Below are 72,089 nucleotides of genomic sequence, written 5' to 3'. Positions count from 1 at the left end.
GGCTATGAAGCATATGAAATGAAATTGAAGGCTGTGATCCTGCAATGGGTCTAAATAACATGTTCTTTATTTTTCTATAGGAAAATAAAAGTTAGCAAATCAATAAAATAACCAATTCTTGTTATTGGGATTAAGATGGACTCTTTTGTCTCAGGCACTCTTAGTATTTGGACCAGCTTCCCTCCAGGTTCTACTCCACCTTATAAGACTTAATTCCAGAAGTCACAATCAGATCTTAATTTTTTAAACCCTTCCCATCGTCCAATTCTTTTGTTTTCAGGCAAAAGAGGCAAATGTGTTCAATTAACGGAACTCTTCAAATAGGTAGGATACAGATAGTGCATTTTGTGTATTTTCCTTCTGAGCTTCTCAACTGGTGTTACAGCAATGTAGAGCTAAATAAAGCTAATTAACACCTTACCCTTTTAATCTCTTAACACCTAGCTCACAGAAGTAAAAAATTGATAAAATGAAGACAACTATATCTATGATAGCTTCTTAATAACATGTCAATAAAATGTGATCGAGAACATATAGCATATCTCCTGGGATCTTAGGATTAAATAGTCATTCTGGTAAGCATTGCAAATGGCTTTGTAGATGAGGCTACTTATATGAATATGAGAATGTAAGAAGTGCAATAAGGGATCAGATCAAAGATTAATTTCAATAATTATCATGTCCAATAATAACCGTGTATAAGGGTGGCCATTACTGAGTGCCTAAAGAAGAATGGAGAAGAAAGCATTGATATTTACCCCAAATACTCATGTTGTTACAGATCTGTGGCTCAGAGAGTTTCTGAGCTAAAAGTAGGTTATTCTACACAAATAGCTTTATTATTATTATTATTTGCTCATTACTTAGAAAACAACATGGAGACAGAAAAAGCCTGGATCTACTAACTAGATTATGTATGGTTTATGCTTATGCCATCTAGTCAGACCAGTTGAGGTGACGTACCAGCTTCTATTATTTTGTAATCATTGCTAGCTGATGCTGGTGCAAGGACAAGATTTTCAGCAGGTGAATCTTTTTTGTTTTGGTGTAGCTGTGGTTCTGAGACCCAGTCTCAGAAATTATGGGCTGTTTGGATAAAGGTAGCAGCAGCAGGATGTTTTTTGCAAGTTCAGCACATCTTACTGAGGGGGGTGGGGTGTGGGGGGGTTGGGTTATTTTTTTTTCTTTAGTATTACAAGAAACTTAAACATTTCAGAAATGCCAAAGCAGTTCAACAGTTTGAAATTCCTTTACATTTCATGAACAAAGTTTTTGACATGGTGTGACACTTTTGTTTCAGCCAAAAATAACCATGAATTCCTTGTTTGCCTTGAAGCTGCATTTTTCAGTGAATAAATAACTTCTTTGCCACTGTAGCCATTATTTCATGTTTTTTTCTGTGCTTAGAGGTATTAGTACTATTTTGAAGGCCTGCATAATGATGTTGTGATGTGTGACTGAAACAGAGAGACTGCTGTTACAACTCAGAAATAAAACAATTATATTACCTCCTAAGGTACTGGTTTATATTTTCACAAAATCTTCACTTTCACTTTGTCACCTTCTACATTATCGTAGGACTACACTGGTCTTCCAGCAGATAAAGGAAATCATGAGCTGATATCCTTATTATCTATCCTTTAACACAGCACACATGCATGTGAAGCAAACAAGGATACAAGAAACAGTAGAAAAAAATATTCATATCACAGGTGACTGTCCACACAGACAGCTTGCTGAACATCTCATACTCTGACAGAGAAACATATTTATTTATAATAAGCAGGTATGATTTGGAGAAAAAAAGCTCTCATGTTCAAAGGAATGTTTGGCAAGCATGTGGATTGCCTTTCAGTTTATTTATAAACATTGGGCTACTGAAGAAGTTAATTAATAAAGTATAAAGCAGGCTCTGTCATGACAGTCTAAAGAACCTATTATTCAGTTCTGTAAGATTTTCAAAATACGTTAATGCCTGGCTTCTTTCACTGTTTTAAGGATTAAGGATTGATTGTACTTTTTAAATGCAAACTGTTCTTTTGTCATTATGGTCTTTTAGCCTTTCTGGTCTTTATCATATTTTAATTTATATGACTCCTTTGCTTTTGAAAACAACTCAATTTTACATTTGGGAATAGAACAAAGGGGAAATTATCTAGCTGCTCCATTGACAATATTGTACTTTAATTTTTCTTCAGCTTTTAAGTTCATTGTATGTTTATACCGATGAGCAATGAGTCTTAATATTATCTTGACAAGCTTATTTTTACATTTGTCAAAGTCCAAGGAAGTCTAGTAGAGAAGATCACTATGGCAAGTCTGCTATCATGGACCTTTTAAATAGACAAAGACACCTCATAAGACACCTCATAGAATGTGAGAACTCACATCTGTCCAATATTTCTGCCCCTGTTACTGTCACGTTGCTCTGCTTTTGAAGAAGGAAACTTTCAAAGACCTTTTTACTGCTTCAAATTAATGGCTGCTTATACTCTTGAATAAAATTTTCACAGTATCAATACGTCTGTTAGCTAAATGCATCTTCTTTAGTCAGAAAAGAAGGTGTTTCTTCCCTGTTTCAGATCAACAGGGAAATGTCAGCATTTCCTGTTAGCCTATTAGACATCATGCAACATTTATGCCTTCATGTGCCTTTCTCTAAGAATTATTATATATATGGTTCAGATCAAGAACTCTGTGGCAACAGATTGGTCATATAATACAGAGTCATCAGACTAGACAAAAATCTGCTGAATTTGCTGATAAGAGAGATGTACTGTGCACCAATAAACTCTAGCATTGAATTCAGGTGTTTGGAGAAACACCTCTCATGCCACTGATGTCTAAGAAAATGAGGTGAAAGAAAAACTGGTTTTTAAGTCTTCAAAAATCCATTGTTGAATGCTTATTCATTCCTTCAGCATTTTTAAAAAGGCTTAGATGGCCTTAAATCTGACCTAAAACATTTGTCGATGTTTGGAATGTGTTGTTGGGTCTCTAAAAGCAAAGTCAAACTGTTTTTATCTTTTGGTCCCAAGAGAAATGTTCACATCATTATCGTGTGCTGCAACACTCAGAAAATATGCTGGTTTTTACCATCGTCATGTATTCTCCACATAATTGGGGCATGCTTAATCAGAAAGTTCCCAAGGGAAGTGTAATGATGCTTAATTAGGATAGTTGTGTCATCAGGCAAAGGTTGCTTTGTAATTAAAGCACAGAACTATGCAAATCACTTCATCTCTCTCTCCCTCTCTCCTTCCCCCTCTCTCTTTCTCTCTGCTTCACGCACATACTATATCAGTCACTTTTATGAACCTGTAAAATGAGGTGAATACGTGCTTCACAAGGAAGCTAATCCTCAAGGGTTAGAAAACATGCTCTGAAATTGTACCATGTAAGGCAAATGTGTACAAATACCTCCAGGATACTCCTGAATTGCAGAACACAGCTTAGGCCAGGAGTGACCACAAGAGCAGAAATAGCATCAGTTTACATGTCTCTGCTCTGGCACTGCAAATTTTCTGGTTTTGTCCTGGCATCATAAGAACAAGCCACCAGACAGGATCATCCACCCATTCCTGTCTTTGACTTCAGGAGTAACTTCTCATTTTAGTAACAGATGCTTAAGGAAGGAAAGATGAACAGTTTTAACACTCTTTTCCTATGTAGTATAGGCAGGGCTACTAGAGTCTGTATCCATTTAACAGTCTAGTTACATGATTCATATTGATCTCTGGGCTATCTGGATTTTCTATGTCTTATTTATCCTTGATGGTAGGACATGCAAGTAGTGACATGAAGGGTTTCACAACTTAATCTCCTTATGAAGTAAGATTGTTTCTGCTGCACCATATATCTCAAAACAACTCCTTGAAGGTCAAGGTCCAAAATCCTGTTCCAGTTAACGCCACTCAGAAATGTCCTTTTAATGAAGAATTTGGGACAACAAAGAGAGGAAAATGGTAGTATACACTTTTCCAAGAACAGTGAATGTATGACTGGAGGGTTTTTATGATTTACATATTTGTGGCAGAGCTCTTGTGCGAGAATAAACAGTGCAAAGAGAAGGAGGATACTCCTGTTGAGTTGTGAACTTTGTAAGAGGTCTAAGTATCAACTTCACTGAGAGGCTTAGACTCAGTTGCCCTCTCCAAGCTAAAAGTGATCATTGGTATCTAGCTTCTGGGAAAGGCAAGAGCACATATTTTCTTCTGTTGACTATTTTGCTAAATAGGAGCAGTCATATCTTGCTACACAGGGAAAGGACTTTTCTCCCTACATGAACACTCAGTAATACCAGAATTGCCATGCACATATTTTCTCTACATTAAATGCTGTACAGTGATTTTTTCCGAATCTGAAGGCAATTTAGGGTTAACATATTTTACAAAACCCAAAACACTTGTCAGTATGTGTTGCTCATTACAGACTCATTCTCATAGCACCACTGGTAGCCTGAGGATGGCAATTCGTAGCCTTTCATAATTGTCTGTTTATAGCTGGGCTGAAAGTCATTTTCTCATGGTGTAATTTATGGGCAGTGGCAGGCTCCCCTTGTCCCTGCTTTGAGCAACAGTGCCAAGAGCAATACACCAGTCCTTACACAACAATCCTTGTGGCTGGAATGCGATTGTGTTGAAAACATCACAGGAACAAAGCTTCACTGCCAAAACTTTATCATGTAGCTTCAACAGATTCTATTCTGTGAAGAAATCAAACCCCAGGGTGTATTAGGCAGTGGGGAAGAGGGAAAAAAAAAACCAACCCTGGAAGATCTGTGTGGTTGTTTAAATAATTCCCCAAATCCAGAGTAGCAAGTGATGCAACTTGGCACCCAGCAGAGATGTCTTTTTTGCTGGAGCGTTTATTTTGGTTCACAAGGTGGGTGTGAGAAATTTGTGTACACATACATAAATATATCTCAAGCCTATTTCCAGTACAGCCCAGTGAACTTCTAGTTGGGGATAAGGGTAAAGGTCTCTTAGAGATAAATCTTCCTAATAATTTTTTTTTTATATTATGCATCTTTACATAGCAAAGTAGTTTCTAATAATATTATCTGAGCCCTAGGCGAGACTACCCAGTAGACCCTGTAGTTCAGTGGACACTGGATTGACAACCTTACATTTCTTCCAGTTCTTCCCTATACCCAACAGCACATCAACAGTTTCTAAAGTTCTTTCAGTGCATTTTTTAATTTATGGTGGGATATCCAGCTTTGATATAAGTTACTGAGTTCCCAAAGGCACAAAAGTAGTAATTTATAATGAATATGAATTGTAAGCAATAGTAAACTGCACAATAACATTGCTCTTATAATGTCATGATAATCTGTTGAAAAATTTTGTGTTCTAGAGTCTCTGATTTAAAATTTGCATGAAATGCCTTACATAATTTACAAACTCTCACAGCTCTGAGCAATATGTCAAGCCATTCTCTATGCTATTAATGCTGTTTATTTATAAACAACTGTTTAATTTCAAAGTTCTGTACAAAGACTAATTAATTTGACATGGTAGGAGGAACATATGTTTTTGCCAATTTTTAGATGTGTTTCTGGGAGGGCATACTGTCTTGGCTGTCAGCTGACATGAGTGTGACTGTTGGATGTCCATAAAAATAAATACCATATAAATAAATGTCTATGTAAAACAATGTCCATATATAAAAATATCCATCCTCACTATGAAACAGAGAAGCTGGAAAGCCTGGCTGTGACTATGTTACCAGGAATTCCTGTACGGGGAGATCCCCTAGTGCAGAGAGCATTTCCAGCACTGTTGTAAATGTCTGTGATGAGCTTAGGGGAGTAAATGTGCTTTTAAGATCCAAGTTGTTTTCAGAAAGAAGAGACAGTGATGAACGAAAGACTCATGATTGCACACAAAAGAAAGGTACTTTATAAATGAACAAGGGTCTCTGTATGCTGATCTTGGAAGTCTCACATGGCCTCATGCTATTTTTTCTGCCAGCACAGCTAATGCTATACATTGCATTGCCTCAGATCTGAAGATTTTGGAGTATTTTATTTTCACATGCCGAGTTATCTTTGTGTAGTTCTAAAATGTGTAAATAATTCATTGCTTAGGTGACATAATGAGGGTATCACTGATGACATGAAGATGCTGCATAAGTATGAGCAAAGGTTTATCAAACTATGGAAGTGTCAGCTGCACTTGGTTGAAGTGCTAGACAGTTTGTGACAGGCCTTTTTTAAAAAAGACTTTAGGTTTTTTTCTCCATAGACTTTTTACAAGTAAGAAAGAAGACTGTATGAGAAACAGGTGCTTTTAGGTATGATGTGCGCCAGGGGAGAAAACGTGAATTGACAAATAACTAATTTAATTTCTATTTTAATTCATAATAGATAGAACCAACATCCCATGGCTATTCTTTTTGTGCTAATAGTTATTCATCTGAATGGCATTTGGGAACATACAGAATAATCTGCACAAGAACAATGAAATATAAAAGCATACATGTATAAATTAGGGTATTTTCATAAATGAAAACTCACTTAGAAAATTGTTTCATTTCTTTCATTTCTAGAGAATATTTTATCCTTCCTGCTTCACCCTGTTCTGTTTCATCTTCCCTGGTATATCTCCCTCCTGTTGCTATTTCTATTTTTGTGACCAAATCCAGTATTGCAACCTGTCTTTAGTCCCGATAGTTTTGTTCAGTCACGATTCTGAGTTAAATAGTGGAATGGGGTAGTGAAGCCTGTGGAAAGTCAAGTGCCTCTGGTCATCTGACTTGGGGTTATAGTTTTTGACATGCCTGATTCTGATGGGGACAAACTAACAGTTGCACAGTTTAACCCAAAGACAAAATTTTTTATTACATGCCAAAATGCACCTCTGTGCTGCTGAAAAAAAATCACACTACGTGAAGGTAAAAATAAAAACTAAAAACCACTTTTAATTGGTACCACAACAGTGAAACATGTTTCATCTTACCCTGAAAGATAGGTACTAAGATGGCATAAATCTGAAAATAGGGTTGTCCCCAATGAAATCAATGTAAATTATTCATATGAAACTCCAGGTTCAAGACAGAGGTTGAATTCAATGGCACTGCAGCATGTATTCAGTGCAATAACGGAGGCCTTTCTTCACAGTGCTCGCCATGGCCTTGCTTCATCCCAGCTCATGGAAGCAGAGTTGGTCTTCTCCACTTCCACTGCCTGGCTGCATTGACCACTCCTTCACTACCAAACTTTTTACCCAACGAGCAACAGGCCCCAAGGTTCCCATGCCTCCAGAATGTGAAGTTGTGGTAGTTTTCTGACTCTTTAATCTTTTGCTTGTTTTTTTTTTTTTCTTTCATTGTGCATTTTTCCTGGGATCCATGACTGAGTGTGACGGATGCACTCGACCTCTTAACAAACTAGCAGTAGTTCGATACAGGCTCCAAAGGAGGCAAAGGCCTGACCTGTGGCCAGGCCAAGAGCTCCTCTGGTTCTGATCTGTTCTCTGAGAACCCGCAAAAAAGCTGGGTGGCACAGTGAGCATCGATGCATATGAGCTTGGAACACCAATCAAGCGATTGACACATGAATAGTGGGTGGCTTTTCCAAGACTCATTTATCAAAGAACAAAGAAAGTTGTGGGTACAAGGAGCCTTATGCATATCTTTCCTATCACATGCAATTTGACTATGAGCCAACCACTTTATCTATAAATATGACAGCCTAAGTGAGCCTTCTTTGAGGTCTCCCTGCTAGGCAGCGTGGCTGCATGGCATTGATCTCCCCTTAGCTGGGACACCTCTCAAGGTTGCTCCTCAAGGCAGAGAGACCATTTACCACTGGCAGATCTCTGGTAAGCGACCGATATCGCGCATAACCTTGTAGTATGGTAACTTTGGTTTTGTCTTGGTAACTTTGATTGCATACTGAATTGATAAATTTTGCATATATAATCCCTTAGTCATAAACCGTTGTCCAAGTCTGAGACTAAGATTGGACCTAGCCGCACCTAAGCTCCATCAGGAGTTTAGAAAGCAAGGGGGTCTACTCTGAACCTCGTGACTCAACGGGAGGGTCCTCCATACTCTTTTGTATCCCTGGTCTCTCTGTGAATCTTTTTAACTCGAGTGTAACCCAATTTTCCTGTGTATGTTTCTTCCATGCAGTAATTAATAGAGTGAACCTTGCCATCGAACTTTGTTAAGTCGCACTTTTACAATACTGTATTAAAACCACTTTTGACAGTGATTTTTTTTAAGCAATCTAAATCACTTATTTGCAACACTGAAAAAAGACAGAGTTGAGACCTTGATATTTCAAATGAAATTTACCACACATTTTTCATCTTAAAACAATGATAATTGAATTGACATTAAACTAAGTACTTATATTTAAGTAGTAAAAGTGCAACCAGATTCAAATGAAACAAAACAAAATATGTAGTGGGGATAATGGGATTATGTACCTAATACTCAATAGTTATGTAAGCATGACTAACTTAGCCCACATATATGCTCAACTGACACATTAGATCATCTGTAAACAACATTTCCTGTCACTTGTCTGTCTCTTCCTACTAGAAAAAAATTTATTAATGGCAACAACTACAATAAGATAATAATGGCTAATTATTCTTCCACAAATACTCATTCGGAGATGCCTGTGAAACAAGGAAGGGCTCATTTGTTGGTATCTTATTTGGGCTAGAAGGTTTTCTCTTGAAGCACATATTTTTTGTTTAGCCTGCCCTGATCAACAGTCCCAAAGTTTTCACTTCAAAGAGTGATTGTTTTTGGTTCCTTGATGAGAGCACTTGCTAAGGGGGGTCCTGCAGGAGAAGATTTTGCAGGTCAACATCTTGGCAGGAGCTGTAGCCTGAAAATTAAGAAAACTCATTTCAGGACAACCAGACTCCCATTTTCTCTAATATTAAATACAGACTAATGCTATTCTATAAAATTATATACAAAATATTTGTTCATGAACATTAGAAAATAATTTTTCTATGTTACTTTGGGGAGACCTATTTGGAGAAAGGAAAAAATCACATCTCAGCTAGACACAAGTCCTGTTTTTATCACTAGTAGCTATGTTATCTGAAACATAGGAATATGACTCGCAGATGTATACTGTTCAGACAATAATATATATTAGTAGACAATGCAGTAAAGCACAACTTTCTCCTCTGGTAACCATGTAAGTGTCTTCAGCTTACTGTTTCTTTCATGATAACCAAGTGAAATAGCATCAGGGTGAAAGCTAAGACACAAATCCATCTGGATTCAGTCATTTATAAATCCGGTAAGCAGGAACAGCTTCAAGAAAAAGAGCCAGGTTCCTACTGTCAACATTTTGTGATCCTTCTACCATGAGCAAAGCCTAAACTTATACAATCTATTACTGTTTGTAATACAGTCTGCGTTCTTTAAAGGGGGGGGGAAAAAAAAGAAGAGTTCACAAATTAGTTTGTTTGATGTGTTCTCCTAAAAATACTTTTTCTGCCCTAAGATAGATTGGCAAGGGATAATATAAGACAAGGTTTGTTTATATTTCTTTGCTTTAATATTGTACTTGGTCTCTAGAAACAGCCGAGCATGTGGCCGTAGTCAAATATATGCATGCGTCATCAAAGACTAATCTCACTCTCTCAGGTCAGCAGTCATGTCTTCAATGTCATCAACAGGAAATGAATCAGCTGCCATGTGCACCGTGTGCACCGACAAGTAAAAAGGACCATTAGAAAACTGTTGCTTCTTGAATTTATATTAGCAGCTTGGTATGGTCTCACTTAAAAAAAAAGATAAAAAGCAGGAAACAAGGAACAAAATCGGAAAAAAATGTTTAACATAAGATGAATCTCTTCACAGAAACCAGAACAAAAGAAAATACTGAGTGTATTACTGGGAATCTCTAAGTAGGCTGAAGGGAAATGCAGGCCATGTGGCTACACTACATACAGGAAGAAGGCTTGAGCTTCTCATGTGGGTGCTGATACGGGTTAGAGGAGTGGACAGTAAGGAGGATTGGAAATGCCTGAACAGCCAGGCCCAAATGGTAGTGATCACTAACACAAAGTCCAGCTGGAGACAAGTCACTACTGGTGTATCCTAGAGGTTGATACTGGGGCCAATATTATAACCTTTTCATTAATGATCTGGATGACGGGACAGAGTGGACCTTCAGCAAATTTGCAGATGATACAAAACTGGGAGGAGTGGTGGACACACCAGATGGGTGTGCTGCCATTCAGAAGGACCTGGACAAGCTGGAGAATTGGGTAGTGAGGAATTTCATGAAGTTCAACAAGAGAAACTACCAAGTCCTGCACCTGGGAGGAATAACCTCAGGCACCAGTACAGGTCCAGGGACAACCAGCTGGAAAGCAGCTTGGCAGAGAGCTGAAATTGAAATGTCACTCTGGCCTTGCTCCCAACACTCCTTGTTCTATCCTCTTTTTAGCCAGCGTAGACCTCTGAATGATGAGCTGAGGTACTGACCCATCTGAAAAGAAAACGTATTTTTTAGAGTTAATTTTCATCTAGATACAGACCCTTGCTTAGCTACACAAGAGCCCAGTAAAAGGAAAATGACACCAACAAGTAGGAGGAATAAAGGGGGAACAGGTGGAATCAGAAACTTGTGCTGCATCTAACTGACCATGTAATTATAGATTTAATGTACATGCCATTTGTCAGAGAAAAATTTTGCATGTCATCTGCAAAAAAGCATTATTCTTTCACACAAATGATAACATTATGAAATTGTCTTTTGCACAGAATTCTTGACAGTGCTTCTTAGTCAGATAGTTCTTCAGTCATAGGTTTTTCACTAACAAGTGATTTAAAATACTTACAGTTCTTCTAAGACAGAAAGGCAAAAGCCAAAAATATTCTAAAATGTGTCACTATTCTAGCCTATACGCTGGGGACCACTTACCCAGAGGTTAAAAAATTAGCCATGGATTGGAGATATTTGCCTTTGTGTCTCCGCTTCTTTACAGACTCTTCTGCATGATTTGAGGCTTTGCAGTTGGGACACGATTTATCTCACCTAAATTTTGTTATTTAAAAGTTGCCCACTTCCAAAGCTCCCATATTAATGACAATAATGAGCTAAGGAAGCCAGTGTCTTTCAGTGGGTGTTGCAGCGTCATCGTTGGAACAAATCTCCATTCTCACATCACAGGAAACCCCCTGAAAAGATATTTTTGGCCAAATTTATTTCGTGATCCAGTTTACTGTATGGTTATGCAGGCAACTATATTGCGTCCATTTTGTGTACAAAAAAAATCACAACTCCTCACAAAATCTGGCTGATTTTGTAAGGATAACTATTCTAAATGTTGTGAGTTGAGTAGATACCATGGTTCAGTGGTATGTAAAGAAGATATAAAATCTGTCAGTGCTATTTGAACAAGAAGATTAAAGTCTAAAGTTGTAGTAAAAATACTTTTCTGACATAGTCAAACTATTACAAACTTCTATTTCAATCGTGATAGTCAAAGGTACTTCTATGTCAAAATCAGTTGCAAGGTACTACAGACAATGTATCATAAATGTTATCAAACATTGCTGTAATTTTGTTTCACTAATACATTAAATTGAGCTTGCAAAAAGTCTCTTTTGTGACCAACAGTATTTTGTGTAAGTAGCAAATAATTTTTTCCTGCCAGCTGAGACCATTGGTGGTTAAATGTGTATTTTGTTTTATTTTATCTTTGCTTTATGTCTTGATATTTTTAGGCAAGGAACTTACAAAGAAAGGCCAAAAATGCATAGGAAATTTGCCTAAAATATTTTATGATCAACAACAAAAAAGGCAACATTTTAAACAGGTGCAGCATGTTTGAACATCTCAGCACTTTATGGTTAAGTGCTGACACTAAATTGCTCTAGAAGGAAATAATTTTCATTTCTGTGTGTGTTTAAAAAATGCTGAAAGAAAATGAGTGGAGACATTCAGGCCTCCTCATAATAGGCATTACTTTAACTTTCTCAAGCTCAGAACAACTTCGTTGAAATGATTCCCAGGAAACAGTTAGAGCTTCTAGACCTGTGTCAAGTAATTAATCACAAGCATGATTCCAACAGGTATGAATAATTTCCAAAAATTTGGAAACCTATCCAGGACTCTGTGGATTCCCTGATTTCCTTGCCGGAATGGCCATGCACAGAGCAGGAGGAACAGGGCTGGGTCCAAGACAGGTGTATGATACCAACAGATTGAGATGACAAAGTTGAAGTGTTTAGACTTTGGTGGATTTAGGGAGTGATTACCACTGAAGTAAGTAACTTGAGAAATCCCTGGACTTCCAGCGTTACCTGAGATGTGCTAGTGTATTGCTCTTGGACCCCAGAGGCTACTTCAGAAATGCACAGGTTTTCCAAACACCTTGTGTCATAGCTACAAACCCTCTGAGGCACCCTAGGTCACGTCCAATGGCACAAATGTTTAGGCAACTAAATCCTGCTGCTATGAGCTGATCAGCTGTCTTCCCATCTAGATTCCACTGGCTTTACTGACAAGAGGCTCATTTCATCTGCTCAGGCACAGTACTTTGGTGTCATTTTAGGTGCTGTATGAAATTGCTAGCCTGCTAGTATTGCTAGCCTGCAGGTATTGCTCCAGAAAAAAATGAGTTTCCCATGGATCCTGTGTTTTATCTGCCAGCTCCACAGGAAAACCTAGGATATCTAAAACAGCATTGAAGGCCTATGTTTAGGCAACTGAATCACTTCCTCAGTGTCTATAGTAGACAACAAGTCCCCTGACAACATTTAGGATTTCAAAGTCTTGGTTTGGGATATTCAACTTAATGATTTAAGAACTTTAAGACTTGCAGATGCAGGGCTGAAAGCCAATCTCTGGGCACTGGGCTGAAGGGTACTTTGCCAGGGTAAAGCCTGAAAAAGCCTAATGTCCTCTGAGGTTGGCTTTTCCAGAAACACAGCCACCGAAATCAGGTGCTCCTTCGCAGCACACTGTTAGCTGGAGGAGACTAAGGCAGTGTTCCTACCTGACCATGGCTTCTCAAAGTACAAAATAATGCTAGATATGATCATTTAGAAGATGAGTAGTTTTTTTAAAAAAAATCAGCAACACCTAGTTTTATCAGTGGATATTAATTGTTTTAGCAACGCTTATCTTTCAATGACGTCAAACCCAGAATAATAACTACCTTGTACCTTATCCTGTATTTTATCCTGCCTATAATAAACTTTCTTATGTTATTGCCTCCTGAAAGCATTAGCATATTAAGGATGGAGAAGATAACAGGTTCATGGACAGGTTTGGAACTCCAAGACTTTCCATTCCATGTAGTTTTACTGTTTTTTGAGAAGTTTATCAAAGTTAACAAGGAAAATGGGAAAAGAAGATACAGTAGAAGTATCCAATAATAAAATATTACAAAAACTACAGCTGCATTGTTTTAGTTTCAGCTCTAATAAATTATGTGAATTGAAAGGGAAATGTTCAGTCTTTTGTTAGTATACAGTCTGTTCTTTTCTGGTACAAGTATCCTCAGTGCTGTTTTTTCGGTCTGACTATATGTGTGGAAAGATAAATTGAGAAGTCACAGAAGGAAAAAAAAGCAGAGGGGAAAAAAAGAGAAGGGCAAATCCTAATCGCACGGGGTTACTAACAATTCCATAAATCATTGTATCCAGTCTGACCTTGGTGGCATTACCTGCAGAAATAGCATCCTGATCTGCATTCCTTTCACTCCCCATAACAAACACTGAGAAAAAAGATTACTTCAGCTTAGAGTTCATTATCTTTTCTTCCTCACATGAACATTTGGTGAAGCAGTTACAAAGTGCTCCGAGAATTTTACCACTCTATCCTTTTTGTAGTAGAACTGATTTCACACCACTTTATTTCTGTATATGGAAATTTTATCTCCAAACCTATGTCTATCACACATAAATCCAGAAAACTTCCTTTCCTCTAGTGTAATCTCCACAGTGGTCTGCCGTCACTGAATTGCCGTAAGGCTTTCACCACCATAGACAATTTTAGGCTTTTAAAGTACCAACCACTTAGCATTGTTTCCTTTGAAGTCTTAGGTATTGGATATGGAGATGCTGAAACCATCTTTTGTTCTCTGCCTAGAAGAACACATAACTCACACATGTATACACACAAAGAGAGAGAGGGAGAGGGAGAGAGAGGAAGGAGAGGGAGACGGAGAGGGAGAGGGAGAGGGAGAGGGAGAGAGTAAAGCTGGGTTGAATGTACTATGCTTTGCTTCTTTGTTTTCTCCCAACCACTGATCTGACAAAGGAGTTGCAGTTCTGGGGTCACCCAAAGAAGAGAAATCAAAAACTGTTTCTCCGAGATAGAGCATTTAAGGAAAAAACTGTACTCCACTTTTGCCAGCTAGCAGCAGCCTGCAATCTAATCTGCCAGAATACAAAGTCATTACAGATTTCCTGGTGGTAGTTAGTTGCAGACAACTAAATACATCTGAATCAACTCTCCTGCAATAAAATCTGTGCATTTCCCACTTCCACCCACCATCTCACTGGAAAGTGAGAACAGACAGCAATGAAGAATGCTTCAAGAAGGCAAAGCACTGACACGCAATGCCTTTGATTTCAAACCAGAGACAGAGCATCCCAAAGCCATAGAAATGGTGTGTGTTGTGAGGAAGGGTGGTCAGGAGGGGGCATAATGATCTATACCTCATAAAATATTTCCAGTTTTTCAGTGAGACAAGTATGATCACGAGTTGCTGCTCTAATCCTTGTGCACATCCCCAAAGCCACCAGAACATAGAAGGGGCACAAGAACAAATGTTTTAATTCAGTTCAAGGAAAGAAATTGAAAAGTCTGCCAGATGGGTTACCAGGCAGACTTCTGATACCAGAAGTAAACTCGGTCTTGCCAAAATATAGCAAATGAGGATTCATAACACACTTGGGCTTATGTCCTGGGTTTACTTCAAGGAACGTGGATTGATGTTTGCAGCCTTCCAGAACAAAATGGGGCCAGAACGTTAAAATACATACATCAGCTTGTCTTGTTTCCAGAGCCATCAAGTCAAAGAACTGATCAGACCAAGCAACTATGCTGGGTTTTCACTGAAGGCAAATATTATCTAAATTTGTACAAACAGAAACACGAATAAAAGATTATCCCATGAGATGGAAGCATTCCAGTAAGCATGAAAACAAGATACAGTGTGCATATAGTAAGAAGGATATTCCTTCTGGTGAGGGTATTTAGAAGGTCTAAAATATATTACAAAAATCTGTTGGATCAAACAGTGGAGTATACCTACCCTAACTTAAGCATCCAAAAGCTAGATATCTAATTTTAATTTAGTCATTGTGCTTTCCCTTCCCATTCCATGAAGAGAAGTAAGGCTCGAGAGGGCAATTCATCTCATTCCATGATTTTTGCCTAAAGAGTCAGATGATTTATGCTCTGGAAGTGCCTATTTCACTCCATGCAATGTAACAGCTTTTCACCATCTCATTCACTGATTCTGAATCAATTTTCACAAAGGATAACTAATCGAGTCCTAATGAATCTCCGCACATACAAGGGCAGCAGGAGAGAAATAAAAAACAGAAGGCAAATTTAGACAGTAGATACGTCTTCCATTGCAGCTCCTGGGATATGGAGGTTTTTTGTACTGCAGTTTTGCAGTTCATTTCAAAAGTACAAAAAAACCCCAGCAGATTCCCTTGTTATTAGCAGGCAGCAGATCTGAAGGCAATGTCCAGAAGTTTCCACTTAAATACATTTAACTTCAATAAGGTCTTTTGTTTGTTTAAGCATTTCCCATGTGGAAACCATATCTATGCCAAAAGGTTTTACTGAAATATTGAAGAACCCTAGACAGCAATCTACACAAGCCAATAAAATGGCACCCCATGTCATCAAACAAGCAGTGAAAGTTTTATTACAACTTCGAGTTCAGCAAGTAAACCAAGCCTTACCCAGTGCAATCCATAAAATTAATCAGGCACAGTCTACCCCATACAGCTTAGTACACTCTTCATTGCAAAAGTTTTAAAAAATAAACACTTCTGAGGTATATAAATATGTAACTATATATTTGTATCAGTTTAACATCTTTTATGGTATTTTTCCTCAATATAGAAATACATTAACATTTAGTTTATCATTATGAATAACATGAGTAATAGAATCATGAACACATAGGACATGGTTAATTTCTTTTGCTGCTCTTTGACTGTTGCTTACACATTTTTGTACTGTATTGCACTATATAATACAGTTTGGAATGTCAGCATAGAAATCTGTCATTGCCCGTGCCATTTGTAAACACTTGGCTAGCCCAGCAGATGTGAAAGATGTGAACTGAGTTCAGTAGGTCCAGATCACCAGTGCAGTACCTGAAACTTTATCTTACAAATGCTTTGCTACACAATGTCTTAAGTCCTTTAGTCTGATGAAGTCTTTCCCCGACTTCTCATTATTTTTCATCTTCTGAAAGAGTAATTGAAATTTCTGCCATGGCCCTTTTTTCCGTCAGGCTATGCTGAATTAGTTTGGCATCACCAGATAGAGTAATAAAGGTGGAATAAGCTCAAGGGCATGGTAGATACTCTTGTCATGACATGTCCTACAATATTGTCTGAAGACTTAAAAGGCAGACTTCACAAGCAACATTCTGTCTTCCTTAGTATCAGCAATTAGGTGAAATAGGTATTAGATTTGGGAGAAGAGACCTTCCCTACCCCCAACCTCCCCAGCACAAAGCTGAACAGTGTCAGTGTCTGTTAGAGTAGTTTTATATTTTATTTTCTTTACACAAATGAATCTCAAGGAGCTGTCAGACATCACTTAAAGTACTATGGAACTTTTCAGAGCGGGATAAGTAAGGTTAGACTTTATTAAAATGTTTACTCTAAGTTACTGAAAAATATTATTCTTCTGTGTTCTCAATACCTTAACCTTATATTCAGAATCTAATAAAATCCCAGTGGAATTAAAATAATCACTCATACCAAGTATATACTTATTGTTATTCACCTTATTGAAATGATATGGCAGTGGTCTTCTACCTAAGTGGAAACCTAGAAACTTTCCCTCAAGACTACTTTCCAATGGGAAATGATGTTTCAACAAAACCAGATTTTTTCACTTGCAGGGAGAAAAAATTGCTAGAAAGTTTGTTTTTCTGTTGAGCAATCGGAAAAAACTTTGCTTTATTATGATTGACTACAGTGCAGTTTTAAAAAGCTCTTACACTTAATCAATAGTTATAAAAATCTGTTATTCTATCATAATTTTACAATAAAATCAGTTGTTCAGAAATGTGTTGATATCTGAGGGAAAAAAAAAAAAAGAGTGAAATAATTGAAAATCATCTCACAGAGGTCTGCATCTAGGTTACAGCATCCTATTATCAACACAACCAAAGACAGTCAATAGACAGACATATGCTCCTTCATTCAATGATAAGAGATCACTAGCCATAGCAGCCTGTACATCATATTTTCATCTCTATCCAGATTAACAAAGATCAATAAGATCAAGGTGTATCAACACTGAGAGTTGTCTGGTCAACTTGTGAAAGAGGGGAAAATATGAGATTGTTCAATAAAAAATTAGACTGCCTGTGTCAACTAGCAAGGTTTTAAGCAAATGCTATGCAAGTCCAAGACTTTCAGAAACTACTTTAGAAGCAATGAAATACGGAAATATCCTTCAGCCAAAGATTGCGCCAGTATTTTTGCAGTAGTGTTTTACTCTACTAATTTCTGTAGAACTTTTCAATAAGGTAGGTTTTAGTAGCTATGAGCAAAGTTTGAGGAACTATGCTGACCTTCATAGAATGAGAATGACCAGAAGAAATTGAATGATTCATCCAAAACTGAAACTGACAAATCTATGAATAGAAACTGAACTTGTCATTCAATGATTTTTGGCATGTTCTGGCTTGTTTTATAGTTTTAAACTCTTCATACAGCCTCATTTTCTCAAACATTTGAAAGAAAAAACTCATAGAAGGAGTGAGGGAGGATGAGAATCCACCATGCAAAATTCTACTTAACTTTTTGTGTCTCCTTAGGCTATGCATTAGAAGCAGCTTTTGAAGGGTTGCTGTGAAGTGGTGCTCTGATTATTTCTGAAAATGGTTCAGTATGCTTTATGATCTGTAGAAATATTGGCAAAAATCTTGACTCAAAGACCAGGTCCAAAGAAGACAGAGAACATGTGTTCAAACAGCAAAGCTGGGAAATGCCACCTGCATTACCATAGATACTCCAGAAAGAGATGTTCTTCCTGTTGCTTACAGTTCACAGTGGCTGCTGCAGACTAGCTCTCTGCATCAGGAGGTGGCTACAACCCTGCCCCATCTTCCAGTTTCTACACTTCCTTCCAACATAGCAATAAATGCATGCTGAGTGCCATTTGAATTGTCATTCTCCCATCACATCTTTGTCCTAAGAAACTCAGTAGAAGGCATCGATGAGTAAATTTCATAACAGATGCCACCTTTCAGGGTGGATGTTTGTGCATCACTAATGTAAACATGCAGTGTGGCAGATGGAACAATGAAGTGGAGGTCATCAGTGTAGGGGAAGGAGAGGGACTGCAAGAGTTGAGGAAGCCAAATATGTGTCCGTCCATCACAGTTGTTAATAATGCTGGGCCATGTGGTCCATATCACTAAAGTTACCACAGTTTTTGCCACTTATTCGTGGGGGATAATTACTCATTGGCTAATTGATTTCACTGTCAGCTGTAAATAAGTTACACTACCAATACACAACAGCATCATGTAACCAAATAATGATCAGTCCCCCAGTTAAAAGTATAATTGTATGAAATTGTCTTGGCATTACTTTTTAATATGCTGCCTAATTTAGGCAATATATCTTGATATATTGAATCCTTGTCGAGTCACAAAATAATTCATATATATTGAATCCTTGTTGAGTCACAAAATAATATTTCTGCAAGAAAGCTGTAGAGGTTGCTAAGGATTATGTTGTTGAGGCTGGTGGAGCTATTTCTGACAGTTCCCAAATGAGCACCTTTAATATATTGTATAGCCATTATTAAATTAACTTCATATGCCTTGAGACTCCTATTTGCTAATCATTTCTACATGCTTGCCTTTTTACAAGCAGTGGTTCTTAATAGATAATGAAGGTTGGAAAGATGTAATAGAAGGTATTGCAAGGCCTGGAGAAACTCAAACTTCTCTCAACAAAATCAACAGCAGTTCTGAGTGCACACCATGGAGAGCAACAGGACATGGTGACCTGATTGGAAGCTCATCTTGCAGTCAGTAAGTTTTGGATAGATATTACTTTACCAAAAAAACAATTTTCTATAGACTAAGCTAAAAGTCAGAAGTGTTTACAGCATGATATGACAACATTCTGATGTCAGAGTCCCTTTCCTAATGAAACAGTTTGAAGAAACTGATTGTAGTACAAAAAAAAAAAAAGGTATTGTAGTTGCATAGTTGTGTACCCTGGCCAAATGGTCATTTTCTTTATACCACATTTTAGTAGAAGTATTACTTACCATTTCAATGGTGTCTCTGAAAAGACGTCACAAATCCTACTCCAAGTATGAGAGGAAAACCAAAAAAGTTATATTCTGAATTAAAAAGATAAGGAATGAGAACTGTGAAATAAATTTGATCCAAATAAACATAAAAATTGTAAAGTTAAGCTCAATTAGTTTAGCACATATCTATAACTAGGTATGCAAGAGTTCTGTGTCATTATTGATATGCTTAATGTTTGATCTATGCTGCAATGCACTGAAATGAGTCTTTCAGAATTTGTTCCTCTAATTTATTTATTGTGTGTAATTTCCCTGCACTCCAGTAAGTAATACAATATAGCAGCTGAAATGGGTGAGTTTTCATTTTTCCAGAGTGGATATTCCCCAGGTCAGCTTCTCTTTCCAGGGAAGTTCTTATACCAAAGCCTGCTTTGGTATTTTCTAGAAATAGGTATGTAGATGCAGCATTTAACTTTGGGGCTAACATGGCAGTTTTTGTTTTTTAAAAAAAGATTTGGGAAATTTAGACATTATCCTTGGGAACATAGTCCAGTTTAGAAAACCACTGTTCATCAGCTGAATTGGATATGATCCATAGTATACCATAAACTTGGTTTTCTTGGTCAGTTTTTGCAGGTGACATCCCTTACTAATAACTGAAAAAGCCCTTGCAAGTAAGTGAAATACTACAAATTGCAACATACAGATATCTCCTACAGCTTTACACAATTTTTCAGGTCAGTTTAGGTCTGGTCTGAGGTGAGTTCAGATGAGTTTAGCCTATCATAGGGTAAACAGAAACAGCAGGAGGAGGTAACTGCATAAAAAAGCCAGTCTTTATATTAGATAATAAGCATAGCAACAGCACAAATAGGCATCTGGATTGCAGCAACAGCCCTGTAAGATCTATTTGAAACCTGCATGGCTGCCAGGCAGAGAGATTAAAACTCTGTAGTCAGTCACACAGGAGAGGAAGGAATGCAGAACAGATATTTTCGTCAGTATATTTTCCTTGGTGCTTCTTATTTGGTGGTAGGATTTTAAGGTTACCATGTGAACCTGCCTTTTCCAGTTACTGAAGGCTCTGAAGAAGCAATGGTGCTTGATGGTGCACCATAAACAGATCAATTATTACAAATCTCTTTAATGAGTCCTTGTCACAAATTTTGTTAAAAGAAATTTTCTCTCGGTTTAAACAATGAATTGATTATTTTTAGGGTCTCTGTCCTCAATGAAAATTGAGCGGTGATCCTTTGAAGCCCATGTCTCAATTCTTTTAGAGCTCTTTCACTTTGAAAACAATTTAAAGGGAAAATAATTGAATCCAGTGACGAATGTATTTAAAATGCAAAAACATAAGGATTATATTTACTTAAAATCATCTGGCCAGATAAATGTGATTAACAATCAACATCTGTCTAGGAATTAAGTACTGGCAGGGATTTCAGGTGTCCGCTAGTGGGCAGCACCAATGCACCTAAAGCTGAAAGCGCGCACCCAAAATTAAACAAGTCAGCAGTGACATAGTAAAAAAATATTTATTTTACATATGGATTTTGCAGGTTTATCAACATTAGTGCTGTAAGATAAGTACAAGCCTACGGTTTATATGAAAGGAAAAGCAGATGCACAGTCTTTAAAGGCAAAGATTAGGTATGTTACTATAGAATATAATTCCATGAATTTAAGAAATATTTTTATTGCAGACCCAACAAAAAGGGGAAGGGGGGATGAGCTGAAACTGAAAAATATATCCTGTTCTGATGGATATTATGGATATTGTGTGAGGATTTCACTTAGGATAGGTAAGGACAGAGACTATAGCTACACCTTTGTTTAGACAAATCTTGAAAAGTAACAAAGATCCTTTATGCACTACATACATGAAAAAATCAGGGCTATTTAGGAAAGCATAAGCTACATGCCTTACCAGGTATCACCATGCAGAAGGGAGGGTTTAACTGAAAGCTGAATTTCAGTGTAAGGGGCTGGCTATTGTCTGAGAGCTGTCTGCTTGTTTTCCATACTAGTGGTGTAAAGAGGTATCTTTACATGTTGCCGGTGGCTGTACATAGTACAAAGTGCATTAGCATCCCTGAAAGTCTTACATTACTTCTTTTCTTGTTTCCCATTCCCAATGTGTCCATTGTGGCTTACTTGAGGAATTGTCTTCTTTTGTTCCTTAAATTGCCTAATGTTTCTTATAGGGAAAAAAATAACAAAAGGATACCTACTTGTATTTTATATAGATTAATATTTTCTTTGCACAAATCAAGTACTCGAGCAGATTTAGACAGTCTACAGGGAAAGGCGAATTTCTGCTCTTGCTGCCTGTGGTCTGTACTGCAGCAGTGTCACGAACACCATGAAACTCACTGAACCATTGGTCTAATAGGAATCTTTTTTTACTATTTGTGAATTTCTTCTCTTGAGAGCTGTGAGTTTAAAAAAAAAAGTGAATAAAACAGACTGTCAGTGTTCATCTTATGTACACTTCTTTATTCCTATCATCAGGGCCTAGGATATCCTGAATGGCAAAGTATGGCAGCTGCTAGGGAAAGGAACATTTTACTTTTTTAAGCCTATTTTTGGACACTTCAGATGAAAGCTAGAACCACTAGATTGTGTGAGAAGCAGCTGAAGCCCATTCAGCTGCAGAACTGGTTAGAAATTTTCCAGGAAACAACCTCTTGTCTGTAAACATTGATATTAAGTTCTGCAAAGTTTAGACCGAAGTAGGTCCCAGACCCACCAGCAAGGTCTGAAGGTCTTGACTCACACACGGTGAAGAACTTTTAAGAAGATATATGCATAAATGATAGCCAATTTAATGTGGCAAGACAATTGGGACCTTCTAGAAAGAGAATGTAACTATTTCTGTAAGAATACTCTGAAATTAAGTCTTCAGCTATTGTATAACATACTCTGTGGTAAATTAAGTTCAATAACATATTTGTATAGTAACCTGTTAGCGTATGAACCAAGAGATAATTTAAATTTACTGTCACATTATTTCCATAATACTTTTCGTTCTGTTTTTCTTTCTGAGCTGATAATCATGAAGTTGTGTAGGAGTAAATGTACAAGAAAAGAATTATTTTAGATGTTTCCATTTGGTTTTTTGAAATGTTACATTTTGATTTTTTAAAAATTATTAAACCAGTTCTTTAGCACTTGAAGATTAAATTGCTAAAACCCACTGCAATTTGTTGAACAGTAACTTAGGCCTTACTGTCAGTTCTTTGAATTTGCCATGTAAAACCAACTTAATGCCTGTTAAAGAAAAATAGAGCATTATGCATCAGAGGGAAATGGCCTCTGGGAAAATATTCATATTTTCACCATGTGTCCTACTATTACTCGGTCCATTAAAGGTGAAGAAAATATATCTCATCTTTAGATTTTCCTGTCATACCATTCAGAAATGAGGCATGCAATATTCTATTTTGTCTCAGAAAGGTAATTTTATCTTAAAGTTGTTTTTTTCTTAGCATTTGAAAATATTTTTGAGCAACAAAACATTTCAGAGGAAAAATTAAAAAAAAAAAAAAAGAATATTCCTTCCATAAGTCACAAAATTCTGTTGAAATTTTAGCTCGCATTCCAGTTGTCAGTTGAAGTTGAAGTATTGGAAAATGCAATAGCTTGGGTGAGGAACTGTATAAGCTAAAATTAAAATTACAGCTCATAATGGCCAGAAATAAAACAGAGCTGCGGAAGGGATACAAAAGCTCAGGGGATATTCTTTCAATCTTTCTGTAGGACCTAATCTAACCTCTAAGGAACATGTAGAGTTTTACACATTCACATTTGGTTTGTACGTGAAACATTGGCTGGCTCTGAAATGGGAATCCCTTCCAAAAGCCAAGATGTTTTACCATCAAGTGGAGCAGATTTCTAGAGAAGTCCCACTTTATGAGAAAAAAAATTGCTCTTTTTGTATTCCAGGCTAGCTCCTTAAAAACTCAGATGTCAGCAACACATCAAAGTGACAGGGTCCTGCCAGCCTGAGTGACCAAGAGGCAGAGATTTAAGCACTAAGGCTCTTGACCACTGCTCCCCCTCCCACCCCCACAGGCAAGGGGGCACTGAGCCTACTCCTCAATCCCCCTACACTCCTCCAGAGAGTGGGCTGCTCGGCTGCTGCTCCATCTCTGCCCTTTCTATCTTCTACTTGTCTTTTATTTATTCTGCAAAGCTAACAGCTGAAAGTGAAAAAAATCATTTTGCAGATAGTCTGCAATTCTCAATCAGAAAATCATTGTGCATTTGTGAGAGGAAAAAAAGGTGGAGTCCTTTGAGAGGCATCTATTAAATAACTGGTTTCTTTCACAATTCTTTGAGAGAGGATGATTTTCAGTAGATATTCTTCTGGATTGGTAAAAGCAGAAATTACAAACAAAAGCTAATACTATACTTAGAGAAATTCAAGTGAAAGAGGTATAGAAACTCTATTAGGGAAAATAAAGACTCTGGAGAAAAGAAATGCAAGGCTAGCCAATAAGGGAGGGGCTTTTTACATACATTGTGAAAAAAAAAGAATTTTTGTGAAGGTAGTTGCCAGAAGCCTTGTGAGAATGAGTCCAAAGAGAGATAAGAAGACAGTAACACTAGCAGTGTGCCCAGCACAATATTCCCTGAACATGACAGCACGTTCAGCTAGGCTTGGTTCATGGACATGGAGGGGAATCTCCCATATGAGATCTGCTCTGCAAGAAGACAGAAAGTACAAAAGGAAAGAACTACCAGTCTGATAGCTGTCTCCTGTCATTGAAATGTCCCATTACACATTTGGTTTGGATTCATTTCTGGATAAAGACAGTTAATTTGATATGAAAAGAAAATGTGAGAGCATATATATTTCTGAATTGTACTGGAAAAAAAAAGATTATATATTCTTACTGTGTGGGATAATGAAGTCCTTTCCTATCTTGCAGTCACCATCAGGAAAGTAAGGTGATATCTGCTCTGGATATCTCAAGTTCAGGTAACATATACTTGAGGCCCAAAGAGTTGTTTGAAGAAACAGCTAACTCAATTTTTAATTACCTTAAAGCATTTGGCTGTTCCAAAGACTGGAAATCCACTAAAGTTATAGCAATATTAATAAAAGGCCAGTGGGGTGATTCAGAGTTACCACAGGCTGTATCTTCTTTTACATCAATCCACGGAAAGAAGATAGGAAAATTGACAGGATTTTTTATTTTGCATAGAACTGCTCAACAAGAATTTTATTAATGCTCGTGAGCAGGATTTTAAAGAGCAGAGATACCATCAGAGAAAATTGCTTTCATCCTTTGATAAGATTACAAATTTTTCAATAAAAGTGACTAATAAAGGTAGTCTAGAAGTGACATAAGATTTTGTATGGTTTTTGAACTACTGTGGCATTCTGGTTAAAAGAGTACACCATACAGTTGCAATAAGGCATAAATGAATTAACAGCTGGCAGAGAGAGAAAAGGTCAGTGGTAAATCAACATTATATGAGGGCTTCCTTGTAGGTTCTTCAGTGATTGACTACGTAATGAGTTGAATTCAACATCTGCATTAATGACATTGACACAAATATGAAATCACAGACAATAAAGTACACAGGTGTGAAGGAATGCTTAGACAATAAATGAAGAAGAGAAAATGACAACCATATTATATGATCTGGTTACTTTTTTATGGTCAATAGGGTCATTCTTACAAAATATGCTTTTAAAAAGATTAATGCAAAATAATACGAAAAAAATTAATATAATCCTACCTGGCTGTAGACTTTAGGCTAGGATTCTGGTTTAGTCAGCAAAATGTGCTAAAACAATTCTGTAGGACATATATGTATATAGGGAAGCACAATATCTCTGCAACACAACAGTACTTAGACCAACATTAAGACACTGTGTGTCTTAATATTATATTATATATTATATGTTTATATTTATTAAAACCATGTATACAGAAATACATGCATGTATGCATGTGGATGTACATATATGATTATTAAATAGATTATTTAGCTGTCATGCATAATTTTTTAGTGAAAATAAATTACCCAATGCTAAAGGAATCTCTAATATTGTGGACTGACGTATAAGAACAACTGTTGTGTAGAAATTGAATCAAGGCATATTTAAATGACAAGTAAAGCATGACTTCTTAACAGGGAGAACAATTTTTCTACTGAATCAAAATACCAAGACAAGTATTACCTTTACATGTCTTCAGATCAAGACCAAATGCCTTTAGAAAAGGTTTACTTTAGTTAAATGGGAGTTAATGGAGTTTGATATAGGTGAAATGCAATTGTCTGATATACAGGTCAGACTAGACGATCTAATGGCCTTTGCAATAACTCAAGTGGAAAAAATAAAACAAACCCAAACCCAAAACCATACGACTTAGACGTGATCTTGATCAAGTCCATAATATATTTTAAAAAAACCCCAACTTAAAGGACAGCATACAGTTAGCTATAACATAACCACACATTGAGAGTGGAGTCAATGTTCTCATAGACTATACAAATAAAAAAACAAGGCACAGCCTGAAGCAATGACATGATATATTGCTTAATTACTAGCACACCTGCTGTCATGGTTTAGTTTTTTGTGTTGTTATACCCTATTTAGAACAGTGCCAGGCACAGTTCAAGAGATATTGTGTGACCAGCACTGTTCCCAATAGGGCAATATGACTGCAGTCACAATCTTTCCATGGAAAAGTGTTTAGGTGGGTAGAAGTGAGCTGTGTACTGTCACTTGGCCTCGGGGCCAAAGAACACCAGGGGTTTTTTTAGCACTATCGCCTAGCCTTGCTTTTAATTTTATCTGAGACTCAGAGTTGAATGAGAAAAGGTGATTGTTCACCAATGGTGCCATTAATTGCAGACTCCAGTGTCCATCACTGAGGTCTCCAATGTCCACCACTGAGGTAATGTCTCTTCCAGATGATTGCATGAAGCATTTTACATCTTTTAGGTAACTGACAAAGTTTAGTCAAATTGGACAAATCAGAGCTGCTACTCTGGCCTTTTGGAGCTGCTCTCAAGAAAGAGAGTAAATCATGAGCACTGCTAATCTCCCAGAAGCTATTTTTATAGATCAACATATCTCAGTTTTACTTACCCGCTTTGTATGCATTTACCTGTATTTTCTTGTATCATCTTGAATCCTGGATGAGGAAAAATTCAGACTACAGAAATGCCCTACAGAATTTTGTCCTCAGGCTCTTCCAGGAGGCACCCCTGGAGGTCATTTCCATAAGTGTTAAAGTGTAAAAGTGTAAAAGTGTAAGGGAGGAGTTTACAGAACAAACCTGAAATTCTTCATCTCCCTCCTCACTTTTATCCAATAATCCTGAGTTTAGATTAGAGATGGATTTGAAGCACTTGTCTGCCTGGGTGTAATCTCAGCCCAAATCACCCCTCTCCTCTGTCACTGTGACCTAACCATCAGTGGGATGAATTCTTGATCCCATCTGTTGGAGTTGCACACCTGCATGGCTGGTATATATCCTGCACATTAACTTGTCCAGGAGTGCACAAAGCTTGGTAGTGTCTTGCAGGGTAAAGCTGGGCAGGGGAAAGACTGGGCAAAAATCTTCAGGGCAATGTTTCCTGAGAGGAGAAGTGTGTACCATGGGTCTCCCTCACTTCTGCCTAAGTGCACTCACCATTGGGTAAAAAAGTGAAAACTTTTTTCTACATTGTTTAACATTTAGTTACAGTTTTGTGGGGTTTTTTATACAGCTCTTTTCAGTTTAGTTGGACTGGTTTGCATAACAAAAGAGAACATAAAATTAAATTCTATTTATTTCATAATGGTTAACTGCCAATCCAGAATGATAATGAACAAATCAAAAACATGTTACTCAGACATTTTAGCATGAGTTCATTTTTCCTATATCTGTGAAGTAAATTGAGTGAAGGAGATAATAAAAATTTAAATAATCTTAGAAACTCAAATAATATTTTGGAATGTTTAAAAATTAAGTTTTGAAGATGGAGTTGTGGGAGGATGTAATACCTTATCAAGAACATGTTAAAAATAAAGCACTTGAATATCTGTTGAAAAAAATAATTCTTGATTAAGAACCAGTAGCAGATGGAAACATTTATTCACTCTAGACATTACACATTAATTCGTGGAAACACAGATGCTACTCAGTCTGATGGGTTGTACATTAGCCCTAAATTAATTAAAATAGATTTAAACATTACTTTTTTCTCCTGTTTAAAAATGTGTTGTCAAGTTTAAAATCATGAACCTAGTTCAGTGACTGCAAAAGGTGACTGAAAAACATTGCCACTCTGTACTATGCTTCTTTTGGGATAGCAGAGACAAACCCTTATGTAAAGTATTAGTTAAATAACAGTTTTCATACAAGTAAAAGTTGCAATAATATTGGACTAGTCGTCTAGGTTATACGTTAATAAAGATGAAATTTATTTGAAAATTAAATCATCACCTTCTTAGTTTATATACTTTAACAACCACTTTTTACTGATGGAGTGTTATGCACAGTTTTCTACAGAATTTCATCATTTTTCAAAGGTATTAATGCAATGCCACAATGTTTAGCTTTTATGCACAGAGGAACATTTAAATCAAAACAGGAATGGATGTCTATTGATCTTTGTAATACATGAGAATTTTACTAAAAATATAAGAAGTCAGTTTCTCACTTTAAAAAAAGTAAAATCTTAACTTTTTTTAGTACATGGAGGAAAGAAAGGGGCAGGACTGAGAAACCTCAGAGATTAGAAAATATAAGAATATAATCTGTTTATACAGGGGAATCATGTTTATTTTAGTCACAGGGGATGGTTTATAATTTTCGAAAGCATTAATTCACATATGGTGTCCAAAATATGAATAATTAAAGTTGGATGAAATTTCTCCTTTAAATTAAGTTTAATTTGTAGTCTTTATTAAAAGTAATTTGGAGTCTTAAAATAAAAATTCTGAATATTCCTGTTTACTGACACTTAATTCTTGTAAAATTTCTATAAATACATTGAAAAAAACCAGATTTCTCATAAACTACCTGCTCATTCAACTTAAGATTATTTTTACTTTGCTAGGATTTCTAGATCCAATCATTTATTTTCCTTAAGTAGTGAGAGAAGCACCAGCTACTAATAAAAACTATTTAGATTCTTAATTTCCTGTAACATTGGAAAATAGTACTAAAAATCAGCCACGTTTTCCTTTCCCATTTAAAGCATTTGCCATGGAGGGAAGCAATCAAACTGACACAAAGTAGAGACAGCTGAAGTGGAAGATCTGTGATCATAGATCAACAGAAAAGATGGGTATTTGAACTTGTTCTTGCTGAGCAACAAAGGGGGTGGCAGTCATCAACTGCCTGTAAGCAGTTATGAAGATACTTAAGGCTGCCAGCTGATCTTTTGCATTATGAGTGAGGGAAGGAGAGCTCTGCTTCTCTTCTTTGGCCAAGAACCTGTGGTCCCAGTTAATCAATGTCTAGGCCTACATCAACAACACCTCAACACAAAGCAAACCACTGAACAAAAATTAATTTACATGTGACCCAAGTTTCATACTCTCCCAACTATTTAACCTCAGAAGATATTATTAGTATACCTAATAATAATTTCCAGACTAACAAGGGGCATCAATGAAGAGCAGTGATTGTCCTTATGAGGGTACTTTGATTGCTTCTTTGTTTTCTTCAAGTGAAACAAGAGCTCTGAGTATCACATATTCTGCTGGCGCAATCTCAGTTAACTGAAACCCATTATAGAATCGTGAGTCATTATGTTTAACTTCATGCTGAAAATAGATGGAGGATTTTGAATTTTATGTATAGAACAATTTTCCTCATACATATCAGGAATATAGGAAATCTATATAATTCATTATTTCAGACATTTTTTTATTATATAGATCCATATTTTTTCTTGTTAAGATAAAGTATATACTGCCTTTGGAATATCAGACAGTGAAAAGAAGAAAGCCTTTAAAGACAAACACATCATTATAATAAAACCAAACAGAAATCCCTTTGGTCGTATATCTAAACTATGCAATCACACCATTAGCTTGTTGTGAAGGTTATTTCTTGGAAGACTATAATACAGATACTGTGGATATAATATTACAGGACCTAGAGACATTTAGTAATATGTTTTTTAATCAATACATCTAAGAAAAAAAATCAAGGCAATGAGAATAATGTTTCAGGTATTACCATCAAGGAGGGCTAATGTATTCACAACACAGGAGAATGCAGTATGCTTTCACTATATGGGGGACACTTTTCCCCTTGGAGAAAAGACAGATTTAATCACCCTATAACTGGACAGTTGCATTTTGTCTCACTTGGCTTAATAGATGAGGGCAAGAAAAGTTATGCCTTCACAGCACTCAAGAAATTAAGAACAATTTGAGGATACTGAAGAGGCACCCACATCTCTTCACATAAGCTAGTTCTGACGCTTGAAGCACAAGAAAATTCAGTAGATAGATATCCAAGCTAGTTCCACACAAGCTAGCTTGCATCCAGAAGCAACACAGCCATATGCATGCAGCCTAGTGTAACCTATGAGCACAGCTCTCAGCTGCTCACTGCTGCTCACAGCTGCTTGCTTTACACATTGGTGTAATGTGCCACTGAACTTAGCAGTGCGGGTCAGTGTTTGTGTAGGAGTCTACTCAGTGAGCATCTGTGACTGGTGTCAAAACAAGCTTTATTTCCAGAAAGATATTATCAAATGGGCAACCTGGCTTGTGGAGGAAGGCTTGACTTTTTGGAAGCACTGAATGAAAATTATGATAGAATACTACTTTCTCTGTGAATAAGCTAGAGATAATTGTCTTTATAATATAAAAGGCATTGCTGACTTAAGAACAAATAGGCAAAATAATCAGGAGTAAAATTAGGCTAAAAATTAGAACAATATTTCTGACCATCAGAGCAGTGGGAATCAGAAACCGTCTCTCTGCAGTGATGGGTAACGGTAATTAGCATCTTCCCTCTTCTGTCTTTTACTGGACTGCAGAGAAGAGCCTGCTCTTATAGAGGCTACTTCCCAGAGACTCTGGCATTTGCTATTGTTAAGACAGAATGAGTGGCAAATGGGAAAAAATAATTAATCTGATTTTTTTTTTCTTCTATGTGAAACTAGTTGCAAATAGGATACACTTACTTCTGCCATTTCTTTTCCAAATAAGTGTAACCTTCCAGAGCCTGTCTGCCAGAAAAGAAGAGGAAGAAAACTCCCCAGTCAGGCTCCAGACTCAGCTGGGTGGCAGTGTGGGACAGTGGGTGCAACAACAGTCGGTAAGTAAACTTACTGGGTCAAATCACAGAGATTCAATGTGGACGTGACATGTAATACAGACATTGTTCCAGTATTATAGAATCACTTCAGTCCTCCTCCACACAAACTCCCCTCAAAACTTCCCAGCCATCAGCCATTTGTGTTTCACACTGAAATCAGAAAACAACTAGGCTCTGTAACAAAACCACAACAACCTTATAGCCTTTAAAATACACATGCAAAAAGCCTAGGGAATCTTAGGTGCATTGTATCTTCTATCAGGAACAGCAGGAAACATCCAAAGCAGCTAACAGTTTAAGAAAATTCTTGGCATAGAAAACACAACATGAAAAAAGCAAAAGAATACTTTAGCTGCAATATTTTCTCACTTTAGTTCTTTATAGTATTATTTCTAAAAGCATTTAGAAAAATACCCACACTTAGATTGAGTTGGCCATCAGATTAACACCTTACCAGGTCTGTATGAACCAAAACTTCCCTGACTGCATGGACATGTAATATTGTTTTATTTTCACTAACTACTTCAGTCCATCGTGCTGTGAAAATAACAAACAGAATAAAATAGATTTAGTACCAAAATGGAAAAAGCCCAAGAAAATCACAGGAGCAAGCTTTTAAGTAAAAATCCATTCTAGCAAATTCTGGACTGTCTATTGATATCTTAAATCATGAGACAACATTGACCACAAATTACTGTTTTGAGATATATATCAAACTACTGCAAATTACTGTACTTTAACAGCAGTTCAGTAGGAACAGAAAAGATACAGCTTAGACAGGTTTCAGAGATTATCTTCTCTGAGCTAGTAGCTCCCAAACTTGATTTTATACAAGGAGAAGCTATGTCACGCAGTAAAAACGGAGTGTGATTTCGGACTGCAGGCATAATGTCCGTAACTGGAGAAGGAAACAGAAGCTCTCTCAGAAACAGCTGGGCCAGTGGGATTTAGGTACTTTAGTCCTAACAATCATTCTGTTGAGCATATTTGTGAGTAAAGATAAGTTTAAGATTGTCCTTCAGTGTATTCCTGGGTAAGCACCGTTTTACTTCACACAGACTCACTGCTACCATAGTATAGATTTTAGACCACTGTTGTGAAGGGTTGTACTTGTCATAAGCACTCCATTTATTAGTAAGTGTGCGCAGGATTGGGATTTTCCAAAGCTACATAAGTATTTACAGAAGAATGTCTTTATCTTAAAAAAACGTGTAGATGATTGACTTTACATACAGAATAGACTGATTTTAATCACATCTGGATAAATTTGCAAAATCAGGAATTAAAAATACATCTGCTGAGAATCACTTTTCTGAATTTCTTGGCAGTAATTCACTGTTAAAATATTTTCTTTACATGGAATTTACTAATGTTACTCTTTGCAGCTTACCATTTCACTGACAGTTTTTTCCAGACAGGTTTCCTGCTAGCAGAGGAGGAGGGCTAGGTCAATGGTAACTGTAGAACATTCATTGACTATTTTATTGTGACTGTACTCAGCAAATGACAGGGTTAATGCAGAAAGTTTGAATCACCTTCATTTTAGAGAAGTTTAAGCAACTCACTAATAATTAATTATTAATAACTCACAACTTTGAGTTTCTCACACATATCCACACTATCATATAAAATATCCCCCACAAATCTTTTTTCTTCAATTTTATTCAGAGAAGAAAAGCAATTCCCCGTTTGTTTCCGCTTTGTGACTTGAGAATTGATTTCCACTATGCTGTTCTTTTTGGTTGCCTTTGATATGCTTTTCCAGATTCAAGTCCTTTTGAAGAAACTTTGATTTAATAATTAAAAATCTCAATTTTTACAAGGTTATAATAAAGATTTATCTAGGAAACCTGATTTTTAAAGACAGTGTCTTTGGATGGAGATAAATGTCTTTTGCTAGATTCAGACTGAAGATTGAATTATTGCAAATATACAAATAATATAAATAATTCTTGGCATGTAGAACCCATATTTCTGTCTTTTCTCATTGGATATTGGAACTATTAGATAAGCAAGACAGGACTCCTCTTTCTTCAGTTTTTGTAAGCTAACATGTTCTAGCATGCACACTTACTATGTACTTGCATTTCATAACGGAGGTGTTTACTCATGTACCATTTAAATATTTTAATCTATAAAACTGATTTATAAATATATATTTATAAATGTAGATTTTATACATAAAAATCATGATGTAGCTAGTATGATCTACACCCAGCTATGAGATTCTGGGTTTATCCCATTCATTTATGCTAAGACACATAATGTTGCAAGTTAATGATTTCTGTAGTCAATGAGAGACAACAATTCAGAAGTTTAGGTCTCTTCCTCACTATCTGGAGAACATTCTGCTTCCTGGGATCATCCCTGAGGGTTGTTACAACTGTTTTAGAGCTTAGGACACTCTTTCCCATTCCCTTCCTATAGCAAATGAGGGACTTTGACCTTCAGTTCTGACTTCACTTGGGGCAATCAATAGGCACAGGACTCCGTGCCATGCAGGGGTTTGCAGAATGGATGCCTCAACAAACTGTCTGGCCTGCTCTGACTTCAACAACTTCAGTTTCCCAAAGGGATCCAGGTTTTTCCTGTGTGCTTTCTGCAGATGCTTCTTACCTTTAGCAAAAAGTGGGAAGATAACGAACTTACTCTCTTAACTGAGCGACCTCAATTAGGAGTCTAAACAAAGTAAGATATATTTGTGTCTAAGCATTGCTAGAATTTGGATGGTGGCTCAGCAATGGCATTTACAGATTTCAACACTGGAAATGCATCCAGGAACTGAAGGCACATCTAACATTGGGCAGTGTATAAAGTTCCTCATTTTTATTAATTTGTTTTTGTCTGGAAGAGTTCTTGTTTCTGTCTGCTCATGCCCCAATCCTTCTTCGTGTCTATCTCCAGATAGACTGCGGTTTTAAGAGTGTTTGTACCGCTACACTTCTAACTCTTTCATAAGAGCTGGCTAGCAGGATTGTGAGTGTATCAATATTGCCAAAGCAGTGTCCAAAAGTCATGAGTCAGACCATCAAATCTTGAGAAATCTTTAAAACTGTGGAATTAAAACCAATATTTTTCATTTATTTTACTTGCTTCTAGGGTCATAGGAAGCTTGTACAATTTTTGCAAATTCTATAAAGTTACATAACTCCAGAAGCTGGGGCTTTAAGGAAACTATCCCCAGGCTTGGATATGACAGTGAGAGACAGCAACACTGATACCTCTGCAGTTTCTGTACAGTTACTTTAATCACGTATTGTGCTTCGTCTGGTGAGAGAGCAAAATAACACCTTTGAATTTAAAAGCAAGGATCAGAAATTGTGCCTATGCACAAATCAAGTCAGCTTTTGCTGGGCATAAGACATATGCTTATAACTACAAGAAACAAGTGACAGTATATCATGCTGGCTATCCACTATGAAGGAAGTCTTATTAAAAAGGTCAGAGTATATAAAAAGATCATAGTAATACAAATCAAAGAAGGCAAGGAAAGACCTTACAATACCTTTTTTCATAGAAGGCAGGGGAAAAGGGATAGATAGGTAAAAGCACATTGAAAAGCACTGTGTTTCAACCGCATTGTTAACCTCAGGGCAATTACTTTATGCTTTTCTATAAAGAGCTAGAATATAGATGGATATACATAAATAATGAAAAAAATAATTATTTGGAAGTGAGATATTTTCCATCTATTGAAGACCTTAACATCCCTTTCATCAAAGTAGCAGAAGGCTTCATACTACATGAAATGCCTTGATAATTCTGACATCTGCAAATCTGATTACAGTTTATACACAATTGTAATGAACTTGGACTTTCAGAAATGGTATCATACATGCAAAAGTCATAGGAGAACTGTCTTATAGATTGAAAGATTGAATGACATTGACAACATGTTGATATAATGCACTACAGTTCTACTAATACTCATTAAAGTCTACGATTATAAAAGTATAAGACTTTCTGTTCCTATATAGGCACAAAAATGTTTTCATGATTTAACTTAAAAATCTCCTAAAAGACACATGAAACACACTGTCAGAATACTTGTCTTTCTTCCTGAATAAATGAAAAGGAAAGTTACTAACATTTAATTTGATATGAATACCTATAATTGTATTCATGAACACTTGCAAGGCAAATATTTGGCTTTGTAGATTTAACTCATAGATTAGCTGCAATGCAGACTCTACAAAACATGTGCAGCTTCTTGATCAGGCTGTTTATGCAGGCAGGTGCAGACAAATCAGATCCTCTGACCACATTTTATAACATGCACAGATGTAGGACAGCACACAACCACACTGTCTAAGACAATTAATGAACACAACTTTGTAGTCAGTTCAGAAGAACCGGTTTGCTTTACTCTGTGGCTCTGGGGTGGTTACTCACAACAGCACACAAATCACGATATAGCTCATTTTCAAGCAAAATTCACCCTAAAACAAGGCTCTGAATTAGATGTCTAACAAATGTTTCTAGGTCTTCGCAGCAATTACTCTCATTATAAAATTAAGGTAACATTAATTCTATTTTTTTGTAATGTTGGATATATTGGATATATTAGTCAAACAATCCCTCAATATGAATTTATTTTTGCAAAGTTTGAATAAACTAATCAGTAGTTTAGTCTGTAGCTTTTGATTTCTTAATAGAAGTGTGTTCCTATCCTGAAAAATTCCTGTACTAATGACATTGTGGGTTCCACATCATTATCACTCAAGAATTTCTGTATCAAATGTGCTTCATTTACAAATAAAATGGAGGTTTTTGTTTTATTTTTGGTTTTGTTCTGTTATTTGGGTTTTTTTCTGACTGTTTTCTCTGCATTCCTTAGAATCAAGCTAGATGTTCTAGGATGTTTTTTTTCAAGTCACTTATCATTGCTAGTTATAAATGTTCTGCAAAGCAAATGAGCTCCCAGCTACATCTGTGCAACACTAAATTCCAAATTAAGCTCTCTGTGGATGACACCATCACCCTATTTCCCTCAACAGCATTGCACAGGTGTATCCAGCTGAAAGTTATTAAACAGGTCTGTTGATGATATACAAAATGGAACAAAATTTGCAGCTTAGTATTTCCTAGCTGTGTTGGCTCTGCGGGAGAGAAAGCTTATTTATATTACTGGCACAGGCAGCAGCTATTACAGAATGCATGGAGTAAGGAGATTTGCTGAATAAAATGGTGCTATTTGGGAGGAAGAAGGGTTCATGCTGGAGCTACACTTTATGGTCTTTTGTACTAATATTCTGTAATCACAATAGTCTTTCTTCTGACATGGTAGAACAGGGTCAGATGTCAACAAGAAAAATTGTTACCAATGAGAACTTTATAACCTTGGAGAGAGGTAATAAAATGTTTGTGACTTTCTCATCAGCTGCATCTACAGAAAAAAAATATATGTCAGTTATAGATGACCTTGTTTTGGAGTGATATCTACAGTCATTATACTCCAATTCTTATTTCAAAAGATACTTCAAAATCCTTTTTCATGACACTTTTAAGATTTTGCTGCTGTGATTTATTTGATCCTTCAAATTTCTGTATTTTTGTTGTTGCTTAGTGTGTTTCCTTGCAGAGAGGGAATTCCTATTGTAGCTTATAGTATGTTCACCAACTTTTGCCACTTGGGAAACTCTTTAGAATGTTTAGTACACTCAGAATAGAAAAAAAAAACCTCTTATTTAGAAAAAGGAAAAAACAATAAAACTTGAAAATAATTGCTTTAAAATCAGTATGACCTCCCAATAAAGGTTTGGAGTGGCTCTTTTTCTTCCTGAATCAGTCTGTTCCTTTCCAGCTAAAAAACTCACCCTAGACTCTTCTCTTTAAATTGAAAATTTATCAGAGTCAGCCTAAAGTAAAGGAGCTTCTGAGAGCATGAGTTCCTCTCCCATTCCCCTTAGCCCTCCCAATAAGGTCAAATATAGAAACAGTAGCATGTATCAAAATGTTTCTGTCTCATTATGAATTTTTCTAACCTTGTCTTGACTATTTGGAAATGTACATTATGCATCTGTAATTATGCCTAGAAAACAAGTCAGCGAAAGAACTGTTATTTGAAATACCTAAATGAAAATATATTGGTCCAAAAATCTCACCTCAGCACCTAACTGCACATGTTCCTATAGTGCTTAGATGCTTACATCTGTAAAACTTTATTAAAGTTCACTATTGGCATTGACATTTTCAGATTGATATAAAGCAATTTTTAATAAAACCACTATGCTCAAGACCAATGTTTATATAAAATTTTCAAACATCCTTCTACAGAGAAAAATTATTGCTTTGAGATCCTTTCCACAGAACAAAATGCCTGATAATAAGCAAGTATTTACAAAACAAACTATCCTAAACTTACCACAAAAGCAATCCAAGGAATCTCTGAATCATCTCTGTTGATCCCAAGTACATAAAACATAATGAGCTAACCTGGCTTTATTTCACTCCCTGTTTGCTGGCTAATTGGTCTATAACAGAAACATGCATCTGTAGCCCTTTGCTTCGTTGTCTTGAGACTTGCCATTACTTCACCTAATTTCTGAAAGATTTTGTTTATTAAGATCAAAGCAGAGAGCAGCCAACAACTGCCTGGAAAGGAGTCCCATCCCTCACTGCAGCATATAGCTACTGTTGCTTTGTACAAGGGCAGCGTGTTCAAGATCTCTCTGGGTGAAAATGAGCAAAAGACAATACTTGTGGTTCCTGAAGGCTTTCAGGACTACCATTGTTCTAGAATATTTGAAAATAGAAGAGGTGGTTTGCATATTTGCTTATAATCTGTTATGTTGCCTTGTCAGAACACCAGGGTTTTTTTCTTCAGCTTCTTGAGGACTGCTACAAACTAGAATTATAATCTAGTCTTATGTTTTACCATACTGACCCACATTCTAATTGTTTTCCTGTGAAGCTGTCATACACCTTTTTCCACCCACAAAAACTGTATGCGTTCTGAAAGGACTTCACAGCTAAATGTGTGAAATCTGATCCTGAGGTGCATAGATGAAACTTGGGGACCTCTCACCCAGAAAGTCCTGCAGCTGGCTGGTCCACGTCAATGCTGGTGTCAGTTAATGGCTGCTCCTGTGCAGCTTTAGGAGCACCTCTGTTTGTTATGGCATGACTGGGGAGTGGAGTTTATCTGGGTACATCTACGCTGCACCTGAGACATGATTCCAGCCTAGTAAACAAAACCCTGAGTATGTCTAACACCTTAATCAAAGGCCCCCTTAATTTCTCTTCTATGCAAGCTTGATGGATCAGGTAGAGTCAAGCATACATGTAGCTGGTACCAAGGTTTCTGCTCTCCCTTAGCATAGTATAATTATCTAGTTGTTAAGCTTTAGCCAGTGACAAGAGTAGAAACCACATGGGTTATGGCTGCGCTTAAATTGTTTTCTGGATGATATCATCATAAATGGTCACTTGTATCCATCTTTATTTCTCCCTTCTCTTGTCCTTGCTTCTTTTGCTGTTACTCACCATCCACCTTTTTCACTTAGATATACACACAGGTCAGATTTTGTTATGAACTTGTAATGTACAGATTATTATTTCACAAGTTTCCCAACTGTTATCTTGGACTTTTATGTTGTTAAATGTGAGACTAACAATGCATTTACTGCATTAAAGTTAATAATCCATTGACTTGCCAGATATGACACATCTGAAGTTGAGCTAATTCTCTGTCTCATTAACCAGTGTAGGGAATACTATAATCATCCCACATTTGTCTTTCCTCTTAAAATTATACAATTAGAAAACCCACGCTTATTCAGTGAATTAATATTCTAAAAATCTTATCTAAGCTCAGTTATCTTTTACAGGTGTCTGCATTAAAGGCTAGGAAGCAGTTTCTCTGTGAAGTATCATGTTAATGATGTTGGTCTCAATACACCTTGCAGGAGAATCTTTTTTTTTAACTGTTTAAGGATTATAACTTAGACATCTCTTCACTGTCTTCTTCGTGATTCTTTAAATGACAAGTAAAATGAACACTGCAATCTCGTTAGCAGTCCCTCCTTTTTGTGTGTGTGTGTCTATGTGTGTAAGAGTGAGTGAGTGTAAGAAGATAGCCTGAAACATTAAACTCCATGAATTTATATTTATTACTTTATTTTATGGTTGCTTGAACATTTTACATTGAAACTCTTTCAATGGAAAATTGGGCTTTTGACCAAACCAATTTTTTTCTTTGCAAAAACTGTGTGTGTTCCATAGAAAACTGCTTTTGTTTTATTTAATTTTCCTTAAAGACCAGAGGCCTGAAAACTAAATATTTTGACTTGGCTATGTTCCTGTAAAGACACATGAAAGCCCAGCTGAGGTTCTTTTTGTCTCTGCTAGGGGCTGGACTCCCAGTCAAAACACTAGCGTAACATATCACAGCCAGAAGTCATCAGGAGGGGGAGACTGTGGTACTTCATGAGAAGACATTGACCAAATGCACATCTAGATTAATAAAAGCATATTTCTTACTCCCAGTTATAACTCCTATGGACCATGAGCAATACTTATGGTTTTAAACCAATCAGGTTTTGTACCAAAAAGAAAATGAGGACAAGTTAATATAAGCAAATAAACTAAACAATTTATAATCTATTCTGAAAATATATATGTCTAGAGAATAGAAAATTAAACCTATACTTAAAACCATATGTTTGCTCTAAACACAATTAATAATGACCATTAAAATCTTGGGCATCTTGAGGACTCCAAAGTTAAGTTCCATAGTGGCAAGCAGCTATGAGAGGTGTTTGTCTTCTGCTGTGTGTACACCTGCACAGATGCTGACTGTGGTGAAATAATCCATTCAGTTCTGGGTGTTAAACTTCATTGAAAAAATGCACCATGCGAAGAAGAGTAACAGATACAGGCAAAATACAGACAAAAGGGAAATGTATTAGTATCATTGTTCAATTTTTGTTGATCTGCTCATCAAAATGCATATCAGAGAGGACACTGCTTAAGTTAGAATGCAATTGAAAATAGCCGTCTGTATGATAAAGTGCATCTGCTGTGCATGAATCTTCTCTTAAAAATGGCCAATGTTTTATGGTTAAAATATGAACACAAATGCAATGTGTGCAGCAGTGCAAAAGTCACTGTGCTGAGCCACATTTGATACCCGAAATGTGACAGACCATTCACAAGTATATAACTTATTCCGTAGCTCCCCACAAAGAATAAGTCTCCATGAAGTCAATGTATGTTTTAACTGAGGAACTAAAGAAAAAGATTTGGCTATTAGGAGTGTCTTAATAGTCTTTCTTTTGGCTGGAATTTATGTAAGTAAAAGTAATTAAATTAAAACATCATTTCTAAGTATTCCTAGAAGACTCTGCTCTGCTCCTCTCCTGGCTGAAATCAATACCAGTACATGCTCTCTTCTCACCTGTGCAACAGAAATGTAACTATCAACTTCTGATTATAGCAGCTGGGAGGTGTAGGACTAGAGTTGCTCAATGGTGGCTGGTTAAAAATTTTCTTGTAAAGTGGTTTCCATCAGCAAGAGCCAATTCATTAAAATATTGGGGTTTTCCCTTAGAACATACAAAAAATTCTGTAAAATGTTTATTGGAAGAATTTTTGAATGCAGGGTGAGAAACCTTGGAGGATAACCCTGAATACTCAATAGTCCAATGGCTAAAACATTTTCGTTAGATGTTGTTAATTTTGACTAAAATCCCTGAATTTTCTGCTAGCTTATGTGACAAAAGGGGCCCCCACACACAAGGGAGTGCAGAGGAGCACCGCAGCTGGGGGATCCCCAATATCCCCCTGCCCAGCTTCTGCTGGGGCTTCACAGGAGCCACCACCCTGTGAAAATCTCATTCCCACAGCCCCAAAGGCATGATGGTGAGGGGACCCCAATGCTCCAGTCAGAGACAGGAGACCCCACTCCTGCCCCAGGGCTGTCCCAGGGCAGCTCCAGCTCCATGTGCCCACGGGACACCCAGCACCAAGAGGCAGTGAGGAGGCTCTCTGTGTCACCCCACAGAACAGGGGCATTGCCCGGTGTGCAGGGTTCCTTGTGGGGTGCAGGGAAAAGCATTTGGGGACTGCACAGCACTTATTGTGGGATGTTTAGGGGAGGTAATGAAGGTAGGGAAAGCGATGGATTGACATGGTTTGGGGAGGAACAAGTGTGGGAAACAGAGGCAGAAGGGGAGAAAAGGAGCTGGTTTTGTGTAACAGGCATAGGTCAGGATGCCTGTCTGGCCATGCCTGCACCTGACCAGAGGAGTCTGTCCCAGCTTCTCACTAAACTCCATTTCTAGTGATTTTCCTGGCTGCGGGACTCTCTGGACTGTGTGCCTGTGTGTATGGGGGTGGAGCGGCTTGGGAGTCCTGTGTGCCCATAGTGCCAGCAAGGGGCATGACGAGCATGTTCTGCCACTGCATGACCCTGGCCAGCATTGAGCTGGACCAGCTGGCATATGGGGCACATAGCCTGGGGGACAGGGGGTGTTGCTGGGAACGGGGCACCTGAAGGCATAGTCTACTGGGAGAGGGAGAGTGGGGGGCCTGGCCGTCTGCTGGAGAGACCCTGGGGGCTGGGGGCTGCCAAGAGACCCATTTATGTGTGTGTGTACGTGCACACATGTGTGCCTATGCTACACACTCAGCCTCATTGCCAGTCAGACCTGCGGGCATCGTGGAGCTGCAGCAGCCTTGCCCCTACTGGGCTTCCAGATTTGGCAGCTCCTAACAATTTCTATTTCTGTCAAGCAACTTTATCCCAGTGAGTGCTCCAGTCACAGGGCTGCTGACTCTTCCTTGGAACAAAAATCTGTACATTTCCCACATTTGCAAGCTAATAAGCCTGTTTGCTCTAATGAGTATTTAGACCCTAAGGCTCAAACATTTACCACTTAATTGTGATATTTTCTTTGCCTTGTTGTCTCTACATAGAGCCTATTTTTGGCACACTGCTCATTCTTGAGACCTGGCAATTTGGTTGTAATTCCCAAAATATTAGACAGCCTTGATTCATTTTAATGGCTCCTACTTTAAGACAGATATATTTATTTTAAATAATGCAGGTTATTCTTCCCTTATTCTGTGGAAGAGAACAAATTTTCATTTTATATATTCTCCTTCAATGCAAACCTTCAATGCCCTGAAATCTAATTCCATTCAATCAAGGTACGACAGCTTATAAAAGCCCAGATTCATCCCAGCTACAATTAATTGCTTATCCAGTGTTGGAGCCTTGTTGCTGTAGCAACTACTGCCTGTATGGAAATGGTTTTCAGCTTGTGATCCATGGACCCCTGTATCCATGGTCAGCTATTGAAAGGTCTGACAACTCAGAAAAACAAGTTTATTGACTGCAGGTTTAAATAATATGAACCTCAGTCCACATCTCTATTAGAATAGCCATGATAAGTCCAAAAACTGGTGAGGGAAGATCAAGAAAACGTTTCACAATCAACAGGGGAGGGTAGTGAAAAAAGGCAACTCAGCCCACCATCTGAATCACTGTCTGGAGGCATCTATCACTTTCCATCAACGATTAAGGGAATTTTGGGTGAGTAGGCTTCTGATGCAGATATCTTAACTTAGCATCTAAAGTTAGGTGGGCTGAAGATCTACACTTCTATGGGGAATTTGTGGTACTCCCTAGTTAACTCAAAATAAACCAGTTTCTTAAAATACTCTCCATAACTAAAAAGGGGCTCTTCCCTTAAATTTCTGTTATACTCAGCAAGGGTAAAAAAGAGATGTGTATGATATAACTGAAATATCCAAATATCTTGATTCTCATACTTACATCACAGAGAAGAGGAAAAACAAAGCTCTCTTCAACTTTATTTTCCAAAATCAATTTGCTTTGGGAGAAAAATTTACGTTCATAAGCCATTAGTGTACAGGTCTCTCGTTCATTCTTTCCAGCAGTGATCAGTAGCCTGGACTGTGATGCAGCCCAAGAGTAAGGAATGGTAGGTAACACCAATATATTATGGTAGTTAACATCAATATATTATAGTAGGTGCTATTCCCAGCACTGAGGACAATTTTTATGATCTTTATGTGTCATTTTATGACACATTTACTACCTGAAATACTTAACAACCTGACTGTAATAATATTCTCTTTTAAATAGTTTTAATTTGTTTGATGTAAACAACACTGTGAGGCTCTTTATAATACAACAAATGAAGAACAACACACTCTCCTAATGACTCTTAAAAAAAAGATGTCTGTAGCAGGTTATTTAAAACTCTATCTTTCTTTTAAATAATTACCCAGATAAATGTGCTGAGCAGTAAACAAAGAAACTCTGACAATCCTAAAATGAAATCCAATTACAGAAAATAGCAAATCAAAATAAGCTTCTTGAAACTTAAGCTTTTGCATTTTAGAAATTATTATTTCAAGCAATGGTGAGTCTCATAGGGGTAGGTGTTTCACAAAGTCATTTTTACACTACAAGGGTTGGAAAAGCTGTTATAAGTTGTATTCTATAAACTCAGTGCATGGGTCAAGTGGCTCATGCCTTTTGCATGCATTCATTTCCAGCATCCCCACCTGGCAATTTTATGTGAATGAACATAAAATTTGTTTGAGGCATTTGGACTTGGGATCTCAAAATCATTAGTCCCTTTTGAAAACTTTGGCCCTGGATTTTTCATTAATGAATCAGCCTTTGGGTATAAATGCATAAATACATTCCACTCAAAGAAAAGCCAGATCTGTGTGTTACAGATGTATGACTAGTCACAGCAACAAGTTTGGAAGAAATTGCGTTCTTCATTGCAATGTGTATGACATCTGTCTCTACATTCATCTTGTTTGATGTGCTTCTTTTCACATTCTCTGCTAAACAGAATATTTTTATAGTCTTTTTTTTTTTTTTCTTCTTGGAAAAGTTTACAGTCTCTTTCAAGGTGACAGCTGAAGCCACTTTTTCTCTCTTAGATGCAACAGGAAAGCTCTCTTTGCCCTGTTTTTGTACAGGCTGCAACCTTTTTTATAAAAAGAAAGAAGAAAAGGCAATTTAAGATTTTTGTGAGACAAAGATAGATATGTTGCTAGCTGACTCTTATCTACTTTTGTAATACTTTATTTTCTGTCTGGTGTTACCATTTGATTTGCTAATTCTTGTATTTCTGCACATCCCCTTGAATGTGTGCAGGTACAAACTTTCTTCAGATAATCCTTCACTATGACAAGATCTAAGAAGAACCTTCACAGCAGGTAAAATAATCCAGCTGCTATTTCTGTTTTTGCTAGGTCTGCCTAAGTCTGGATTTGACTTTGCCACATCACATGACACAAGCTAGTGAGGATGGAGTATGAGTATGATTCAGCCCTGGTCAAAACTGTGAATGAGCTAATACAATGTAAGTTGTACATCTGAAGCACAGGTGTGGCAGTACCCAGAGCCCCAGAGAGAAGAGAGTTTTGTTTCTTCAGAGTACCATTTTTTGGATCTCTCAAAAAGACATTATTTTCTCTTTCTAAATAGCTTTTTGCAAAACATGAATAAACACAAGAATTCCTTGTAGCTTTGGTTTTCAGACAGTTACCAAATTATTTTAGAAAAAAAGGGCAACAGTGCGTTGTGTTTCAGCATAATGAAACGTACGTTGCTGTAAGGAAGCAACTTAAAAGAGGTATAATTACAACCCTAACACTTTTCTTTCCCAATTTCACCTTCTTCTGACTGCTAAAAGGCTCCCTAAGAATTGGTTCGGGTTAGAAAAAAAGGAAAAGCTCTGAGTAGCCATAAAACTGGAAAAATCTCCGCTTTTTATCCATGTGAAGAATTATTCACAGATCTGGCTAAACTAGAGGCAGGTCTTTTTTAACTAGAGCTTAAAACATCTCTAGGAATCTCATTTGATGCAGGAAAAAGCTGAAGAACTGCAAATCCCTCTTGAAATCTGGACACCAAAAGGTACGTGAATGAATATGAGAGAATAAATATTTTATCATTTTCTTCTTCTAGTCTTTTTTTCTGCTTGACAAGCTTGTGTGACATGTAATAACTAAATTTAGCACAGTTTTACCACGAGAGGGCAGGAATGCTTATAAAAAATGTTTGCCACTGGTTGTTTCACCACTTCTTTGTCAGGAGGGTGACCCAATGTGCTTTCCCTCTGTTTGTATTATGTGTCTAAGCATGTACCCTGAGCACTTAACAACATGACAAAATGCTTTGACCCAACAGACTGACCTGTCATTAGTACGGCAGATTAGTCCCCCTGGATGGTCATGGGGCTCAGGGGCACAGCTGAACTGCAGCTGTGTAAGGCTAAGAACAAAATCAGAACTCCTCACTCTGGGCTGGCAAAGGGAAATAGCTGTGCCAATGCATCAGGCTTGCCAAGGGAGGCTGGCGGGTAGGTAGAGGTGAATCAGCGTCTGCTTTTGTTCCTGATAGTGTGTAAGAGGAGCAAGAAGGAAGACCTTTAGAGACCCTTTTTTATCCACTATTAGCAGCACTGGCTTATTCATGAACAGTATTTAAGCTTTTCTGTAAGTGAGACTAATTTTGATCAGACCATAACAGTAGCCAGATCTGAACAGTAGAAGACTGTACTGGGCGGAATACTGTGTAGAAAAGTTCCAGACTATTATTAAAGTGAAACAGATTTGTGTGGAAAGTCCTGGTTAACTCATAAACAATTTATAAACTGAAGCATTTAGCAGAGCTTGATTAAAGGTTTAAATACTTGTAACTGTTTGCCAACAAAATATAGCGTTTCACTGTTCCCAAAACCATGTTTTGGAAAAAAAAATATCTACTGCGGGGCCACTCAGAGTTGTAAGATTTTAATCAGCTAAAATTAAGCTCAGTAACATACATGGAAATATCCTTTCTTGTTTTGCTGTCCTGTTAAGTAGTTTCTTTTTTTGAATGTCAAAGTTTTTCACTGTGAAGCAAATAGTTGTGGAGCTGTGAAAGTGACTGGATAAACTATATTCAATGGGAACAACAAGAAATAAATGAAGAAGTAACCTTACTCTAGTTATAACAATACCCTTACTCTAGTCATAAGAAAAAAAGATTTATACAAGTTATTTTCCATTAGCTATGCCAATTAAATTATGCTTTTACCATGCCCTCCTCCAGAATAGCAGTGCTCAACAAAAATATCAGTTGTTCAAATCTACAGATTCTTCGCTACTTCTATCATTGGGATAAAAAGGGTTTTCCCCAGCCATAAAGCAGAAAAGGGAATTGCCTTCCTGTTGTATGGCTTGGCTGTCTCCTTGACCTGAAGCTCTTGACTTATACTTAGAGGGTTACATACCCACTAGGAGATCTATATTCTCAGTGTCATTTTACAAATCTCTGTTCCCCACAGGTTTTCAAGAGCCATGCTGCAACAGCATGCTACCAGGGTGACTAGGTAGAAAAGTAGTCACCCTGGTAGCACCATCTCCTCGTTCAACGATTCAGGATTTATTTCTTTGGGCTTTTAAATAGCCCTAACACTGTGTGGCTCTTTCCAAAGCCCTAGCAACGTGCAGGGGTGATTCAGCCCAGATTGAGCAACAGCCAGCCACCTTGATTTTTGCTGAAAAAGGAAAGGGCATAACTGGACAGCATGCACTAATATGGAAATAGGCAAATGGCATAAGGGTAAAAAGCTCCTGTTTTGTGTGTATTATCAGGATGCATAGAGAAATCGATACAAGTCAGGACTTCTGCAGAAGCTATGCAATCCCTGTGCAGATGGATCATCCTATAACTTTTTCCAGTGAGATTTTGAAGCTGTGAAGAAGGAAGGGTTGTGCTTTAAGATTTCCAGTATTCATGTGCAGGAGAATATTACCTATGAACTTCCAAAGGAAAGATGCACAAGGTGTCTTGCCCAGGGCCTCATAGAGTTACACATGTGGAAAAACTGTGTCATGCTTTGATCAAAGACCAGAAGGAATGACTCATTGCCTTTCCTCTCTATTGTATTTTCTGTAGCATAAGAATATAACAGGTGCAGTGCCCAGGTCTGGGTGAATCTTGTGGTTTTGCTCTTATGGTTTTAGTTTCTACTGAGGATATATAGCAAAGAAAAGGCAAAAGAAAATTTGGATTATTGTTCTTTGCTTTCCCTTTGTTTCATTTTAAGAGGTACACTGCAAAAGCAAGTAAAAATAGAGATCGTTTTTGTTCTGGCATTTCCTTTTCTGTTAACCTTTGAACAATGACAACATTTTGGACACATTTATGGCCTTGTCTTTGAACCCTTATTCACATGATGAATCTACTCACCTCTACATCCCTTCTGGCTGTAGAAATCACTCCTTGATTTGTCACTCAGTGTCTTTCCCATTAAGCGCTGTTCTAGGGAGATCAAATAGGATTTCACAGGATGAAAACTCTCCAGCAGACAATCAGCAGGCAATACCTTATACAGGGAGCAGAGCTACAAAAAGCTCTCTTGTCAGGCAGGCCCACGTATGGTTAATGTTATTAAAATTCCTACTTGCTATCAGACCAACGGAGACATGAGGTGTTTTAGAGAACTTTTGTGACAGCAGCACCCATTCAGAATTACTGCCCACAAGAACCTCACCCCTACCCTTTTGCTAATCTTATAGTCTACAAAAACATTATGTGAGATTAAGAAATTTGATAGTCTTTATGCAGAGTGCTGCTCTTTGAAGAGAAATTAGACTTCTTCCTAAAATTATAGTAATTTTACTGTAACATGAAGGTATCTGAAGAAATGTCTAAGTGGATTGTCTCAGGTGCTAGAAGTAGTTTAAATGTTGCAGACGTTTTATCTCACATGAATAGGGCTGGCCTAATACAGTCTATGGGGATATTTATAAAGTGGGAGATTTAGGAAGGCTTTTAAATTCACAGGTGCAGAGATGTACATTAACCATCTTGCAGTCTCCTATCAAAGCAAAACCTGAGCAAGCACGTGTGTTAGGAGGCTGCACCTGATGATCAATTTGAAATAATCTGAGTTGAAACTTCATTGAAGAAGATGCTATTTAATCCTGCCCTCTGCCATACATATCCACACCCTCATTTGTCTTGATACTGGTGGGGTCATGCGGTGAGTAAAATCAAAGAACTGACCAAGCTGAAAGTTTACTGAACAAGCAACCTGTATGAGGTTTAACAAGGCCAAGTGTCGGGTCCTGCACTTTGGTCACAACAACCCCATGCAACGCTACAGGCTTGGGGAAGAGTGGCTGGAAAGCTGCCTGGCAGAGAAGGACCTGGGGGTGGTGGTTGACAGCTGGCTGAACATGAGCCCAGGTGGCCAAGAAAGCCAACAGCATCCTGGCTTGTATTGGGAATAGTGTGGCCAGCAGGACTAGGGAAGTGATCATCCCCTTGTACTTGGCACTGGTGAGGCCGCACCTCAAATACCGTCTTCAGTTTTGGGCCCCTCAGTATAAGAAGGACATTGAGGTGCTGGAGTGTGTCCAGAGAACGGCAACGAAGCTGAAGGGTCTAGAGCACAAGTCTGATGAGGAGCGGCTGAGGGAACTGGGGTTGTTTAGTCTGGAGAAAAGGAGGCTGAGGAGAGACCTTATCGCTCTCTACGACTACCTGAAAGGAGGTTGTAATGAGGTGGCGGTCGGTCTCTTCTCCTGGAATGAGCGGAACTAGCGGAATGAGAGGAAATGGCCTCAAGTTGCACCAGGGGAGGTTTAGATTGGATATTAGGAAAAATTTTTTTACTGAAAGGGTGGTCAAGCATTGGAACAGGCTGCCAGAGAGGTGGTGGAGTCACCATCCCTGGAGGAGTTCAAAAAACGTGTAGACGTGGCACTACAGGACATGGTTTAGTAGGCATGGAGGTGTTGGGTTGACGGTTGGACTAGATGACCCTAGAGGTCTTTTTCAATGTTAATGATTCTATGATTCTATGATTCTAAGCAGAACCAAAAAAAAAAAAAGGCTACATCAATTGCCTATTCTGGATAATTGTGCTGCCGTACAGGTGCTCATGGGGGCCCAGAGCAGGGGAGGGAGCGCCCAGTCCAGAACAGCCAGCACAATAGCACTCCTCTTTCAGCAGTGCACCAGGCTTAGATTCATTTACAGTATTTATTAACCTACAGCCTGAGAAACCTGTCAAGTTCTTTTTTTACTTGAATGTGTGTGACTTTTTATTTTTGAAAGAACTACATTGTTCTAAAATTTGGAATTTATTATTTTATACACAAATGTATCTTCCTAAAATATTAGCTACTCACCTCCAGTCTCAGTTAGAAGCTTTCAGATCAAAATGTATATAGCAATACAGTAGCATCTTATATTATCTCACTGTTTTTCCAGTAATTCACTTGCTTTTCTGAATCACTGTTAGCTGATGTTTTCAGAGAGTTATGATCCACCATGATTTTCAGATCTTGCTCTTAAATAAATCAACTTTGTACTTCTTTATTGTGTAGTTAGGAATAATTTTCCTTTCTGCATTACAGTGTATTTGTCTACTATTTTATCAGAATCATGAGATCTTTTAATGACTTTGCAGTCATAGGTTTTTAAGAGTATTTGATAATGCACCTTGCAATAAGCATTTGTGAAAATACAGGTACAAAGTGGATGTTCTCTCTTTATTTGCCTAGTATCTTTTAAGCAAGAGATTTGTAAGGTCTAGTTTTCTTTTACAAAAACTGTGTCAATTTTTCCCCATTATATCCTATACATTTTTGTGTCTGTAGCTTCAATTTTATTATATTTTTTATTCGTTAGTTTGCATGGAATTTATTAATTGCAGTTCTCAGCATCCCTTTTTAAGAGTCCAACTTTCACCTTCTCTTGCTCTTCGGGCACTGACGCCAAGGCATGTTATACACTCATGGAAATCTCTGAAGAGAACAGGAGCTGGTACAAGGTGGATGGTGGGAGTGCACAGCCAGAAGTGAGGTAAAGAAGCAGAAATGTGGTAGGAGTAGAGTCTTCCACTTTGGAAGCTACGAGCTGTCAGACTGGGTCACTCCATCTCATGAACTGCACTGTGGGACTCCTCTGCTCTGTAGAAATCACCCCTCTGGCAATGCACAGCCATGCAAATAATTCTAGATATTCTGCATTGGCCTTCCTGTCTTTGATCATTTAATGGCATTCTGGCAGTTTTACTCATTCTGATGCATTTGAAAATGCTTTTATTATAGCTTTTCTTCTTTTAGCAATCTGCTCCTCAAATCTATTTCTGTTTTGCCCTATTATGATTTTAAATTTAAGTTGCCTGTATGGTAAGCTATTTATACTACTCCCTTGAAAGCCTATATTTTTATTTCTAAAAGACTTTTTCTCTCTGCTGCTTAACCATACTGGCTATTTTTCACTGATCCTTTTAGGATACTTTTGTGTATAGCAACTAAACTAATATTTCTAATAACTGGAGACTTCAACCTGTCTCCTCCTCACTTTCATTTTAATCAGTGGAATATTTCCATGAAAAGAGGTAGCGTCACATCACTAGGGAACAAAAACTAAAAGTCATAAAATCAGCAGATAGTTTGATACAAAAAATGGTTAATGAATCACATTTCACTATTAATTTTTTGTTTAAAAAATTGTTTAAAAAACCAATTTTTTTAATTGTTTGTTTGTTTATGTGTTCCTTCTTAGCAAGTCACAACATCCTTAACACATCCATACCTACAAGACTCAATCTTTCTCTTTCTCTGTCTCCACTTCTCTGCTTTGGAACAAACTACAGAAAATCTGTCTAAAAGCCACAAAGTAACTCGAAGAATTTATACAAGTTGTAAATAGCATTTTGAGAACACAAATAGTTTAATTATATTAAAGAGAATGTGGGTACAACCTTCAAGGAAAATTTTTAGAGAAATTCAGGAGATAACATTCTGACAATATTTATTAAGATCTGAGTAGTGACTCCTCTAGGCATCTATTTTGAATCCCAGACCAACCAGTTTCTGAGACTGGAAACTGCCCGAGTTGCTCTTTCCCCCCAGCTGTTTGGGTTTTTTTTTTTTCTGAGGGGGGTAAAAGTCTGAGTTCTAATTGGGACCACACACAGGGTTGTGAAGAGGTCAGCATGAAGGAGATTGTGGTATTTCCAGGATGGAAGTGCCAGACGTTTCATAAAGACATGTTAAAAAATTTTAACTCCGTTTTGCAGATTAGCAATAAAAATATTTCTATTGTTTTCATAAAAACTCAAGCTCCTCAGTGCTTTATTGGAACCTATGCTTTTGTTATATCTGAGCTTTTCATAACTTTTAACATCTTCTCAAATTTAAAAGTAGGTCATATATTTCAGCATATGTAATATAAAAATGTGTGCCAAATGTTTGTAAAATGAGTCATAGCAACATTAAAGAGACTACATCCAAAAATGTGATCTTGAAACCATTCTATTCAAATGATGTCTGTTCCTGAAAGTATAACCTCCATACACCCCAGTTTTCCTACTGACAACCTCACATCCACAGAGCTATGGATTCTATAGTTTAGCCTTATTTTCTCTGCTTATATGGCAAGTCTAGAGGTTAGACTGTTTAAGCAAGAAATGAAATAAAGGTAGTTATTAGAAAAGTCTAAAGTAGTTTTTTCATTTGAACTTGCAGTTTGAAAAAGATGAATATCCCAGCTTTTCTCAGCTTCTGTGATAATATTCAGCCTCAGACCCCATGAAATATTCAAGTGCTATTATCTCACTTAACAGATACTTGGGAGAGTAGCTATTTGCAAATCCTTTTCCAAACAGGCGGTCACAGAAACACAGCTATCACAAGGCCTGGGTCGAGGAAGGCGATGATGTTTTTAAGTGAGACTTAGAATTTAAGAAGCTAAAGCTGAGCTCTTGAAAACTCCTGCTTAATCTTTGGAGGTGCCCAGACTCTATCAGCACCTCATTTTTCAATGCTGCATTTCCTCAGATGCCTGAATTTTAGGTCTGCAAAGGCTTAAAAGTAAATCACTGTTGACATGACTGACAACGGCTTGGCTTATGTCTCATATTTAAGTCTCGTCAACAGCAGCAAGCTTGGTTCTCCCGTTCATTTCCACTGCGTACGTCAACTTGAAAGGCATTCTCTCAGCAAACTTGCCAGCATGAAAGGGGAAATGTAGGAGAGAGGTTAGGCTTGTAGCTGAATGGAACAAGAAGCTTTTAATGAGAGCCTAAACCCTCTTTGGATCTCGGCCTACACAGTTTACCATCATTGCAGGATCTCTGATAATGCAAGAAGCTGAGCCCTGCTTTCTTCCCTCCGAACAAATTCTTTAATCCCAGAACTATGACTGCATTTGCCTATAGGCTGGTCTTTCTGTCTAGTGAAAGCCTGTAGAGAGCTCAGAAGAAATATTACATCCATTACTCGGTACTGAACTGGAAGAACTGAATGAGAAAATCTGCAAAGAATAACAGAATTAACAGAGAGCTCAAAAATACAGTAGAGAGGTTTATGTAGCAAGGAAAATTCAGATCAGATATTAGGAAAAACTCAATGGTAGAAACAATGGAGAAGAACTGAAAGAAAGACTGTGGAAGTCTCCGTAAGATAATTCTATGTTTTTGGGCATGACAGGGGTATTGTAGATCCTGAGTTGAATATCTAAGTTTAGCTCTTGCACTCCTTTCTCTCCTGAGGAATGAAAAAAGGTGATTTCTTCCTGTTGTGTGCTACTCTAAACAGGTTGGAAATTTATGGAGAAATATGAAGTTTAGGATCTATGTATTAAATTTTTCCTTAATTTTCCCTCATAGATAGTGCAATCAAAACTCAGATTACAAAGGCCAGGGCCAACACATTAATTAAATTTATGTATTGAATAAGCCTACAAGAGAAACTCTATTTATCTGAAGCGTTTAAAAACACACAAAATCCCTAAAGAGCTTTACTGAAGCCAGAAAGGCTGCATTTAAACTAATGTGATACCACATGGTTCCAGGGTACTACGACACCTTAACAGAGATTTGAGCAATGCTCACATTACCATACTAAATCGACAAAAGACAGATTATAAATTCTTAACGATCAGACCCACAGCTCCATACGGAGTCCTGTACAGTAACATGAGCTATTCGGAGGGGGAACCATGTGATAATGTACCTTTGGCTCACAAGCTATGCAAGCCTTTGGTGTGGGAAGGAGGTTTTGCTGAGTGTTAACGAAGAGCGAAGAAGCGAAGAAGCTTGGCAATGCTGTACCTGTGCAGACGAAAGGCCTCCTGAGGAGACACATCTGGAGAACCAATAGAGACCACAGCAGACTCCAAAGCTTCTTTAATGTCTCTCCACCATAGAGCCAAAAGATGCCCTGAGGTAAATTCATCAGCAGGATAAGAACAAATTTTTTTTTTTAAAAAGTTTAAGTTTACTCCAGGGAAGCTGTTTCTGGTCATCCCGTGGCAGGCTCACCTCAGCCCCTACTTTTTTTGAGCAATCATTTACTCTGTTTTTGCTTTGCACCATATACATCTAGCAAAGAGCAGCCTCATTTTAAACTGTCACAGCTGAGGTGGCCAGAGAGGCCAGATGAACCAGACTGTAGCTGTGGCTGTCCAGGGAGGGCTTGGTAAGAGGACAGAAACTTCTCCTTCCACCGATGTTTCCACATGCATCGCAGGGAAGGAGGCTCTCCCTGACCTTGCTGGGCAGGAGGGCTGGTGCCTGGTCCAGGAACCAGGCGCTGCACTTTCCCACAGCCGCTTCCAATTGTGCCCCTTGTCCTTCAAGCACTGGGCAAAATCGAGATGGCAAAATGGGGAGAGAAACGCCAGGTATTCCTCACTAACCCAGCAAAAAGCCGCAGCAAAAGCCCCCTGGTTTCCTTTGGAAGCCTACTGGAATATATCACGTATCTTCACACAGGCACATATACACATGTATAGAGACTGATAGAATCAACCAGAAAAGAATACTTCAAAAAATTAAAATTACCTTTTTAATGATCTCTTCCTGCTCATCTAGAAACTGCAGAAAAATCACAACCTGTGCACCCACACCTATAAACTGTTTAAATGGCTTAGACCCAGTCTGTGTGTAAAATGTGTGCTGCTGTTGCAGTACCGGTAAACAATACGATGTTTTGTTTCCCACTGTTATGAAGCTCTAGTGCTGGAGCTGTTATACTGATAAAAAGATTCTTCACCTCTTACAGCAACTTTTCTCAAGTGCCTCTGCCCCATTCTCCTCTGGTGAACTCCAGCTTTGCTCCCTATCCAGTGAATTTACCCCATTGCAGTTAACATTTCCAGTGATGTAAATCTCATATATTTTTCTCACAACCCCAAGTTAAGTGCTGCCCCAAATCAGTTTGGGAAATGCATCTTTATGACATTGCAGTACAAGTGAAAACCAATTACATTAAAATATAACTGTACTGAAGCTGTGTGCTATAGGCTACTGTAGCCTCAGCTAAGACACGAGGCAAGCAGAGATGTGCCCATTCCTGACCAAAAGCTTTGCTGAGAGAAGCCCCAGCACAGATGTAGCTGCCTGAGCAAAACTGCGTTTTTATAGGGATAGCTGCTTCACTGGGGGAATGGTGTGAATTTATAAACTCAAGCTTTGCCTGAAACATTGCATACAGACCAGAGGTGCCTTATCAGTAAACAAACCATGAACCCTCTGCTGCTGAAATATTTCTAGAGGAAGTATGTATTAGGAGGCTTGTTTTGCTCAGTTATACTGACCTAACAGCTCTGTAGTTCCTGTGTGCAGGTACTGAAAGTCGCCAGGTCTATGCCTATGTACACCAAAGTCACTGAGCCATGGGTCTTCAAAAGTTCTTCAGAGCCTGTCTCCTTCTTTAGGTACCTTTGTTAAGGCATCAGCAGCATCTTCAAAATGACCAGTCAGCTGCCACTGAAGGTGGCTATTGTCTGCTGGGGGTCAGTATGCATAGACCCAACTAAAGCACAGCAACGTTGCTTCTTATAAATTGCACAGAGCCTGACATTGAATCTGATCTGCATTTCTTCTGGCAGCAGTGTGGGGTCAGCACACTCCTCCCTTCTTTTCACACTCCAGTCATTCATTTCTGCCCTCGCATTGCCCCCTCAAGTGTGTTGGCACAGCTGCTTGGGTGGCCATGTACTGAACTGAACCTGGAAACCAGGACAGCTGAAAATTAATCTTTTCAGCAATCTTCTCTTTTTCTTCTTTTTCTTTTTTTCTTTTCCTCCTTTTTCTTTTCTTCTTTTTCTTTTCCTTTTCCTCTTCTTCTTCCTTTTTCTTTTTCTTTTCTTTTTCTTTTTCTTTTTCTTTTTCTTTTTCTTTTTCTTTTTCTTTTTCTTTTTCTTTTTCTTTTTCTTTTTCTTTTTCTTTTTCTTTTTCTTTTTCTTTTTCTTTTTCTTTTTCTTTTTCTTTTTCTTTTTCTTTCTTTTTTTTTCCTTCCTCCCTCCCTCCTGCTCTCCTTCCCTTCCTAACTTTAATTCCTTTCCTGCATTTAATTCCTTCCTTTTATTTCTTTTGCTGGATTAGTTCATTGATCTAGTTTGCCCTATAGACAAAACATTTTTAATTTACCAAAGAAGTGGTGTTATGCTGTGATTAGAGAGGAAAACAGGTATGCTTAAGCCAGTTTAAGAAACAGTAATGCAAAATCATTCCTATACTCAACAAAGTGAAACCAGCCATATTCTCTGTATTTTACAATATTCACTTCCTGTGAGTTCAAACCTCAGCTCCAGATTTTAGCAGCCCTAACACATTTGTCTGCAGTGATTTCTGCTATCAGCTGATGCTTTTAAAAGCTTCACCCCGAGCACTTTTGAAATTCTAGCTCTTAAGGAGTATAGAAATGGTTGAGCAAACTCTTTGAAAACTTAGAGTTCATTTTTGCCAGAAAGTTTTCAAGTGGTTGTGTCCCTGTTTAGAAAATGCTTCATATTATATTATACCTGGTGACTCCATTTGTATTTCTGTGTATTTCTGTAAACATGAAGACCCCATATTTCCATCATTTTTAATGCATTTTGAAGAAATGAAATGTTGTTTATAGTTGAAAAAGGAGTGGTAGAATCTGTCTTCCTTACAATTTTTTCTACATCTGTATTCATATTTCTCATATATATATATATATATTAGACAAAGGTATTTTGCACTTCCAAAGCATTTAATTAATATATTTAGACAGTCCATATCTCATTGTTGTGTATCTGAACATCTGGGCTTGTTCCTGAATTTGGAAATACATTTTGCAATTGTTCTTCTGTCATGTCCACTTCATTGTTACAGGTCCTGGAAATTCACACTCCAGAAGCTTATCAATATGCAGCTCATCTCTGATTGTACTGCTCAGAGATGCAGAGTCCTTATACTTTTTGTTTACACAAGAAAATTCATCTAATATCAAGTATAATCATTATTGTCTGTTTGTTATTTTGTTTCTGAGAATATGTGGGCTTTCAGTGTAGACTAAGACATATTGACTTCTGTTGCTGCTGGGCTAATCTAAACCTTGCTTAGGTTAAGATTTTAAGCATTGATCAATGCAATAATATTCAGCATGCAATGTCCTCTTCTTCAGCAGCAATTTAACTAGAGTGACTTCAGACTTGCTTGAAATTTGTGATACAGATGTACTCAAGGTGTTAAATATTTTGTGCTACCCTTTCATTTTGAACATCATGCCACTGGTTTAGTTTGACTGCACAAATAGCTACATTGAATAATAATTTTTAATTCAGTTGAATAATTTCTAATGTTTCACTTTTGTAATGAAGGGAAATGCCACTGAATGGTTTTGTCAGGAGAAGCTGAATTGCAATATCTTGTCTTTCTGGAAGAAATGGATCCTGTTTCTCTGATTTTAGATCAGGTTGTCACTGAAATACCTTATCTCAGCTGTTCCTTTCTTTATTCATTTTAACCACAGAGTATAGAAAAGACCTCACTGACTTCAGTCTTGAGGCTTTCCACTTCTCTATATTAAGCCATACACTTAGATTTACATGACCACGTACATCAGCACAAACCTCCCACACATCAGTATTTTCTCCACCTTTGAGTAACTGGTTGATGCTTACCTGATAACAGAGCAAAGCAACTGACAGCACATGGATACTGATTTTAGAAAAATGATGGGTCCATGGCACAAAAGTTGGACTTTCATCTATGGTGTATGGCAAGGTCTTTTCAAATGTAACAAAGAACACCAGCTGCATGATTCTTGTTGCAGTAGAGAGCATTTTGGAGGAAAAAAGGAGAAAAGCTTGAAGTATATTTACAACTTTTCTTATTGCTGTGGTTAGAGAAGTTTACATCAATTGATTTACCTTGGTAACTCACTTACTGAATTTCCAAAAAACAAATTTCCCTGAGAAACACATCATTTTTGAAATCTCCATCCTGCAATTAGTTTCTGCAGCTCAGAAGGCTGAGGTGTCCATGCTAACATAGAAAATTTTCTGAGCTGGGATATATGTGTTTTACAACAAAAGGAAATTTGCATTTTAGTTTCTTACAGCTGTTCTCTGCAGCTTCCTGAGACCTTATTTAAAATGTGTTACAGCTTGATCTAGTTTACTTGTGCTGGAGTCCACATTAACAACTATTTAAATACATTTTGACATTTAATACATTTGAGAGACTTTTTACCAAGGCCTATAGTGAGAAGACAAGGGACAATGGTTTTAAACTGAAAGAGAGTAGATTTGGATGGGACATAAGGAAGAAATTTTTTATGATGAGGATAGTGAGACACTGGAACAGCTTGCCCAGAGAAGTTGTGTGTGCCCCATCATTGGAAGCGTTCAAGGTCAGGTTGGACGGGGCTTTGAGCAACCTGATCTAGTGGAAGATTTCCCTGCCCATTGCAGGGAGGAAGGACTAGATGATCTTTAAAAGTCCCTCCCAACCCAAACCATTCTGTGATTCTATGATTCTATTCCACAAGGTGGACTTTGATATAAGAAAAAAGGTTAGCATAACATGTGCAATTGCCTGGGATTCATTTTTTCATCCATATCAGTAACACAGTAATGTTATATATTAAGCAGATAACTTACAGACACTTATGTTTGCTAAAAAAAGATCAACTTCATAGTTTTGTAAAATCATTAGTCAAACAGAATATTTTTGGTCTGTATGGTTAACAGCACTTTTTTCTCTCTCTCTCTTTTAGTTTGCTCTGACTTTTATTTTTGTGTTTTACTTTGAGCTTTAGATTCAAGCAGTAGTGAAAATTAGGCAGAAGTGGTTATGTCCCCTAGGTTTTGAGTTTAAATGCCCAATAATGAAGTTTTCTATTAATATAATTCACAATCATCAGTCTCTTGACAAATAAATTTTGGTAGAGATTCACTCAGAACTTCGAGCAAGGCATATAAAGTGGTTTGCAAACCTTGTTGATATTGCTGATTTCTAATAAAAATACCAAGTAAATTTGAAGTTTTATTTTAAACCTTTGTTTTATTTTATTGAAAGAAATACTTTGCAGATCCTATAAACTTAGGGGAAACTAAATCAAGAGATTTCATGATCCTAGCAATGGGAAAAGTGGTCTCCAAAACATTTCTACTCAGAAGGATATACTGAAGGCTTATATTATATCTTCCTCTGGAAAAGAATAAGCTGAGTTCAGTCCGGGTTAAGACACGGACTGAAATTTTGTTCCTATTTACCCAGATGCAACCTACCTGGTGTCAAAGATCCATAAATGAGAGCAGAGTTTGGTCTGTGCTTTGTGATACCCTTCGTGACTGGAATTTTTTTATTCAGACATGTTTACAGGACTTGGAGAAATGGCATGAAACTCCTGACCTCAGCCAGCATCTGCTGTATGAATTCTAGCTTAAGTTTATGTTAGATCTTTATTAGATTTATCAAATCATAATGTAATTCATTTCGACTCAAGAAATTGGCTAGTATTAGATCCCATATCAGTACAGCTGAGTGAAACTCTCTTTGCAAAATTATGTATTTGTCAGGGAAAAAAGAAAGGTTTTGAGAGGCTAGAAATTATTCTGAATTTGTGGAAAATTGAGTGATTGTTTCAGACAATATGAAAATGACTAAATATTTTCAAAGCAACAGTTTGTTTTTGAAACATTTCTTCGGCACTTCAGAAATATCTTGGTTTGGGGCCTCTATGATGAAAATGAAGGAATTAGATTTACAGAACTGCTGGTGGTCCTATACCATAAAGCCCAGTGGTTAGAATAATCACCTAGGAGGTGGGAGATCAACATTCAGATCCATCTGAAACAGAGGTCTGATCCAGAGCATGGATTTAAAACAATGCTTGTTATCTCTCCTGTGTGTTTTAAACAGCTGGCAAATGCAGTAGTCGATGCAGAGGAGGACAGCATCAACAGAAAGCAAATGAGCTCAGAATACCAGCTCTCAGAATGCTGGTAGGGGCATTGGCTTGGGAATTTGACTTTTAAATTTCTTATTAAATGTAAAGACAGAACTCCCACATGCCAAATAATTATTCCAACTAGTTCTGGCACAGGTTTTACTGGGGAGGGGAAAAGGTCAGGCTACCAGGGTTTGCTCTTCCATCACTGCCCCACTTTCCATCTCTACGCAGCCCCTGTGCAGCTGCCAATCACACAGTCCTCAGTGCTGTACGGTGCCCCAGCTTCTCACTAGCTTTTCTACAGTTGAAAAGAACCTTAATTACAAAAGGGAATAAGAGTGTAGGTGTGTCAGGGTGTATCCCTGCTTTTCTGTTATTGATGTGAACCTATCTGTATCAAGCATCTTGGCATAAGGATGTGGCACCAATACATAATCCAGTGCAGGGGCACCACCCATGCTGTGCAGAGAGGAAGGCAAGAAGATTCTTTTCTGCATGTCTGTTTGTTTTGGGGCTGGATGCTCCAAAGGACTTCTTGGTAGAGAGGGATTTGTCATTTCCTGTAATGCCTTAATTTATGGCTTGGGGTTTTTTTTGAGGGACACTGATTTTGCAGCTATGTACTTTCATACAATCTTGTTTACTGAAAAAAATATACAAACCCACATTTTTCCCCATCAAGGGTCAGATAAAATAAAAGACATTTTCTTTGAATTTTAAGACCTCTCCCAAGAAATACTTTGCTCAGTTTTGTTTTGTCTTTTGGCTTTCCTACAGGATCAAGCTCTTTTTGCTTTTCTGACCTTCTCTTCACTTTCTGGTCTTATCTGCTTTTAGTGCATGCAACTCAAACAGATGCTTCTAAGGCTCATGACCTTACATTGAAAACTCCTCTATAAAATCTGCTTGCATTTTGACTGGTCTTGTCATTTGACCTTGGGCAGTGGCACACACTGTTTCTGCAGTCTTATTTATCCAGGATATTTTGATGCTCAGTGAAGATTTACTAGCTGCTACAATAGTATTCCTTTCTATGATTCTGTACTATGCTTTTCTACCTGCTGCTCTGTATCCTTTCCAATGTAATATCCTGGCTGTGCAAGATCAGGGGGCAGAGGGTAAAGTACACAGAGAAGGAAACCGGTATACTTTTGACTCATTAGGCATGGTCCAGGGAGTGAATGGAGTCATACTAGTAACATGCAGCCTTATAATTGATCAAATCTCCCTTGTTCATACTGCCGTCAAGAACTGGAGTAGCAGAAGGCTAGCAAACTTCATTTGACAAAAAATTTCTCATATGTCCAAGAAACTAGCAAAGGTTTAACTTGGATCAATAGAGAAATCCCTCAGAATAATTAATTAATCACTTTAACACACTATTGTTTGTTGTGGGGTCAAAATTTTCCCCCTTTTCCACTTTGTCATGCTCACCCTTTCCTACTCCATTCTGTCTAACTTTCAGATGGATCAACTGAACAAAATATGCAGCTACCGGTAGGTTTCATACTTCATTTGTCAGCTAAAGCCAAAAAGTGATTAGCCAATAGCCTTTTCAAATTAAATTTGACTTTGAATTCTGAATTTCTGGCAAACTGTTGACTGCAGCTCTGAAAAACCCTGGGTAGTGCTTTGGAAATACGGAAGTTCTGTGAGTGGAGAAGAAGAAACATTCGTCTTTTATTGTAGCTCAGGACCACTTTCTTCTAAAACCTTCTTTCCCAATCCTATTTTAAGTATTCTGTGGACAGAATCTGCTCAGGAACCTGTGGTAAGAAATGTCCAGGTGACACGATAGTCCTCTGTAAGTTATTTTGTTTCCAGCCTATGTTATGTGTGCCAGCTGAAAAGGAAGAAGCACCTTACAGATTCCATTATTAAATTTACACATTGCAAAATTATGCATAGAGAAGGGAGTAGAATATATTTTCCTTTTGGGCCTTAATCTATAGCCCAAATGTGATAAACAATTTGTCTAATACATGTCAGGTGTTTTCCCTTCCATCATTGTCATTAACAACTTCATACCGAGCAGGGAAAAGGAGAACTCCTAAAATTCCAAGGCAAACATTCAGAGTGTACTGCAGGATGTTGGCCATTTCATGTTTTATAGATGTATAGAGTAAAAAATCAACATCCAATATAACATAATGCATTAACATTTGCCACTGAGATATTAACACCCAGTTCATAGTAAAGTTCACAGTACTTTTTTCTATTTTGGATCAAGAGCATGCAATATTGTTTATACCAGTAAGGTCAACTCAAAAAGAGCATGCTGTGTATGATCCAGCTATGAGTGATATACCTACCTTAACATTTCCTCTGCTTAGCCTTGAAGGTAATGTCTCAGACTCTGTACTAAGCTGTCTGTCTGGAAATACTTCTGCTTTGGACCTCAAAGTCTCAAAAAAAAGCCCCTCTCCCCTTCAGAGTATCGGTGTGTAAATGTTGTCTCTGTATGCATTAACCAGCAGGGCAGTTCACACATGGCCATGAAAGTGAATACTGGGCTTCTGTGCTGCCTGAAACACAGATGCCTCCTTACGTGAGCAAACGTTGCAGTGCCACTGAGCACAGGTAATGTCTAGTGTCCCGTGGAGCACAGCATGCATTCTGCACAGCAGTGCTAGCACAGCAATTTCCCTGCTGCCCATTCTTTAATTTGCAATGGTAGGAGAAAAAAGATACTGCCCATACATAAATACAAAGCGTAAAGAATTACACAGCCATCTTTTGCCTCATTTGTTTCTGTTGTGATCGTAATATGTAATTTAAAGCATGCTTGGGTGCCTGAGATGGGTTTGGTAAAGCTGAACCCTGTCAAATCTGGAACAACACCCTTTTCCCAAACTGCTCCTAGGAAAAGAGAAAGTGATACCTAAGTGACTCACATGGCAATTTAGATTCCAAGAGAACCACAAAAAAAGATCTTTTAAATAGTTGACAAAATTGTACAAAATAGGCTCTAATTGTTTTTAAAATTTCTTTTTTAAATTGCCGTGCAGTATACTTTCAGCTTGAGTCCATAATTTGGAGTCTTAACACTGTGGGCTCATAAAGTATTGTTAAACAAAGCTTTATTCTTTACTTGGTGCATTCTCAGAACAGAGGTATTTTACTTACACACACACACACACACTCTCACATGTATGTGACATGAACAGGGCCCATCTGGGACTGGAGAAGGCAGGCTGGGAAGGGAAGCAGGACAGCTGAAATATTTGAATTCTATGAAAATATTAAATAACCTCATACTTGCCCTTTTCCTTCATTGCTGCAGCATGGTATATTATGGAAGGGAGAGGGGATATAGAGAAGGGGAGTTGTGCTTTGGTTCAGTATTCCTATTGCCTGTGTATACAGTTTAAAAATGGGTCTGTTACAGGAATACCTGTAAAAAAGAAAAGTTCTAAGGCGTTAACTTAGATATACAAAGGTTGCAATGTAGTATCACAAGGATCCTATGTCCTTTGCAAAGTCACATTTGTCAGACTGTTTGATGTCTCTATTCCCTTGCACAGCACACGTGCTCTCAAACACAAACCCTTATCACCTTGAGGATACATCTCACCCTTCCTCAATGTGTAGGCAGAAAGGGCCTTCATTTTCCGTAGCAGGAAACAGCATTCCTTCCAGGCAAGTCACTGAGTGACTTCATTCATATATCTGATTCGTCTAACTCAATCTAGACAGCTACATCTGTGTTAGTTGCTCTGTACTCTTCTACAGTCAAGGGAGATAAACTGATATTAGTTAGAAATCAGTCCAGACTTCTGGTGTGGGCACTTCAATCCCAGACCCTTATGTCAACCTAGCTTTAAGGATACCTAACTATATTTTAAAAATCTGTATTAACCACTCAGACCAATTTAAGACTGCCAACTGAAGGGCGTTATAGTAATCAACCTCCATCAGATTAAAAACAAGTTCCTTGGAGTGATGTATTTGTACAACATTAGTATATAATCACTTAAATTGGTACATTTTTGGTGTGTAGATTCTCCTTGAAGCTCACCATCTGTTAGGCTGTAAAGCTATTTGCTTTTCAACCAAATTAGACACTTGAGAGGCTTTACACTATAAAAAGAATTAATTTTTTTCTATAAAAGTAATGTCTTCCTAATAGTGATAAAAAACAAATAGGGATGTATTTAGCACCAAGGGCTAACTGTTGGAAAAAAGCCATTCTTCCAGCAGTATGCTTTTTGTATATTCTAAATGTTTTACTCTCACTCTTTATTTATATTATAATTTCTTTCAGGACAAATTAACCAAAATCTCTCTGTACAGGCATTTCTCTGTTGTATATAACCACTTGATGTTTCCTTTTATCTTTGCTGCTCCTCTTTTGGCTTCACTCATATATCTGATGCTTCTCTTCCAAGTACTTATAATCTACCAATACAATTCTGAATTATTAATTACCTCACACCTTGATAAATATCTGTGTTTTGGGTGGAGGCTGTTCTTGTTTCAGTCATCCAATTCCATAATGGAATGTAAGTATGTTTTACACGTCTATAAATTGAGAGCTGAATGTTATACTCGCTAATTTCAACGGATGTCCAAACCACAAGAAAAAAAATATGGGGCGGTCCCCCATTTTTAGTAGGAAGCATGTGGATATTGTTGCCTTCTTTAACATGTTTCTTTTTATAGAAATTCTTGCAGAGATATTGTACATAGGTAACAGTCCCAGGAAGTCTCCTCTGATAACTGTAAGGGTGAGTTCTAGCTACATTTAGAATCCAGTTGACAGAAAACAAGTTTGGCCTGTCAGTGATGAAGGCTTACTGCATATTGGGCTGCATTAGCAAATTCACAGCCAGCAGGTTGAGGGAAATCGTTATTTCTCTCTACCCAGCACTCACGACACCACAACTGGAATATTGAGTCAAGCTTCCCCTCTCTGTACAACAGAAAGCAACGAACTGGAGAGAATCCATCACAGAGGCACCAAAATGATGAAGGAGGTGGACTACCTGTTGTATGAGGAGAGGATAAGAAAGCTTGGTTTGTTCAGCTTGGAGAAAAGAAGGCTAATGAAGGATCAGATTTCAGTTTTCAACTACCAAAAGGGGGTTATGGACAAGATGAAGGTGGACTTTTCTTAGAAGTGCACAGTGAAAAGACAAGATGCAGTGGTCACAAGCTGCAGCAGGGGAAATTCAGGCTAGCTGCAAACAAAGAATATTCACCATGAGAGTAGCCAAGCACTGGACAGGGTACCCAGAGAAGTAGTGGAATATCCACCCTTGGAGATAACTCAAAACTCGACCAGGCAAGGCCCTGAGCAATCTTACCTTACTTTGAAGTTAGCCCTGCTTTGAGTAGAGATCTAAACTAGATGACCTCCTTTGGTTGCTTCCAGTCTGAATTACTTGACGGTTCAAAGCACCCCAATGCTTGGCAAAAACAAGGAAATCTCTAGGAAGAAAAGGAAATGTTGTTCTAAGCAGGAGGAAGCACAGCACTAATGTATGCAAATAAAGAAGGAAAAAACTTCTTGCAATTTGACAATATTCTGTTTAACTTTGTTCCTGTCCTTCATTAGGTATGTCCAACAGATAACAGTCCATTTGCTTACCCTTATCTTAACCCCTGCTGATGGGGATAAAACTCATACAGTTTTATCATTGCATAAATAAGCTTTTCACCAAAGGATAAGAACAATCCCTCTCAACAAACCAGAGTGAGAATCCACTATGCATCCTCAAAATTTGAGCTCACCAGGTCATGAAGATCTCCCAAGAAGATGGTTTATGCAGAAAGAGTTCCCTTTTCTCTTACTGGGAGTGAAGACAGATTTTTTTTCCTCTCAGTCTTCTGCTAAGCAGTTTACGCTTAGTCTTTCATTGAACTTTTCTCTTTATTCCTTTGATATCTGATTTGCTTTTATTTACCATGAGACACTTTATTTTACTCTTAATTGATATATCAAAAACATGTGAGGTTAGTGACACATTCAATTATCCTGGCTGAACTCATTATTATTTGATACAATATAAAGATCAGAGGCTCAGGAATCCTTTATTTCCTTTTAATTATCTCTGATCCTCCCGTTCCTTTATCAGTTTGAATCAGTTTTATCAATTTCACACTAGCAATGAACAAAGCAGCAGTGCATCTTAGAGATTAATGTAGTTATTAAAAAAACTGTAACTTTAATATTTTTACCTACTAAATCCCAGAGCACCCTGTTGAAGCCCTATCCTAACTAGTATTTAATATAAACAACAAGGAGCTCTACATTTTGATAAATTTTAAAACCTCTGGATATTTAGATGTAGTTATGGATCCAGTTAGCCTAGGATCCTGAAAAATTAATGGCTATTTTACCTCTGAAAGAGGTAAACATTTAAATTTTTTTTTTTTAGTGTTTTCCCAAACTTTGTCAACTACACACATTTTTACTGCCTTTTAGAGCATGACTTACTACAAATCATGTTTTCCTATATATATATATTGATATATAGATATAAAATTTTCACTCTCCAGAAGTCCCAGAGTAGGTGCTGCCCAGGTAGTGACACCTACAGCAGCCTTTCTGAGAGGTGATAGGACTGTGGTGGCTGCGAACTCTTCTGCAGCAAATATCAATCAACAATAACAGGGCTGGCACCAAGCACCTCAACGAGCACATGAACAGACCTTGCAGGTTTTATCACTAAAGCACTCTGAGATTTTTCAGGGAGTGGTAGAAGTTGCACGTCTTTTGGAAAGTTCAGGAGATTTTAAAAAGCCTTGTAAAAATCAGAGATTTTTTAAAGCACAGTGAAAATCAGAGTTTTGAAACTCAGTACTCTGCCCCAGGTACAACAGAAATCCAGCTTGAGAGACTGCTATTTTGTTTGAGGGTGTAGCGTGCTTGTTAATAGATACCTGACTGATTTTAAAAATGAAATAAAACACAACATAAAACTTCATTTGACTTGCTTCTTATGGGGAGTTAAATTTCACATAGTTCCACTGCTGTCTCTATAGAAGGGGTAATGATGGTAGGACTTGCTGATTCAAGTGGAATTACTCAGAGAGAAAGATCTGGGAAAAGAAAGAAAGTAAAATCAACAGGGAGTCAAGGTAAGGAAGCGGAATAATTAAAAATAAAGACACGGTTAAAGTTATCAAGCAACTAGATACCCAAAGGAATACAAGTTTTTCCCTTTTCTGACTAAGAATTGATGATAAATACGGTTCACAGCAAATGTTTGTTATACTCCCATTAAAGTCACTCCTTCAGTCTGAACCATATTGCTCATGTTCAAAATTAGGACTGTATTACAGCTGCAACTGTCAAACTGTTGTATATCATTGTCACCTTCATCTTGCAGTACACATAGAATAGGTTTGCAAATTCTCTGAGACACGAATCAGATTTTGTTATCTTGCTGTCTTTCGGGTAAATTAAGTAACTGTGATAATCACAGATTTTTTGAGACAGCTGTTCTTACACTTACAATTCCGCAGGCAGAAACTGAAATGTTTATGAATACAAACCTAGAACCGGTAATTATGTAAATTTTATGCTTTTTAAATGACAATCCACCTGCAAGATGCCCAGTCGCCAGTGGAGGTAGGTTGCTTCTTAAACAAAAAAAAAGTCTACATACATTTTTCTTGTGTTTTAGAGATTTGTCTGCTGGCTTCAAAGGTTGCAAAACAAGATGGCATGCTGTGACACAGCATGGGAGAAAATAATGCATCAGCAGTGAGAAATAAAAAGGCTCTGCAACTTGCTATCTCTGTAAAGACAGTGAACATTCAGGAAGAATATATAGCACTGATCTTCTCCAATTGCTTCAGGACTTCCTCAAGAAGAGGGGGTTTTTATTATTATTATTATTTTCTTTGCCATTTCTTTTCACATCCATCAGTAGAGGAGCTTCCAATATTATTGTATCAAGCATATGGCAGAATAGATTTCCTATAGCAAAACTATAGACATCAGAGATAAAAAGTCCAATATAATCAGCGATCTTTGCTGATGCAGAGATCAGACTCAATGATTACTTCTGTGCTATTCTGCTGCATTTTATCCAGTTTAATCTCAAATTGTTATCCAAAATGGACTCCAAATATTAGCCTTTTCTAACTAAAGCATGTTCCCTGAGAGGTCATATTAAAGGCATTTTCCTGATTTTTTTCCTTTGAACTTACCCTGAATATACAATTTCTTTATTTCAAATCTTTTAATTAAGAAATACAATTTTTGCAATGAAAAGAAGAACTTCTAGCTATAACACTATATCAGTAACATTAAACAGAAGAGCTCTGAAATTTCCTTTCTCAGGAATGTGTGTGTGCATTTAAACTGATTTAAATACATTTAAGTAGCATTTCACTGATAGGCAAGCAAAACCACAGACATTCTAAAACCATTTCTTTATGACATCAAAATGTGTTTAAATACATTTAATGAGCAAACTGGGGGAAAAAAATTAAAATGTCAGTCCACTGTGTTTACAATAATAAAGAGTAGCCTGTAAAAGGAATTAAGATTTCATTGTGCAGCAGCCATAGAGAAACGAGAGCAAAATAGTATCAAAATAACAAAGTAACATATTTTTAAAGCACATAATAAAAAACTTTTAAAAGATCTAGTGAAATTTCTTGTAAAATTAAAACTTGTGGTTTTTGTCTAGGAGTTTGCAAAAAGAGAACATAGTAAGAATACAAAACACTGTGGCAGGTCTCTAAGACTGGCATCTTGAACATTAATTTCAGAAACCATGAGAACCATCTTGTCACCCTGCCCAGTCATTCACACAAAATGCTCACTGTCTTCTCTGGGAAATACTTATCCTGGTAAGTACAAAATTCCACACTTTCTTCTAGAGAACAGTTCCACGCTGGACCTGCTCTGGTACATACCTACATGCAAAGCAGGGAAAGGAAGGCAAGGCAAGGCAAGGCAAGGCAAGGCAAGGTGGAGCTCCAGCTTTTCTGGGTTGGAGCAGCTCTGTCAGCCTGGAGCATAACAGGCAACTATATGACTGTTAGCACAGCTCCAGGTGACAGACGCGGGAAACACTGCTTTTCATGAAAAATTAATAACTGTGAAAAGACACCAAGACATGAAAGAAATGACTGGAAGTCAAAGCCATGTGCAAGATGTTAAACGTTTGCTCTCTCTCAGTCCATTTTACCCTGTATTTCTGGGACATCATATGGCCAAAATCTGGGTTTCTTATCTGTTGAGCTAATAATAATAACAACAAAATATTAAGCTATTCTTAAAAAATTGCTGGGAGGTTTGGGGCTCTTTTGAGCAAAAACTCATGGCAAATGAATGGAGTCCCTGTCATCCTCCATCCTAGCCCTAATCCTGTATGTCTACCTGAAGAAGTTTCAGGCTGGTTCAAAACATGTCATTACTGTCCATATCTTAGGTCAGAAAGTCTTTCAGTTGGTCTTCTCCTCATTCCTTCATTCATAATGAATCATAATTAGAAAAATTAACACCTATAGAGCAGTTATACTGAGCCAGATCTAAGCCACAGCTTCCCATTTCTCACTAGAAGAGGAAACTAACATATCAGTCCTGACAGATTTCTTGTATTTTTAAATTGAAATAAAACAGCTTTCTGTTCATTTTATCATTTTGTCTTCTTTCAACAGATTATCTCATCACTTAAAGGCAAAACTTCTTGAGTATTTTTAGTAGATAAATTTTCCAGTGAATCTGGTTTTGTTTTAATGTAATAATTTATTTGATTAGGCTTTTTGTGAATGTTATGCATGTTATCGGAAACTGTCTTGCAAATCACCTATTTAAACAAAGCTCAACCCGTGATTTATCAGTAATCTATTCACAGAAAATTTTCAGTGGATTTTTGTTACTAGTCTCCTAAGTCATACGACATTGTTGCTCTACATTGATTTTTTTTTAATTTGCAAAACTGCATAAAGAAAATCCATTTATTTTTGAAACAAATCTAATTTAGATCCTATTTTAAGTTTCATCAAATGTATTTTCTTCATTAAATAAGTCACTGCTATAGTTCTGAAATTAACCTCCTACAGACGTTCGTATTATCAGATTTAGCTAAGAAAGTTACAAACAATGTGGGATCATAGTATGACTAAGAAATAATAATAAAAAAACCCAACCCACACATTTCTTACTGCCATTACACATTCACTTTTAGTGAGTTGTTTGTTGACATATCTTCCTAAAGAATATCCCTACTTTGGAAATAGTCAGAATTTCTCAGTTTGACAGAAGAAAACTGCTTATCACCCTGAGATTTACAGGGACAATTCAAATGGTCTCTTTTAAAGTCATTTCATCAGGGGTCCACCTTCCTCCATCATGATTCTCGGAGGTGAATGCTCTTGCTTGTAGTCCACTGCAGACTTGTTGGCATTACCTGTTCCTACCATTATTGTGCAGTTGCAATATTGCTGAATGTGACCCTTACACTTCCCGCAGACAGTCAGAGAACTGGAGATGGGAAAATCAAAGTTTTATAAAATAATAAAGTCAGGCAGCATCAAATAAACATCCTGTCTCCACAGCAGAAGGGCAGTTTATTTTAGCGGTTTTCAGAGATGAAAGTGAGTTTTAGCGACAGACTGTACTTGTAATACAAGGAGGTAGAAAGAAAGTAATAGAAACCCAAAGATTACCCTGCTCCAAAGATGTTTCAAGGATAAAGAACCAGTGAGTGCAAATGTTATTCTGCCACACATAAACAGAGGGTGAGAAATCACACAAACAGAGAGCAGGCATATCTCATGGCTATTTTGTGTTAGTGTGGTGGTGTTCTTTTTCCAGTCCAAAAGCCAGTAAAATGTGTGTGGAAAGATTCAGTGTCTTTCACTGTCTTCTCTAATAAGCCCCATTTCAGTTACATAGGAAAGATAGAAAAATTCAAACTGCTCTTTTTAATTTGAGAGTAACCAAATTAGGTACAATAAAAAGGTTCCAGTCTAGCTAAGTCTAAATCATATCACAGCTTTTAAATTATTATTTTTAACAGTCTAAAACCTTTATAAACCTTCTGCATGTGTCCAGCTGTCTTGCTAACTCTCAACCTCAATTACTGCATTATCAAGAAAGCACTTTAGCAACAGGACGTAGTGCTCTATATTAAATACAGGCCCTCAGCTGAGGTTACTATACATGTGTAGTATATAGTGTGCCTATTTTGATGGCACAAGAGAATTCCTGGGAGTTTTATTCCTTGCAAGATTATCTGTTAAAAGAGAGACTGTAATAATAATTATATAGTTGTACATGGTGGGTTATACATACCGTTATGTGCTACTTAAGTCCTCCAAGTGCAGCTGGAACATAAAAGGGCAGGAGCAGAGTTAACAGAAATCAGTTCATACTATTATGGGTTTGGATGGTTAATACAGAGTTGAGCATACTGTAAATCTACCCCAATTTCCTGTCTGCCTAATTCAAGAATGGCCTACAAATCTCTGATTGCTATAAATACCAATGAGGGAAATCATTATTTAGAATATAAACAGGGAAAATGTATCTAGAAAAAATGCAGAAATGTCAAATATAGGCCACAAATATGGAACTATTTCCTGATCTTGAGGATCCTTTAGAATGTTTTTTTCTGAGGCAAGCAGTAGGAAATCTTGTTGTGGGACTATTAAAATGTAAAAGTATAACATATGGGAAAAAATGTCTAAAACAAATTTCTGCACTGTGAATAAGAAAAATAAATGGGTCTGAGTGGGGGTTTTTTGTCACTGATTTATTTTTTCCATCTCCACATTCCACCATCTTGTCTACAGAAAAGCGACACAATTGTCACCAACTGAGAAAACTATAGAAGTGGAAGCTACTGTGGACAGGGCCTGTTCCAGGCATAGTGTGTGATCTGTGGCATCAAGTAATTCAGCTAATCAGTAAAGGAACTCAGTCTCTCCCTGTAAAAATGTGAGATCTTTGGATTAATTCCAATGCAAAATAGAAGTTTTACAATTAAAAAAAAAAAAAAAGCAGAAGTAACAAGTGATTGGTAGAGACAGTACTTGGAGATGATTTCCACCACTCTCTCATTATTCTCACAGAATTATCATTTAATCCTCCTGTTCTACCTCAGTGTGGGGGTTTCTGTCAAGCAGATTAGAGTGAGACTTCCTGGAATTTTTAAAGGATGTTTTAAAAAGGTGCTCAAAAGTAATGTTGTTTGTGTACTCATTCCCATAGCTCAGAGATGACAGATTTGGATTGCTCCCTTATGCCTGCTGTGCCAATAAAATATAGAAAATCTGGAGATAAAAACAAGGAACGAGATTTGGGGTGTCAGAAGCTGAAGAATGTCCTTTAGTTTGCATTATATTATTTTGCAAGAGAGATTTTAAAAAAAAAAAAAAGTTAAAAAGATGGCTTCTTACATTTGACAATGCCCTTTCTCTGAGGAAGGTGGATATTGAAATATTCATGAGAATCTCTTATCTACAACTCTGTGTTCTTGTTCAGCCTTGTCACTGGCCAGAAAAGGTCAAAAATTTGTGGTCAAAAATTCAGCTACACATTGCCTACATCTGGCAGTAGTTGCTATAGCAAAGGGTAATTTTTTGTTTCTGTGTGAATGTTGTTGCAAGATTCTAGGGGCAAAATTGGCAAGAAAGAATACTTTTTCCCAGTGTCCTACAACTAGCTAGAGATGTAGCTGATTCACCAATAAAAGCAAAATATTAAGAGTTCAGTGTTCCTTTTTAGGTTTACCCATTAGGCATTATTCAAATCATGAAGATAATTCCACAGAGGCAGAGATGACAAGGATGGTAAGTTCCTGTTTTCTTTTGGATTTAATTATCTATCTCTATTATCCACACAAAAACTTTGTTGTTAGGTGAGGCTTTTGACATGGTGAGGGGTCAGATCAGTAAGAAATGGCATAGCTTGCATATACGAGAACAGCTGTTGTCAAGACAAAAGAACAAACAATTATAAAATATCTCTCTTTATATAAATAAAGAATATATAATAGACTACATAGAATGATATACATAAATTATAATAATCTAATATTTATTATATGAGTTACAGTTAAATAACATGTATTCATATATAATTATATAAAATTATAATGTTGTATATGCATTCAATATTATTAAATATTAAATAA

Source organism: Ciconia boyciana, chromosome 1 (genome assembly GCF_034638445.1).
Source record: "Ciconia boyciana chromosome 1, ASM3463844v1, whole genome shotgun sequence".
Classification (NCBI taxonomy): Eukaryota; Metazoa; Chordata; class Aves; order Ciconiiformes; family Ciconiidae; genus Ciconia; species Ciconia boyciana.
This window is presented reverse-complemented; position numbering follows the sequence as displayed.